Genomic DNA, 72,089 nt, shown 5'->3' with positions numbered 1-72,089 from the left:
AGAAGTCAGCCCATCCGGTCCTGGAGATTTGCCCAGTTGCATATTTTGAATGGCACCTTCTACTTCCTGTTCAGATATTTTATAGTTCAGCATTAATTTACTTTCTTGGGAGATTTTTTGTAATCCATTTGTCTTCAAAAATCGGTCTATGTCCATTTCTTTCTGTGGCCCTTGTGAGTATAATTGTTTAAAGTACCTCTGGAAGCAATTTCTAATTTCATTTGGATTATGTATGTTCTTTCCTTCCACTTCTAAATTTGTAATAGTATTTAATTTTTGCCTTTTTTTCATTTGCCAGGCCAACAATTTCCCACATTTATTAGCGGATTCAAATTTTTTTGTCTCATTTGTTTAATTTTCCATTCTATTTCCTGATTCATCATTTCCATATATTGTACTTGATATAGTTTTATTTCTCTCAAGTTCTCCTGTGATTTTGGTTTTGCCCTCAATTTCTTCTCACTTTCTTTTATTTTCTCCAAAATTTTATCTTTCTTCTCATTTTGACTTCTCTTCTTTATTGCATTCTGTTGTATCAAAAACCCTCTCATAACAGCTTTGCTTGCGTCCCAGATCACTCTTTTTTCTACATTGGTGTTCATATTTATTTCAAAATAGTCTCTCAAAGTTTTTTTGGCCTTTTTATACACTTCTTCATCTCCAAATAAGGTGTCATTCATCCTCCATCTGAAGGAGGATATTTGCTTCATCTCCATCCTTACAGCATTATGGTCGGAGCAAGTTTTTGGGCAGATTTCCACTTTCTTTATCTTTGGTGCCATTCCTCTAGTTACCCATATTTGGTCAATTCTAGTCCATGTCATACTGGCTTCAGAAAAGAAGGTTCCCTCTCTTCCCAAGGGGTTCTTTGTTCTCCAAATATCCACTAAGTCCATATTGTCTGTCATTTCAAAAAAAGTTTTTGGTAGTCTACCATCCTTGGTAACTACCTGTCTTTGTGCCTTGTCCATGTTTGTAGATACAACTCCATTCATATCCCCCATCAAAATCAAATTGTAATCCAGATAGTCCAATAATGTCTCATGCAACTTTTTAAAAAATTCAGATTTCCCCTCATTCGGTGCATAAATTCCTACGATCAAAAATTTCTCTCCTTGAACTTGAATTTCAATTGCCAGGAATCTTCCTTGTTCGTCTTTAAAGATAAATTTCGGTAATAGTCTCTCTTTTGCATATATCACAACTCCTCTTTTTTTTACTTTATCAGATGAGATAAACTCCTGTCCCAATCTCTTATTAATAAGTAATTTTCTGTGTAACCTTGTTACATGAGTTTCTTGTAGACAAATCAAGTCCAATTGCTCCTTTTTTAATAAATGAAAAACACTTTTTCTCTTCCGAGGAGAGTTAAGGCCGTTACAATTCCAACTTAAAAGTTGCAGAGCCATGATGGGGTTACTTCACTTTACCTCCGACTGCACCAAGTGTCTGTTCTTGTTCTGTCAACTGTGTCTCTTTCTCTGAGCCGTGCAATCCAAAAGATAAATTTGCTATATCCAGTATTCCTTTTTCCAGTGCTCTTGGCTCTTCTCCAGATTCCACTTCTTTCTGCAGATCTTCTTCGTGGTCTTTCAGAAACCTATCTTTTTCATTGACTGATCTTATTTTTATCTTTCTCCCTTTATATTTAAAAGATAGGCCTTGAGGAAATTCCCACCTAAAAAGAATTCTATTTTTTCTCAACAGGGCAACCAGATCTCCGTAGTTAAGCCTTAAATCCAGAAGATGTTTTGGGATATCCTTAAATATCTCCACTCTTGAATTGTCAATTTCCAAAGTCCTTTGGTAGTGCAAATTCAAAATTTTATCTCTCTCCTCTTTTGTTCGAAAAGTAATCAAACAGTCTCTCACCTTGTTCCTCCTTTGTCCTCTTCCGAGTCTAAATGCACTCACTATCTTAAATTCTTCCTTCCCCAAGTCCTGTTGCCAAAAATCTGTAAATTCCTGTGTAAGAAAATCAGCCAGATTATCTTTCTCACGTTCTGGTACAGCCCTGATTCTTAAATTTTTTTGTTTCTCTTTCAATTCAATCATAGACAATGTCAAACCGTGGTCCTCCAATTGCTTGTATATTGGTGGTATCTTCTCTTGAGTAGCAGTTGCAATCTCTTTTGCTTCTTCAGCTATCTTTCTGGTCGAAACAGATTCCTGTAGTAATTTTTCAATAGACTGTGTATTGGTGTTCACCTTCTGTCCCAAATTATTAATACTTGTAGTATTCAGATCAATTTTAACTGATGCTTCAGCTACTTGCTATATTTGTCTCTGCCACCTGTTTAGCTAAATTTTCCAAAGATTCATTAATTTTCCCAAGTGCTTGTGCCAAAACATCTTCAGAAGACATAACTTTTGGTTTGACCTGTGGCAGTGCAGCCCCTGATGTTCCAGATGCACCAGATATTGAAGGCCTACGCTGCTGCACAGTATCTGTCCTGTATTGTCTTCCAGACCTAGTAATCTTTTCTTGCGCCAGCTCTAACTTTCCTCTCCCGTCTGCCATAACACTCTCATGAAAATCCAAGGCCAATCCCACGGCTAGAGATTGTTTTGAAAAGGAATTTTCCTGTAGGCCAGTTGTTTTTGTAGCAATGTCAAACCTCCTCTAGGGGGACACAGTAACAACCAGAACTTGCCACTTTTAAAAACAAATATATTCCTTATATGTCCCCCAATTCACTTAAAAGCAACAGTTTCAGTCCACTTAAAAAGTTACTTTAAAACCAGGAGAAGTCCAGAAACACTGTGTCTCTTTTTGCAGAGCTAAATCAAAAGTCCTCAACTTTCCACTAAGCGGCTTTCCTTATCTAGAGGCAGTCTGTTCCCAGGTTTCAGGCTGCGGATTTTAACTTCCTTTTCTTCTTATTTTTGCAGGTAAATACACCTCAAATTTCCCCCCCTCCTCTCCTGCAAACAGGAGGGGAGACCGCTTTCCTGATGTTAAGATTTAAGTCTTTTTCCAAAACGTCTTTCCTAGTTTCCGCTTTACAGTCTCTTTGCTTTGATCTGTTTACAGTAAGGGAAGGCAGACTTCCTATTTATACCTTCCCGTTTCGGTACCAAATTTGCTTATTGTTTAAAGTCCAATTCACATCCAGTTTATTCCTACTCACGGGTAGTTAATTTCGAGTCCAATTGTCCCAGGAAAAAGTCAGCGCTCTCCGATAACAGCTGTGCGGCTTCACTCCGTGGAAGAAGCAGTCGACTCTCAGCACCGCGCTGCTCACCCCATCCCGCTCCGGAACCCTCTTTAAAAAAAAAAAGGTCCTTTGCAGGTTGGGGGGCGCAAATGGTGCCCGCCGAGTCCCCACGTTCACAGGCTTCCCCCGCCTGTGATTTTTAAAGGGTCCCCGCTTTGCCGCAGCGGTAAGACCCGATCCCACGGAGCTAGTCCCTCCGGAGCTCAGAGGGAATCCGCCATTAATCGATGGCGCTGACCCGGAAGTCTGTGAGGCGCCTATACTCTCTTACGGAGCCGGAAAGCGAAGCTTTGCAGGACTTCCTTCGCAAGAACCTGGAGCGTGGGTTCATTCGGCCTTCCACCTCACCCACCGCTGCTCCAGTGCTCTTTGTTAAGAAGAAGTGTGGGGAGCTTCGTCTTTGCCATGACTACCGTGCCCTGAACAAGATTACTATCCCAGACGGGTACCCCTTGCCCCTTATCTCGGAGTTGCTGGAGTGGGTGCAAGGGACGCAGGTGTTCACCAACCTAGACCTCCGGGGGGCCTACAATTTAATTTGAATCCGAGCCGGGGATGAGTGGAAGACGGCATTCGGGACCCGGTATGGGCAGTTCGAATACCTGGTAATGCCCTTCGGATTGTGCAACGCGCCTGCTGTGTTCCAACGGTACATCAACCACGTGTTCCAGGACTTGCTAGACAAGTACGTGGTGATGTACTTAGATGACATTCTGATTTTCTCCTGTGACCCGGCTCGCCACGAGGGTCATGTCCGAACCGTGCTGCAGCGCTTGCGGGAGCACCGCCTGTATGCGAAGCTCAGCAAGTGCGAGTTCCATCAGTGGTCAGTGGACTTCCTTGGTCGCCGACTCTCTCCAGATGGGGTGCAGATGGATCCTGGGAAGGTGGCAGCGGTTCGGGAATGGGCAGCACCTCAGAACCGCAAGGACCTACAGCGATTCCTGAGGTCCAACTATTACCGGACCTTCATTGCAGATTATGCTCATCGCACCACCCCGTTGACCCGGCTGCTGCGCCCCAAGACACCATTTTCCTGGGACAAGGAGGCAGAGGAGGCGTTTCAGGGATTGAAAGCCTGTTTCCAGAGGGCGCCGATCTTGCAACATCCTGATCCCTCTCGACCCTTTGTGGTAGAGACCGACGCCTCCAGCATGGCTCTCGGTGCCGTCTTGTCCCAGCAGCATGGACCCGATGCGCCACTGTTACCCTGCGCCTTCTATTCCCGCCAGCTCCTTCCGGCGGAGCGTAACTATACCGTGTGGGAGCGGGAACTACTGGCCATCAAGGTGGCCTTTGAGGTCTGGCGCCACCATCTTTTTAAAAAAAAAAAAAAAAATTATTAGAGTTTCAAACAAATCACAAAAATGAAAAAAAATAACAAAACAAAAAAGAATAAAAAAATAAAAAATACAAAATACAAAGAAGTAAAACCAATTAAAAACAAGTCAATCCTTCCATGTCTTATCTTTCATTTGCTTGTTTCCCTGACCTCCTCACACCTCCCTTTTTTGTATTCTAGTTCAATAGTTGTTTCAGCAAATCCTTACCATTTTTTCCTTTATCTTAATAGTTTATCTTAATATATTGTAACTTTACATTCTCACCTGTTAACAATCCATTTTTACATACCCCTTTGTAACATTACTGCTAAAACCACATAACTTCATTCCAACATCCTTCTAACATTCCTTAATTTTACAATATTTCTGTAGATAATCTTTAAATTTCTTCCAATCTTCTTCTACCGACTCTTCTCCCTGGTCTCGGATTCTGCCAGTCATTTCCGCCAGTTCCATATAGTCCATCAGCTTCATCTGCCATTCTTTCCGGGTGGGTAAATCTTGTGTCTTCCAATACTTTGCGATGAGTATTCTTGCTGCTGTTGTGGCGTACATAAAGAGAGTTCTATCCTTCTTTGGCACCAATTGACCGACCATGCCCAGGAGAAAGGCCTCTGGTTTCTTCAGGAAGGTATATTTAAATACCTTTTTCATTTCATCATAGATCATCTCCCAGAAAGCCTTAATCCTTGGGCACGTCCACCAAAGGTGAAAGAATGTACCTTCATTTTCTTTACATTTCCAACATTTATTATCAGGCAAATGATAGATATTTGCAAGCTTGACTGGTGTCATGTACCACCTGTATATCATTTTCATAATATTATCTCTTAAGGCATTACATGCCGTAAATTTCATACCTGTGGTCCATAACTATTCCCAGTCAGCCATCATAATGTTATGTCCGACATCTTGTGCCCATTTTATCATAGCAGATTTCACCGTTTCATCCTGAGTATTCCATTTCAACAGCAAGTTATACATCCTTGATAATATCTTAGTTTTCGGGTCTAACAGTTCTGTTTCCAATTTTGATTTTTCCACCTGGAAACCAATTTTCTTGTCCAAATTGTAAGCCTCCCTTATTTGAAAATAATGAAGCCAGTCTCGCACTTTATTTTTTAGTTTCTCAAAGCTCTGCAATTTCAATCTGTCTCCTTCTTGTTCCAAAATTTCCCAATATTTCGGCCATTTGGCCTCCATATTAAGCTTTTTCTGAGCTTTCGCTTCCATTGGTGACAACCACCTTGGGGTCTTATTTTCCAATAAATCCTTGTATCTGATCCAAACATTAAACAAAGATCTCCTAACAATATGGTTTTTAAATGCTTTATGTGCTTTAACCTTATCATACTACAAATATGCATGCCATCCAAAAACATTATTAAATCCTTCTAAGTCCAAAATGTCTGTGTTTTCAAGAAGCAGCCAGTCTTTCAACCAGCAGAATGCTGCTCATTCATAGTAAAGTTTGAAGTCTGGCAGGGCAAAACCACCCCTTTCTTTTGCATCAGTTAAAATCTTATATTTTATCCTGGGCTTCTTGCCCTGCCAGACAAATTTAGAAATGTCTTTCTGCCACTTCTTAAAACAATCCATCTTGTCCACAATTTGTAATGTTTTAGGTTCTAGCACTTCTGTTTCTAGTTTAGATTTTTCCACCTGGAAGCCAATGTTCTTGTCCAAATTGTAAGCCTCCATTATCTGAAAATAATGAAGCCAGTCTCGCACTTTATTTTTTAGTTTCTCAAAGCTCTGCAATTTCAATCTGTCTCCTTCTTGTTCCAAAATTTCCCAATATTTCGGCCATTTGGCCTCCATATTGAGCTTTTTCTGGGCCTTCGCTTCCATCAGTGATAACCACCTTGGGGTTTTATTTTCAAGTAAGTCTTTGTATCTTGTCCAGACATTGAACAATGCTTTCCTGACAATATGGTTTTTAAATGCTTTATGTGCTTTGACCTTATCATACCCTGGCGCCACCATCTTGAGGGGGCACGACACCCGGTGGAGGTGAGAACCGACCACCGGAACCTGGAGTATCTCCAGACCACCCGCAAGTTGAACCAAAGGCAGATCCGGTGGGCGTTGTTCTTCTCCCGGTTCCAGTTCCGGATCCGCTATATCCCTAGCTCCCAAAACCAGAAGGCGGATGCCCTGTCCCGGAAACCCGAAGACATCGCAGACACGGTACAGCAAGCAGTACCAACCACGATCCTACCACCGTCTGCGTTCCTGGCCACTCAGGAGGCTGAGCCACTGCAGGCTCGGGTGCGGGAACAGCAGCGGGTCGACGCTTGGGCTCAAGAACGACTCTGGGAACTGGCCGAAGGGTCATGCCCTCAGTATCCAGGGCTGGTCTTGCACCAGGGCCTACTGCTGCACCACGGTCGCCTGTACATCCCACCAGGGCCACTGTGGGCTGAGGTCTTCCGGATGACCCATGATGCCCCAGCGGCAGGACACTTCGAGCGGTATCGGACGACCCATCTGGTAAGCTGCGAGTTTTGGTGGCCCCGCCTGAAGGCTGGCGTGGCTCACTACGTCGCTGGTTGTGATGTCTGCCGGCGGGCTAAGGGCCCTACCGGGCGACCCCCCGGCCTACTTCAGCCGTTGCCAGTCCCACCACGTCCTTGGCACACGGTTTCACTGGACTTTGTGGTGGACATACCCCCATCTCGTGGCTGTACCTGCCTCCTGGTTTTCTCCGACCATTTCACGAAGATGGTGCACTGTGCCCCCTGCCCTTCCGTACCCACAGCTAAGGAAACCGCTCAGCTATACCTTCAGCATATCTTCCGCCTGCATGGCCTACCTGAGCGTGTGGTGTCCGACCGGGGCATTAAGTTCACATCCCGTTTCTGGCGAGCGATGCACCAGACCCTCGGGACAGAGGTCTGTCTATCGTCAGCCTACCACCCACAGACTGATGGCCAGACGGAACGGGCCAACGCGGTGCTGGAGCAGTACCTCCGGTGTTACTGCAGCTACCAGCAGGATGACTGGGTTGACCACCTAGCGTTGGCGGAGTTCGCTTACAACAATGCGGTGAATGCATCCACCCAGCAGACCCCGTTCCAGGCCAGTTATGGTTACCATCCGCGGTTGTTCCCGGATGTGCTGCCGGCATCCACAGTCCCTGCGGTGACAGAGTGGCTGCAGGAGCTCCAGTCTCAGCAACAACTATTGATGGAGCAACTGCGCCAGGCCAAGGAGGCATACAAGGCCCAGGCCGACCGACACCGCCAGGTGGGGCCAAAACTCCATGTCGGTGACCTGGTATGGCTCTCCACTCGCCACCTGCACCCCACCCGGCCTTCGCGGAAGCTGGACGCACGCTTCACTGGCCCGTTTCCTATCGTGGACCAGGTCTTGCCTGTGGCATTCCGTCTCCGGTTACCCCCAACCCTGAAGGTTCATCCGGTATTCCACGGGTCCCTTCTGAATCTGGTGGCCCCGCCCGACAAGCTCCACCCGAACCGTCCCCGACCGCAGACAGCTTTGGTTCAGGGGGAGCCCGAGTATGAGGTGGAACGCATTCTGGACTCCCGATACCGCAAGGGAAAGCTGCAGTATCTCATAAACTGGAAGGGGTATGGACCTGAGGACCGTTCCTGGGAACCAGCAGCCAACGTCCACGCGCCTGCCGGCCTCCATGATTTCCATGCGGCGTACCCCAGCAAGCCAGGTCCGGACCCTCGGTTGAGGGGGGGGCTGGGAGGGGGGATGGTGTGATAGCCTGGGAATCTGATTCAGAAGCTGAATCTGAGGAGTCCCAGCCTGCACAGGAGCCCCTGCCTCCAGGGCCGGCTGAGCTGGGTAGGGGCTTGAATCTGAAGGGCCTGCACCTGTGCCAGATCCTCAGGAGCAGACACCAGATGCATCCACTCCAGACCCTTGACCCAGGACCAGACTCTGACCACTCTTCTCGGTAACCTCTGTGAGGAGAACCTGAGCTTACAGGGTTAAACAGCTCAGAGTGTACACCCTGCCTACAATTTGGGAGGAGGGGGGAGACTATGCGTCATTTCCGAGAGTCTCCAGCCTTTGTTCTTTCTCTCTACTTTCGCTTTTGAGGAGAGAGGACGTGTTTTCACGATGCTGTTCGCTGTGATAGATAATGGATAGTCTGCTGTAAATAAAAACTGCTTCTAGCTGCTAAGATCCTGAGTGAACTTTATTTAAGCACACTGAAGAACGCGCTTGAGTTTACAGCTTTCTCTTGCCGCTGCTTAATCTCTGCGTTTGCTCAGAGCCTTTGGAATGTGGCCTTTGAAGTCCGGAGGCCTAGCAGAACTGCGCAGCCGAAGCGGGCTGGATGCCAAGGCTTATCTGAGCAATAAACATTCTTCAGGTTATGGACGATAGTATTTGCAATTAGAGGAAGCTGCTTTGAAGCCTGCTCTGAAGTGCTGTGTGTTTAAAAAGGCTGTGAAAGTTGAGAAGCTGCTGTTTTTGCTGCCGGAAGAAAAAAGTCCTGCTTTGAGGCTTTGCCTGGGAGAAAGCAGGGAGGCTGGCTGCAAGCTGTGTGCTGCAAAGGGACGCCGGAGGCCTATCCTCGGAGCCGGTTTGGTACGCGTGAGTACTCCAAAGCCCCAAGGGGGGACCGGGGGAGGAGATGGCAGAACTCCAGGAGAGTTTCAACGTCCCCTTCGAAAGATTAAATCAGCAAAATTGGGAGGACTGGTCAAGAAGAGCACGGGCATGGCTCACAGGGAAAGGCCTGTGGGGCTGTGTTGAACGTGAACCTACCCCAGCAGCTGCAGGGGTACAACACAGAGAAGGGACCAGAGGACTTATGGGCTTTTAATCCTTGCCCTGGATTCATCCCAGCTCCTTCATGTTGATGGTTTGACCACTGCGAAAGCCGTCTGGGATGCTTTGGAGCGTGTCCACCAGAGAACGACGGCTGGGGCCAAAATCCATACTACTAGGAGCCTTTTTGAGTTGAAGCTTCAGCCGGGGGGGTCAATGCAGGAGCATATAACCCAGATGAATAGAAAGAATAGACTTTATTTGCATAGCCAACAGGCCATTGCATCGTATAACCCAGATGCTGGCAGCGTTCAACAGGCTCTGGCAGCTACAGGTCCCTCTCTCTGAGGAGCTCAAAGTGTACGTTCTTTTGAGCTCATTGGACAGGAGCTATGGGACGTTGTGTCTGACCTTGGAAGTGATGCCGGCCGACCAATTAAATCTTGATTACGTGGCGGGCCGCCTCTGTGACGAAGAATCCCGCAGACAGAGAGCTGGGGGGAAAGCTCCAGGCCCAGGCTGTGCTCCCAGGAGTGGGGGTGCAGGGAATGCAGGAAGAGCCGGAGGGGAGACTGTGAGAGCTTTTGCTTCCCGTCGCTGTTATCGCTGTGGCTCCCCCTCCCATCTGGTGAGAGAATGTCCAGTGGAGGCACAGGAACAGCCAAAGGCCGTCTCCCGTAGCAACCAGATAAAGGGCTCTTCTTCAAAGCGTGGGAAAGGCAAGCCGAAGGCAGCTGGCAGAGACACTGAACATAAACATTTGGCAGCCTCTATGGCTGTAGTCAAGAGTTGTCAACAGGATGCTGTGCTGACTTTTGTAATAGACAGTGGAGCTTCCCATCATTTAGTGCCATCTAGAGGATTCCTGGAGAACTGCACCTCTGTAACTTCTGGGAAGACTGTCTGTTTAGCAGATGGTACTCGACACCCACTCACGCAGACTGGCTCACTGCTTAGTTCTTTCTTACAGGATTCAATCCAGGCTTTTGTCGTTCCAGGACTGTCCTGTGCGTTGCTGTCTGTCAGCGCCCTTCTTGCTGAGAACTACAGAGTGTGTTTTGAGAACAATACACGTTCTATTTCTAAGAATGGACAGCAGCTAGTCAGTGTTGAATGTATAGACAGGTTGTTTGTGATAGATGCATCTTTTGCAGGTACAGGTGACACGGAGGTGGCTCGAGCACAGTGTGCCAACGTTCCAGTTCATGATGCGTGTGCTCACTTATGGCACCGACGCATGGGTCACGTATCTTGGGGGTCAGTGAAGAAGATCCCAGAGTGTACACAAGGGTGCAAAATGAAATCATGTGCTAAGTTTCTAGATTGCAGAGCGTGCAAGTCCGCAAAGGTGAAAACGTGCACATACCCAAGGTCTGAGAGGGTGACGACTAGGGCTTTTCAATTAATTCATGCAGATTTGTCAGGTCCGATGTCTGTGACCAGTATGGGCGGAGCCAAATATGCGCTGGTTCTGATTGATGACCATACACGCAACTCCTGGATCTTCACAAAAATGAAGCTGCGCCGCTAATCAAAGACTGGATTGCGGCTGTGGAACTGCAGTTTTCCACACGGGTGCAAAACTTTCAGAGTGATCGCGGTGGGGAGTTCACCGGGTCTGCACTGCAAAGTTTCTTCTGCAAAAAGGGGATTCAACACAGATTGTCCTCTCCACACAGTCCCCAACAGAATGGGATTGCGGAAAGAGGGAACAGGACTCTAGGGGAGATGTCCGCAGCTCTTTTGTTTGATGCCGGGCTCCCACAGCGTTTTTGGGGGGAGGCTTGGCGAACAGCCAACTTTATTCTGAACAGGTCGTTCAATTCAGTGGTAGGTGACACACCGTACTTCTTGTTGCATGGAAAGAAGCCGAAAGTGCACTACTTCCGCGTTTTTGGCTGTGAGGCTTGGGTCCTCATACCAAAGGCCAAACGCAAGAAAGGTGAACCCAAGTCCCAAAAGATGATTTTCTGTGGGTATGAGCCAGGGACCAAGGGGTGGAGGTTTGCTTATCCGTCAGGGAATCAGTCCAGGATTCTGTTCAGCAACAGTGCTGAATTCTGTGAGCAGAGTGGCTGGGCAAGGATACATGGGAACCCTGACAACCTGTCAGAGAGTCTGCTTGACTCTGCCGATGAAGGAGAGGAAGAGGTTGAACCTGCTACTGACGCTCAGAGTTCATTTTTTTAATATATAAATATTTATTGAATTTTCCAATTTTATACAAATACAAAAAGAAAAAGAAAAAAAAAATATTAAAAACCAATCAATTTCAATAACAGTTTTTCAATAACATGTTTCTTTGACTTCCTCATACCTCCCCTTCTTATTTTCTAGTTCAAATTGTTAATCCAGCAAATCCTAATCTCTTAACATTCCTTTTAACTAACACCTTATTTTCCAATCAACTTTTTAAATTTTATGACTTAAACAATATTAATCCCAGTTATTTTTATCATAACAGCTAGAGACCACATAAGTTCAATCCAGCATCTTTCAGAGTTCATTAATTTTGTAGTATTTCTGTAAATAGTCCTTAAATTTCTTCCAATCTTCTTCTGCCGACTCTTCTCCCTGGTCACGGATTCTGCCGGTCATTTCTGCCAATCCCATACAGTCAATCAACTTCATCTGCCATTCTTCCAGAGTGGGTAGATCTTGCGTCTTCCAGTGCTTTGCTATAAGTATTCTTGCTGCCGTTGTAGCATACATAAAGAAAGTTCTGTCCTTCTTTGGCACCAAATGGCCGACTATGCCCAAGAGAAAGGCCTCTGGTTTCTTCAAGAAAGTATACTTAAATACCTTTTTCATTTCATTATAAATCATTTCCCAGAAAGCCTTAATCTTTGGGCACGTCCACCAAAGGTGAAAGAATGTGCCTTCAACCTCTTTACATTTCCAACATTTATTATCGGGCAAATGATATATTTTTGCAAGCTTGACTGGTGTCATGTACCACCTATATATCATTTTCATAATATTCTCTCTTAAGGCATTACATGCCGTAAATTTCATACCGGTGGTCCACAACTGTTCCCAGTCAGCAAACATAATGTTATGACCAACATCTTGTGCCCATTTAATCATAGCTGACTTAACCGTTTCATCCTGTGTATTCCATTTCAGCAGCAAGTTATACATTTTTGACATGATCTTAGTTTTAGGTTCTAGCACTTCTGTTTCTAGTTTAGATTTTTCCACCTGGAAGCCAATGTTCTTGTCCAAATTGTAAGCCTCCATTATTTGAAAATAATGAAGCCAGTCTCGCACTTTATTTTTTAGTTTCTCAAAGCTCTGCAATTTCAATCTGTCTCCTTCTTGTTCCAAAATTTCCCAATATTTCGGCCATTTGGCCTCCATATTAAGCTTTTTCTGAGCTTTCGCTTCCATTGGAGACAACCACCTTGGGGTCTTATTTTCCAATAAATCCTTGTATCTGATCCAAACATTAAACAAAGATCTCCTAACAATATGGTTTTTAAATGCTTTATGTGCTTTAACCTTATCATACCACAAATATGCATGCCATCCAAAAACATTATTAAAACCTTCTAAGTCCAAAATGTCTGTGTTTTCAAGAAGCAGCCAGTCTTTCAACCAGCAGAATGCTGCTGATTCATAGTAAAGTTTGAAGTCTGGCAGGGCAAAACCACCCCTTTCTTTTGCATCAGTTAAAATCTTATATTTTATCCTGGGCTTCTTGCCCTGCCAGACAAATTTAGAAATGTCTTTCTGCCACTTCTTAAAACAATCCATCTTGTCCACAATTTGTAATGTTTGAAACAAAAATAACATTTTAGGCAATACATTCATCTTTATAGCTGCTATTTGACCCATCAAGGAAAGCTTCAAATTTGACCATATTTCAAGATCAGAGTTCAGACCCAGTGCAGGCAGAGGGGAGAACTTCTCCCTAGGCTGTGAAGATTGAGCAACGCAGTGCTCCATCTTCCCCCACAGGTTTGGCTGAGAAGTCCAGAAGGCGCAGTAAGTCAGAGGGGGAGCTCTCTGATGCCAAGGACGTTCTGGCTGGCCCCAGTGGGTCAGAGGGGGTTCCTGAAGTAGTGCTGCGCCGTTCAGCTCGGACGACCAAGGGGAAACCTCCTGAAAGGTTTGCCGTCACTAGCGTGTGGGTCGGAATGGCACAGTGTGAACCCGAGAGTTTTGAGGATGTTCAGAAACTGCCTCAGGAAGAAGCCAGGAAATGGCACGAGGCGATGCAGAAGGAAATGAACTCAATGGAGTCTCTAGGTGTGTTCTCCCTCACGAAGTTGCCGGTGGGAAACCAGGCCGTGGGTAGCCGCTGGGTTTACTGTCTTAAGCCCACAGCGACAGGAGAACCGCAGTATAAGGCCAGATTAGTGGCGAGAGGATTCACACAGCGCAGGGGGTTGCATTATACGGAAGTTTATGCTCCCACCTGTAGGAGTGAATCTCTACGTTTGGTCTTGACCATTGCTGCACAAAGAGGGTTGCTGGTGCATCATTTTGATGTGGACGTTGCTTACTTGAACTCAGACCTCCAGGAGGATTTGTACATGCTTCCTCCTCCAGGGTTTGAGGGCAATGAGCAAGGTACTGTGTGGAAACTTCACAAGTCAATTTACGGTCTGAAGCAATCGGCCAGGAATTGGAACTTGTGCCTGAATGAAGCTTTGGAGAAGCTAGGTTTCAGGAAGAGTCTTGCTGACAGTTGCCTGTTCCTTAGAGGATCAGGAGACTCACAGGAACTGGTGTTATTTTTCGTTGATGACATCATCCACATTGGAAAGGCAGACAAACAGGTGCAGAAGTTTGCCAAAGAGCTTGGGAAGCGGTTTCAGCTCAAGAACCTGGGTGCAGTAAAGATCTACCTAGGCGTCCAGATAGCGAGAACTGAGGATGGTAGCTTCTTGCTCAGTCAGAAAGGCAAGATTGAGCAGTTGCTTGAGAAGTTCAGAATGTCCGATTGTGCAGGAGTTCGGACACCCATGGAGACGAACTTCGTGAAAGAGAGCCAGCAAGCAGAAAGTGCCGAGTTTGAGAATGCTGAGCTCTTTCAGTCAGCTCTAGGTAGTCTGTTGTATCCGTCCCAATGGAGCAGACCAGACATTGCCTTTGCTACCAACCTGCTAAGTAGGGAAGCGTCAAAGCCCAGTATGAGTGCTTGGCACGGTATCAAGCGGGTACTGCGCTACCTGCAGCATACCAAAGACTTCTGTCTTAAGCTGCCAGCTGAAGGTGAGGCGAAGCTCACATGCTATGCGGACAGTGACTGGGCGAATTCGCAGGACCGCAAGTCTGTGTCTGGGTTGGTGGTAAAGTTTGGGAAGTCACTAATTGGGTGGAAGTCCTGGAAGCAAAGTCTCATTGCGCTGTCTTCTACTGAGGCTGAATTCAGTGCACTGTCTGATGTGTACCGGGAACTAGAGTTCTATAGATGCTTGGTGCAAGAAATCTATGGGGATTGTAGCTTGCCCATCACGGTTTGGGAAGACAATCAACCTTGTTTGAAATTGGCTGAATCTGCGCAATTTAAGGCCAGAACCAAGCATCTGGACATACGCTTCCAAAATGTGTGCCAGAGTGTTCAGTCAGGTTTGATTCGGCTGAAGTATTGTGCCAGTCACATTAACTTGGCCGATGGATTTACCAAACCTTTAAGCTTCCAGCGTCATGGGGAGTTTTGTGGTGGTTTGGAGTTGGGGGTAAGTTCTGTACATTCTTCAACCTCCCCCCGGGACCAGCACACAATCTCTTTAAAAAAGGTGACAGAACTGATTGCAGAAACTATTGAGGCATCTCTCTATTAGCTGTGGCTGGTAAAATTCTTGCAAGGATCTTAGCAAACCGTCTCTTAACAATATCCGAGGTGACCCTTCCTGAATCCCAAAATGGTTTTCGGCCTCCTAGGGGGTCAGTGGACATGATTTTCACCGCTCGACAACTTCAGGAAAAATGCAGAGAGCAAAACCAACCCCTGTATATGGCATTTCTTGACCTGTCTAAGGCTTTCGACACTGCAAATCGTAATGCCCTGTGGACTGTCCTTCTGAAAATAGGCTGCCCAGATGAATTTGTAAACATCTTTTGGCTCCTCCATGATAATATGACAGCAACAATCGCAGATAACAATGGCTCTCAAAGTGAACCATTCACAGTGGGATCAGGTGCTAGACAGGGTTCTGTTATTGCCCCAACTCTATTCATTATTTTCATTGCCATGATCCTACACTTTGTCGTAGGGAAATTCTGTCAGGATCTCCGCTCGGCCAAGCTGATAAAGCTCATTTTCCTCCGGCCGAGCCTTCGGAATTGCCTCCGACGAATAATTAACACCTGAGCCTTTGATGAGGCCTCAGGCACATTCCTGTTCAACAGAGTTTCCAAAGCAGCAGAAGTGATGAGATTTATGGCTACATGCTATGCTTTATTACTAAGCTATGCAGAGAGCCAAGAAAAATACATCCTCTCTCTGTGAGAGCAGAGAGCAACTGAAACAAAGGAACAAAGGAACAAAAGAAACAGGAAAACCAGTACGTCACATCCCGTCTCCCGTTTCCCGTGAGACTTCCAACAGTATGGAATGTGTGGAATGTAAACAGAGTCTTGTGACTTCAAAGCACTGCTCAGTGGCAAACAGAAAGTAACAAATTCCCCACTGGGGTAGAAATCATATATCAAACAGATGGAAAGAAAGCTCTTCAATCTGAGCAGGCTGAAAGCAAAGAGTAAGGTTACCGTAACTTCCGTCATAGAGCTTCAGTATGCTGATGACAACGTAGTGTGTGCACACTCAGAGGATGACCTCCAAACCATCCTAAATATCTTCACAGGAGCTTACGAAAAGCTTGGCCTGTCATTCAACATCCAAAAAACCAAAGTGCTACACCAATAAATACAAAATAACCCCTCAATGGTGTAACAATGGAAAATGTCAGTCACATCTCCTACCTTGGCAGTTATCTTTCCACAAGGGTCAACACTGATGCCAAAATCCAGCATCGCCTGAGCTCTGCAAGTGCGGCTTTCTCCAAATTGAAGTGCAGTGTTTGACATTTGCAGGGAAACCAAAATGCTTGTTTACAAAGCTATTGTACTACCAACCTTACTGTATGCTTGTGAAACATGGACCACTTAAAAATGCCATCTCCAATTTCTTAAAAGATTCCATCAACGGTGTCTCTGAAAAATCTTACACATCACTTGGGGAGACAGGCAAACTAATATCAGTGTACTGGATGAAGCAAAGATCACCAGTTTTGAAGCAATGATTCTTTAACATCAACTTCGTTGGACTGGTCATGTTGTGCAGATGCCTGATGATCATCTTCCAAAGCAACTACTCTATTCCGAACTTAAAAATGGAAAGCGTAATGCTGGTGGTCAACAAAAGAGGTTTAAAGACTGTCTCAAGGCAAATCTTAAAAAATGTATTGTATAAACACCGACAACTGGGAAACACTGGCCTGCGAGCGCTCCAGTTGGAGAACAGCCTTTACCAAAGGTGTCATGGGCTTTGAAGACACTCAAACTCAGGACACAAGGGAGAAACGTGCTAAGAGGAAGGCACACTTGGCAAATCCACACCGTGATCAACTCCTTCCCGGGAACCAATGTCCCCACTGTGGAAGGACATGTGGGTCCAGAATTGGCCTCCACAGTCACTTATGGACTCATTGTTAAAACCGTGTTTATGGAAGGCAATCTTACTTGGCTACGAGTGATCGCAGAAGATCTGTTCTGTAGAGCTTGTAAGACCCAGTTGTTTCACCAGTCCTAAGGTTGAGGGCAGCAGTGGTTTTAGATAGATAGATAGATTTATTGCGGCCATTGGCCCATATCAGAAACAATACATCAAAATTTATCCATAAACAATACAATTTAAACAGTTCCAAAATTAAAACACCCATATAAAACCAATTTTACTTCAGTTAAGTAAACACTATACACAATAAGCTCCCTCTATGTAAACTGCAATTCAAATCCATCAGATTTTGGGGGGTATGCGTCTTGGTTCTGGCACTTATTGATGGTACTTAAGTTTAGCTAAGCTGTCAGAGTCATACAGAGATCCATTTCTCCTCTTTTGAAATAAGACATTAATCAGGTATCTAGCGACTGCAAGGGATCTACTTGAATCTTCGTCGTTTAATAAGTATATTATTTGGGCTTCCTGAGGTCTATCAGCTATTCTCGATAAATATGGGGCCAAAAACTTGGACCGTGAAGCCGAATGTAATGGACAACAGAAGATTATATGGTATAACGATTCTATAGATCCACTTTTACAGTCACAGAGGAGTGAGATCTGTCCTTTGGAGAGTCTGTTACCCAACACGTTTGATGGGAAAACATTGAATCTAGCCTTTATAAAGGCATACCTGTGCGTCACCACAGATAAGGTAGTTAAATAAGATGGAAGTTTCGTAGGAGGTGTTAAGCCAAGGTTTATCGGCGAACAGGTGCCACCACCTGTCGCAATATTAAATTGTAAATCCATCTCCTCTAATTTGTGAGTTATAATTCTCTTGGCAGAAATTAAATCCAATTTTAATAGTTCAGATGGACAGCAGTGGTTTTATTTTTACCTTTCCTTTCCCTTCTCCTCCCCTTTTTATTTTCTTCTCACTCTTTCCCTCTTCCTGTTGGTCCTCTCCCTCTTCCCCTTTTATCCTTACCCTTGCTGGTAATGAGGGTGCCTCAGTTATTGGAGTCGAATTGTCTTTTAATCTATTTGTTTTATTGAATTTCTGATGTTGTACACTGCTCTGAGCCCACTTTGGTGAGGAGAGCAGCTTAAAAATCTTAATAATAATAATAATAATAATAATAATAATAATAATAATAATAATAATTTTAAAAGGGCTAGGGTGAAGGCTGAAGCACATTCTCCCCTTTCACTGTGGTATCAATCCAGATTTGGCCCCCGTGGTGCTTTTCCCACAAGGTCACAACTGCTGCCCTGCTGCAAGTCCCTGTGGCAATCTTGTGTTTCGGAGTCTCGTTTTGCCCTTAGAACTGATGGCATACTTGCATTCTTTTGCAATGCTAGAATATTGCTTTACTTCAATTGCCTTATAACAGGATTAAGTAGTGGCTGCACCTGATTTTTAATGTGATGTTATATGCCTCAGAAACTTCTGATAATTCCCATTCCCACAGGCCATGAGATATACTTAATCAGAAGTGATCCCCTTCCATCAACAATCCTTGCACTTGCTCTTGTTCCTTTTTGATTGTCTGCACTGGGAGGGTGCAGAGGACGCACGCTCACCCACCACAAGGGTGAGTGCGTAATGAGCCACTGTTTGAAATATCATGTGCATTCCATAGCTTCCCTCCAAAAGGAAGTCCTGCTCGCCAACATTTTGGAGTTCCTTGAGAAGGGTTACAAGCCCCTGCATGAGGGTGAGCTGTTACACATGATATGCTTGGACTTCCAAAGGGGTTTTTGATTAGAAACCTCACCAGACTACTGAGAGTAATCTTACCAGCCATGGGACCAAAGATTGGGCCCACTGGGGGATTACAAATTGGTCAAGCGACAGGAAGTTGGAACAAATGTACAGTTCTCCCAGTGAAAGAGAGACAGCAGTTGGGTCCCACAAGGATCAGAACCGCTATTATTTCATTTATTGTTGTATGATCTGGAATTGGTGCTGAGCAGTATAGTGGCTATGTTGGCAAACCAAATTCTGTGCTGGAGACTATTGAAAAAGGAACTGAAAATGAAATGGTCAGTATTGTAATGTCCCTGTACAGTTCTATAGTGTGGTCCCATTTGGAATACCGTGTACAGTTTTGGCATAGCTGGGAAAAGTGCAGAAGAGGGTGTTCTCGCTCTGTGTGGGATGGTTGTTCTCTTCCATGGAGTGTGTGCCATAGGGAGGGATGCAAGGTGATGGAGATGGCAGACACATTCCTTGCCAGTCTGATCAGCAAAATCAACCCTGGTGATCAAAAGGGTGATAGATGTGGCAACCAGATCGCTCTTAACAGCTAGAATTGGGCAACCAAACGTTTAAGGGGTAACAGTGCTTTTCATTTGAGAAAAGGCTGAAGTGTTTGGAAATGTTCAGTCTATAAAAGGTGACTAAATGGGCAGCAGACATGATAGAGGTTTAAAAATTTAAGAAGATAAAGTGGATAGAGAGAACTTTTCATCCCTCTCCCATAATACTGACCTCAGGGGCACCCAGCGAAAGGAAGTACAGTGGTACCTCGCAAGACGAATGCCTCGGAAGACAAAAAACTCGCAAGACGAAAGAGTTTTTCGGTTTTTGAGTTGCTTCGCAAGACGATTTTCCCTATGGGCTTGCTTCGCAAGACGAGAACGTCTTGCGAGTTTGTTTCCCTTTTCTTAAAACCGCTTGAAGAGGTGCAGTTGCGACTGACTGTGCTTCGCAAGACGAAAAACCGTGCAAGACGAAAAGACTTGCGGAACGAATTAATTTCGTCTTGCGAGGCACCACTGTACCACTTTACTCCATGAGAGATTAAACTGTGGAGTTAACTGCATGAAGATTTAGTGATGGCCACAGGAAAAAAATAAAAATATTATTGGGACAAAAATTCTGGCCCACTGATCTTATGCACCCCTTTAGAATTAACTTTGGGAATTTTTTCCAATAAAAGAGACCATTCCAATATATAGAGCTTTCTTAGTGACATTATTGAGCAATTGCACAGAAAGGTAGAGACAGAGTCACTGCATTAAAACCAATCATTTAACATTTTCCTGTATAATTTTATATACATTTGTGTCAAGAGAAAGGCGAAATGGATAGAACTAGCAGGATACACACAGGTGAAGGGAGAACTGAGAAAATCAGAGCTTGGTTTGGATATTAAAAAACTATAATTTAAACATTTATTTAACAGTCACAAAGATAAAATATGCACAACTTTCTTTTGCAGAGGTTGCTCTGCAATTAACTATCAGCCTCATGCAGCCTTCTCCTCTGTCTGTCCACATGCTCATCATATGGAGACCTGAAAGCATAATGCAGAGAATTATATGCTGAACTTACGTTCTTCATTTCTCCTTTCATAACAACTTTTCCTAAACATTTTCCTAAACAGTTTCCTAAACATTTCCTAAACTTTTCCTATCTTTTAGGAAGATATTTCAGGCTTTAGGTGCCATCATAACACTAATGTTTCAAAAATGATAACAACAGGGCATTATTGACAACTGGAAAAGGCACTTCAGGTGTGGTGTGGTGGTTATAAGCAGTGGACTCATAATCTGGTGAGTTGGGTTCACTTCCCCACTCCTCCACATGCAGCTGCTGAGTGACCTTGGGCTAGTCACAGTTCTCTCTGAAGTCTCTCAGCCCCACCCACCACACAGGGTGTCTGTTGTGGGGGAGGAAGGGAAAGGAGATTGTGAGATGCTTTGAGACTGCATGTGGAGGAGCAGGGAAGCGAACCCGGCTCACCAGATTATGAGTCCATCAATCTTAACCACTACATCACGCTGGCTCAAAGACTAATAGATGCCAACTATACATAACCTTTAGCTTAAAAAATAGCAACAATATCTATCTAATGGAACAGTGCAGTGTACTAGCTAGTGTCATAGAATCATAAAATCATAGAGCTGGAAGAGACCGCAAGGGCTATCTAGTCCAACCCCCTGCCATGCTGCAACACACAAGCAAAGCACTCCTGACAGATGGCCAGCCAGCCTCCACTTAAAAACCTCCAAAGAAGGAGACTCCACCACTCTCCGAGGTGGCATATTCCACTGTCCAACAGCCCTTACTGTCAGAAAGTTCTTCTTAATGTTTAGGTGGAATCTCTTTTCCCATAGTTTGAATCCATTATTCTGCATCCTAGTCTCTAGAACAGCAGAAAACAAGCTTGCTCCCTCTTCAACATGACATGTATCCCTTCAAATATTTAAACATGGTTATCATGTCACTCCTTAATCTTCTTTTCTCTAGACTAAACAAATCCAGCTCCCTAAGTCTCTCCTCATAGGGCTTGGATTCCAGACCTTTTACATTTTGGTCACCCTCCTCTGGACATGCTCCAGCTTGACAATATCCTTCTTCAACTGTGGTGCCCAGAACTAGACACAGTATTACAGGTGTGGTCTGACCAACCAGAATAGAGTGGTAGCATTCCTTCGTTTGATCTAGACACTATACTCCTATTGATGCAGCCCAGAATCGCATTGGCTTTCTTAGCTGCCACATCACACTGTGGACTCATGTTCAGCTTGTGGTCATAGAATCATAGAATCATAGAATCATAGAATCATAGAATCATAGAATCATAGAATCATAGAGTTGGAAGAGACCACAAGGGCCATCGAGTCCAACCCCCTGCCAAGCAGGAAACACCATCAGAGCACTCCTGACATATGGTTGTCAAGCCTCTGCTTAAAGACCTCCAAAGAAGGAGACTCCACCACACTCCTTGGCAGCAAATTCCACTGTCGAACAGCTCTTACTGTCAGGAAGTTCTTCCTAATGTTTAGGTGGAATCTTCTTTCTTGTAGTTTGGATCCATTGCTCCGTGTCCGCTTCTCTGGAGCAGCAGAAAACAACCTTTCTCCCTCCTCTATGTGACATCCTTTTATATATTTGAACATGGCTATCATAGCACCCCTTAACCTCCTCTTCTCCAGGCTAAACATGCCCAGCTCCCTTAGCCGTTCCTCATAAGGCATCGTTTCCAGGCCTTTGACCATTTTGGGTGCCCTCCTCTGGACACGTTCCAGTTTGTCAGTGTCCTTCTTGAACTGTGGTGCCCAGAACTGGACACAGTACTCCAGGTGAGGTCTGACCAGAGCAGAATACAGTGGCACTATTACTTCCCTTGATCTAGATGCTATACTCCTATTGATGCAGCCCAGAATTGCATTGGCTTTTTTAGCTGCCGCGTCACACTGTTGGCCAACTAAGACTCCCAGATCCCTTTCACAGGTACTGTTGTCAAGCCAAGTGTCCCCCGCCTGTGCATTTCATTTTTTCTACCCAGGTGTAGTACCTTACATTTCTCCCCATTGAACTCCATTTTGTTGGTTTTGGCCCAGCTCTCTAGGCTATTCAGGTCATTTTGAATTCTGACCCTGTCCTCTGGGGTATTAGCAACCCCTCCCAGTTTGGTGTCATCTGCAAATTTGATTAGCATGCCCTCTATTCCATCATCCAAATCATTTATAAAAATATTGAATACCAGGCCCAGGACAGAACCTTGTGGAACCCCACTAGTCATTTCTTTCCAGGATGAAGATGAGCCACTGATGAGCACGCTTTGGGTTCAGTCCGTCAACCAATTACAAATCCAGCTAACAGTAGCTTTGTCTAGCCCACATTTTACTAGCTTTTTTTGCAATAATATCACGGGGGACCTTTTCAAAGGCCTTATTGAAGTCAAGGTAAGCTGGTAAAAGGGAAAGCAGGATTGTAATTACCGTAAAAATTACTGATCACTTTGGATCAGCAGTCTCAACCTAACCCACTACATGGGAAGAGCCACGTGTTCCTTTGGAAAGCAAGTGGAATACAGTGTGATATACTGACAGCTGCTTTAAAAGAAGTTACTGTAACTTAAAATCCAGTATAAGAATAAAAGAAAAAAGATGGTCCCTGTGTGGATAGTCAATTCTGCATGATGGGGCCACCTCCAGTGACCATGTGGCCTGATGTAAGAGGGTTCTAAAATCAGTCCTGAAAGCAGACTGATTGCGAATGACACACGCATAGCTTTTACTCCCCCATTAACAGGGTGAACTGAAGCAAATGCTTGCCTCCCTTTGGGCTTGGCAATATTTCCTACAGCATTCTTGTTGAAGGGCATTGGAGAGTTAGGTGAGGGTCACTTTTCTGTTTTTCCACCAAGCCCCCAGAGAAGAATGCTACAACATCAGCCCCAAACGCTCAGTCTCATAACAAAAAAATACTCAACGGAGTTAGGGCTGAGGGTAGGGGAAGTACAACCATCATCTTTCCAGTCCTCTAGAAGCTGACCCTTTTGGTCATTTTGGTCACGGAGCCAAATATCTGTTCCCAAGTTTAAAGAGTCTAAACAAGTAAAGAACAAGCTTGCCCTTTACATACAAATGCCCTGAAATTCAGCCCATTGGGCAACTGATAATGGGGCTGGGAGGAGGAAGTAAGGACTAGCACCTTCTCTGCCCTCCATCTCCAACAGCTACACCTGAAAGTTTCGTGATGGAGTTCTATTTGAGAAGCTGAATGTTTATAAAGGCACTTGGCCAATTTCTGCTACAGAAACTCTTAACAGAAACACCCTGCAGGTTCAGCCCCCAAAAGAAACTGCTCTATGGTCTCTGTGTTGGGAAATGGGAACAGATCTTGCTCATCACCAACCCTCCCTCCGCAAATCAGTATCACTATGAGGCTGAACTGAACAGCTTGCTCCAGAGTTTTAAGAGGTACGTTTCTGTGGTGTAGTGGTTAAGAGCGGTGGACTCTAATCTGGTGAGCTGGGTTCGCTTCCCCGCTCCTCCACATGCAGTCTGCTGGGTGACCTTGGGCCAGTCACACTTCTCTCTGAACTCTCTCAGCTCGATCTACTTTACAAGGTGTCTGTTGTGGGGGTGGAAGGGAAAGGCGATTTTTAGCCGCTTTGAGATTCCTTAAAGTAGCGAAAAGCAGGATATAAAAACCAACTCCATGAATAAGAATTCTATGGAAAAGGACCATCCCTGCCATGATGATGAAAACTATGTGTTTGGATTTTGCTGTATTATACCAACCTGTGGAATATGACAGTTCGCAGATTATCAAATCCTACAAAGTACTGAGCACAAATACAGGTGAAACTCGGAAAATTAGAACATCATGGAAAAGTTCATTTATTTCAGTAATTCAACTTAAAAGGTGAAACTAATATATGAGACAGACTCATGACATGCAAAGCGAGATATGTCAAGCCTTTATTTGTTCTAATTGTGATATTATGGCGTACAGCTGAAGAAATCCCCAAATTAACAATCTCAGAAAATTAGAATATTAAATGAAATCAGCAAAACAAGGACTGCAAATAGAGCAATATTGGACCTTTCAGAAGTAGAAGCATGCATATGTACTCAGTACTTGGTCTGGGCCCCTTTTGCATCAATTTGGATTGCTACCGTGGAGGGGCAAGGGAGGTATGGCGGTGGGGGCAGATGTTATAGGCGAAGGGGATCGAGATACGGATATGCTCGTACCCCTTCCAATCTGCGCCCCATCCCGAGGGACAAGGGTAGGGTGAGCAAGGATTACTCACCTCCTTCACTGGTGTTGTGCAATGCCAGGTCTATAGGCAACAAAACCGCCACCCTGCGAGATTTCTCTATCTCGCAGGGGGTCGATCTGGCTTGTGTGACGGAGACCTGGGTGCGCGAAGGGGAAACTGTTACCTTACGAGAGATGGCGCCCCCGGGTTTCTCCGTCCTCCACCAGTCACGGACTGTGGGCCGGGGGGGAGGGGTGGCATTATTAATCCGGGAAGATTGTTCTTTCAGGGCTCTACCATCACCATTGATCCCCGGCATTGAATGTGTTGGCCTAGTGTGGGGCTCTGAGGTGAGCTTGGCTGTCTGGCTGGTGTACCGGCCACCTAGCGCACCAGCAGCCACCCTGTCAGGCCTGCTGGAGGCGGTGGCTGGCTGGGCTTTGGAGTTCCCTAACCTATTGGTATTGGGGGACTTCAACATCCATGCTGATGCCACTCCCTCCTCACAGGCTCTGGACCTGGTGTCTTCCATGGCAACACTAGGGCTCTCCCAGTTTGTTTCGGGCCCCACACATCAAGCAGGCCACACGCTGGATTTGATCTTTGGCGCCGGTATAGATGTGATCATGTCTCCTTTGATGAAAGTGCCATGGTCTGATCACTACGCTCTGAAAGCCAGGATTGACTTTCCACCCCCACCCTGCTTAGGTGACGAGCCGATTTGGGCTCGCCCGCAGAGGCTGATGGACCCTGATAGATTCCATCAAGCCTTGCGGGACCTTGCTCCCCCTGGCGACTCATTGACTGAGCTTGTTGAGGGCTGGAATATCCAGCTCCTGGCAGCCATCGATGAGATCGCACCTAAGCGCCCTCTGCGACCCCGCAGAAACCGGGCTCCCTGGTTTACCGAGGAGCTTCGGAAAATGAAGCGGGATCTCAGACGGCTAGAGCGAGTATGGCGGGGTGCCTGTGACGGAGCCTCAAGAACATCTTATAGGGTTTTTATGAAAACCTATGAGATGGCAGTGAAGGCCGCTAAGAAGTCTTACTTCTCGGCCTCCATTGCATCCGCTAGCTCTCGCCCGGCGCAATTATTTCGTATAATTAGGTCTTTAACGTCCCTTGAAGGACAGCCAAATTTAAATAACAATCTGACACACAGCTGTGAGGCATTTGCGAGCTTTTTTGCGGAGAAGGTCCTGTTGCTCCGCCATGACCTTCCTGCCAATTTGGATACAATAAATGAACTGGAGGCCCCTCGACTGTCCTCGGGTCCAGTATTGGACCACTTTGACCAGATATCTCCAGCCGATGTGGACAGACTCCTCCAAGCTGGAAAGCCCACCACCTGTCCTCTTGACCCGTGCCCGTCATGGCTGATTAGAGCGTGTCCAGATGAGGTGTGGGCCCCCCTGGGGGATATCATCAATTTGTCCCTTGGCACCGGGATATTCCCAGGGGAACTGAAGGAGGCAGTGGTGCGTCCGCTCTTAAAGAAAACATCATTAGATCCCTTAGATCTATCCAATTACCGCCCTGTTTCGAATCTTCCATTCCTGGGTAAGGTGATTGAGAGAGCGGTTGCTGAACAGCTTGGTAGGTTTCTGGATGAAACATCGGCTCTCGATCCATTCCAGTCTGTCTTCCGCGCTGGTCATGGGACCGAGACGGCTCTGGTCGCCCTAACAGATGATCTCCGCAGGCAGCTGGATCGAGGCGGGTCAGGGCTGCTGATTCTTCTAGACCTGTCAGCAGCCTTCGACATGGTCGATCACGAACTCCTAGACCACCGCCTTGCCGACGTGGGGATCCAGGGCACAGTCCTCCAATGGCTGCGCTCGTTTCTCTCTGGTCGGGGACAGAGGGTGGCGCTTGGGGGGGAATTGTCATCGCGCCACTCCTTGGTGTGTGGAGTGCCTCAGGGTGCGATTCTCTCCCCGATGCTTTTTAACATCTTTATGCGCCCCCTCGCCCAGCTTGTTCGGAGTTTTGGGCTGGGTTGCCATCAGTATGCCGATGACACCCAACTCTATCTGTTGATGGATGGCCATCCTGACTCGGCCCCAGACACGCTGACCAGATGTCTGGAAGCTGTGGATGGATGGTTACGTGGGAGCCGGTTGAAGTTAAATCCTTCGAAGACAGAGGTCCTCTGGCTGGGATGGGACGATATGGAATTGAGGGGGCAACTCCCTTCTCTTGCGGGGGTGCAATTAGTGCCAGCACCGTCCGTTAAGAGTTTGGGTGTAATCTTCGATACCTCCCTCTCTATGGAGGCGCAGATTACAGCTATAACAAAGGCGGCATTTTTTCATCTCCGCCAAGCTAAGCAGTTGGCCCCTTAACTCTCTCGCCCTGACCTAGCCACTGTGATCCATGCGACGGTCACCTCCAGACTGGATTATTGTAACTCGCTCTACGTGGGGCTGCCCTTGAGACTGACCCAGAAACTCCAGCGGGTGCAGAATGCCGCGGCGAGACTCCTTATGGGGTCTTCGCTGCAAGACCACATTCATCCGGTACTATACCAGCTGCACTGGCTCCCGGTGGAGTACAGGATCAGGTTTAAGGTGCTGGTTTTAACCTTTAAAGCCCTATACGGCTTAGGACCCTCGTACCTACGGGACCGCCTCTCCTGGTATGCCCCACAAAGAAACCTACGGTCTGCAAATAAAAACATCCTGAAGGTCCCAGGCCTCAGAGAGGTTAGGCTGGCCTCAACTAGAGCCAGGGCCTTCTCGGCAGCGGCTCCAATCTGGTGGAACGCTCTGTCACAAGAGACTAGGGCCCTGCGGGACCTGACATCTTTCCGCAGGGCCTGCAAGACAGAGTTGTTCCACCAGGCCTTTGGTCAGGGCGCAGCCTGACTCCCTCCTCTGGCAACCTGCACAGAGTTTTGCTTAATGGTTGCCTTCAACTTGATTTTAATTAATTTTTATAATGAAATATTTTTAGAATGTTGGTTTATTTGATTGTTTGATTATTTGATTGTTGTTAGCCGCCCTGAGCCCGGCTTCGGCTGGGGAGGGCGGGATATAAATAAAATTTATTATTATTATTATTATTATTATTATTAATTACTGCCTCAATGCGGCATGGAATGGATGCTATCAGCCTGTGGCACTGCTGAGGTGTTATGGAAGACCAGGATGCTTCAATAGCAGCCTTCAGCTCTTCTGCATTGCTCGGTCTCATGTCTCTCATCTTTCTCTTGGCAATGCCCCATAGATTCTCTATGGAGTTCAGGTCAGGCGAGTTTGCTGGCCAATCAAGCGGAGTAATCCCATGGGCATTGAACCAGGTTTTGGTACTTGGGCAGTGTGGGCAGGTGCCAAAGTCCTGCTGGAAAATGAAGTCAGCATCCCCATAAAGTTCGTCTGCGGAAGGAAGCATGAAGTGCTCCAAAATCTCCTGGTAGACGGCTGCGTTGACCCTGGACTTAATGAAGCACAGTGGAACAACACCAGCTGATGACATGGCTCCCCAAATCTCTTTTCTGATGAGAGCAGCTTTTGGATCTCATTTGGAAACCAAGGACCCAGAGTCTGGAGGAAGAATGGGGAGGAACACAATGCCCAATGCGAAAAGCATGATGATCCATGAGGACCTGTGCTTCAAAACCATGTTTTTGGGCCACGGTGTCACCAGGAAGCCGTGGATCCGTGATTTTTGTGCTGCAGGCTGAGACCATGGCCATGATATTTGATCTGATGGTGACTTCGGGCTGATCTACTGCTAAAATCACGAGGATCCGTGTTTTTTAACCATGTTTTTGCGCCAATGCGGCACCATGAAACAGTGGATGCATGATTTTGTTGGTTCTGCCTACAGACTAAATGTGGTCTAGAGTATCATGGTGTTCTTATTTTCTTTCAATATAAAAATCATATGAATTCATGAGGATCCATGGCTCGGATCCATGTTTTTGTGGTGCTGCAGCGCGGCAAAGTGTTGGATCCACGTTTTTTATAGTCCAGTCTGTAGGCGTGCCTTCCAGGTGTGATTTGACACTGGATTTGTTGGAGTTATTTTTTAAAAAGTGTAGATGTAGATGTAAAAAGTGTAGATGTAGATCCGCCTTTAACCCAGACCCCTTTGCAACCATGTTTTTGGGCCATGGAGTGGCCAAGAAGTCATGGATCCGAGTTTTTTGTGGTGCAGGCTCTGGCCATGGGCATGATGTGTAATTTGACGGTGAGTTAGGGGTGGCCCAAAGCAAAAAGCGTGAGGATCCATGAGGATCCATGCTTTGAAACCATGTTTTTGGGCCATGGAGTTGCCAAGAAGCTGTGGATCCATGATTTTTGTGATGCAGGCTGTGCCCATGGCCATGATGATCTGATGGTGACTTCGGGCTGATCTAGTGCAAAAATCATGAGGATCCATGAGGGTCTGTGCTTCGAAACCACTTTTTTGGGCCATGGAGTGGCCAGGAAGCCGTGGATCCAACTGGTTTGTGGTGCAGGTTGTGCCCATGTGCGTGATGTGTAATTTGACAGTGACTTAGGGGTGGCCCAATGCAAAAAGGGTGAGGATCCATGAGGACCCATGCTTCGAAACCACGTTTTTGCGCCATTGTGAGACCACGAAACAGTGGATGCATGATTTTTTTGGTTCTGCCTACAGACTAAGATGTGGTTCAGAGTATCATGGTGTTTTTATTTTGTTTCAATATAAAAATCATATGAATTCATGAGGATCCATGGCTCTGATCCATGTTTTTCTGGGGCTACAGAGCGACAGTGTTGGATCCACGTTTTTTACAGTCCAGTCTGTAGGCGTGCCTTCCATTTGTGATTTGACACTGGATTAGTTGGAGTTAGTTTTTTAAAAGTGGAAGATCCATGAGGATCCGTGTAGATCCGCCTTTAACCCAGACCCTTCCGCCTACAAAGGAGGTGGAGTTGCGGGCGACTGAGGGAATCCCCGGCCCCGTCAGCCCCTGGACAGCCAATCGGCTGCCTCAGGGGGCGTGACCAGCCCTATTTATCTCCCTCTTTTGCCGGTTTCCCACCCTCCCGCCCTTTGAGGTTTTCGTCCTCGACCTTGCTATGGATCTCCGTTGGTCGCTGTTGAGGGGCCTGGTAGGAATTTTTCCACTTGGCAAATTGGCACCAGCCACTTGGTTTTTTGCCTTCCTCATAGCAAATCGTTACAACTTTCTGGGTATTGGCGGTTAGGCATTGGTATTGGTATTGTTCTGTAGATGGAAGAGGGGAGGAAGCACCATCACCTGCCCCGGATATTGAAGGGTAGTCCAATAAAGGATTCTGGGGGGCGTGGCCCTGTCCGAAGCCTATGGAGGTGAGGGCCTAAGGCACGCCCCTGAGCGGTGACCCCCGGGGGGGGGGTTCCGAGTTGATGTGTGTCAGCAGGACTCTCCCTACTGGTGGTTAATCCTTCCTGGACTTCAAGCGGACGGGCTGAAGCCGGATAGTCGGTTAGGACCAATGCCTAAGCCAATACCACTCATCACCTGTAACCAATAAAGTTGTGGCCGTATTTAGCCCATTAACCTGAAATAATTGTGTCATGTGTCTTTATTTCCACTTGGGGGGGGCGGGAACTCGCCACGCAATAGGGCTCTTTTTGTTTTTTTATGCACCCACAGACCCCAAACGGCTCTCCACAGGAACACAGTGGTGCATCTCATGTATGGGGGGGGGATTCCAACACTCCCCCCACCCCCACCCCCAGCAAAGCAAAGATAAGGGAAGCATTTCCAGCATTTAAAAGAGCCCTCAGCATAATGCTTTTAGGACAGCAGCCCTGCCTGGAGAGCAAAGGGGGCTGCTAGGAAGGTCGTCAAAGCATCAAGGCATAGATGAGCCGAAGAATGCAATGAAAACTCTCTTAGAGCCAGAGTGACTGACAGGAAGACTGACAGAACCCCTGTCTGTTGCAGTTGATGGCTGAAGAGTTGAGAAACGGAGAAGGGGTAGAGAGAGAGGCTGTGTGTGTGTATAGTGGTTAGAATTCTGGACTAGGAGGACCTGGGAGATCCGAGTGCAAATCCCCACTCAGTCATGAAGTGCACTGTTTGATGTTGGGTCCAGTCACTCTCATCCTAGCCTGCCTAACAGGTTTGTTGTGAGGGGAAAAACAGGGGGAAAGGCAAGCCATAAATGCCACCTTGAACTGCTTGGATGAAAAGTGGGCTATGAATGTAATAAAAAGCATCCCAAAATAATGATCATGGAAGGTACCCTGGGGATCATCTAGTCCAACCCCCTGCAATGCAGGAATATGCAGCTGTACCTTATGGGAATCGAACCTGCAACCTTGGTGCTATCTGCAGCTCCCTCTAACCAGCTGAGCTGCAATGAGATTTGAGGGAGAATGGGAAGGCGGGGAAAGGGAGGGGGTGGGAAGATAAATTAAGCTGTTCAGGAAGGGGTTAAATTCCATGGGGATGCTGGCCGTGTGGGGGACCCCAAGCCCTCGCCCCAGAAGATTAAAAAAAACGAAGCAGACGAAATCCTACTTACAGATTCACGATGCTGGCCATCTCTTCAGGTAAAATCCCCTCCTGTTTAAACTAAACTGCTTTAAAATGCTCACACAACACTAACTCTGAACCTTGCCTCTAACCCTATTGCTACTCCTCTCTGTCTAAAATATACAGGAAAGTATGTGCACAAAATATACAAATGAAGACAGTAAAATTGGCTTCCAGGTGGAAAAATCAAAATTGGAAACAGAATTGTTAGAACCCAGTACTAAGAATTTGTCAAAAATGTACAATTTGCTGCTGAAATGGAATACACAAGATGAAACGGTTAAATCAGCTATGATTAAATGGGCTCAGGACATTGGTCATAATATTTTGTTTGCTGATTGGGAAAAGTTGTGGACCACCGGGATGAGATTTACGGCATGTAATGCTTTAAGAGAAAACATTATGAAAATGATATATAGGTGGTACATAACCCCAGTCAAGCTTGCAAAGATTTACCATTTGCCTGATAATAAATGTTGGAAATGTAAAGAAAAGGAGGGTACATTCTTTCACCTTTGGTGGACGTGCCCGAAGATTAAGGCATTCTGGGAAATGATCTATAATGAACTTAAAAAGGTATTTAAATATACTTTCCCTAAGAAACCAGAGGCCTTTCTCTTGGGTATTGTCGGACAGGGGGTGTTAAAGATGGATATAACTTTCTTTTTGTACGCTACAACAGCAGCTAGAATACTTATTGCGAAGTACTGGAAGACACAAGAACTACCCACACTGGAAGAATGGCAGATGAAGGTGATAGACTACATGGGCCTGGCAGAAATGACGAGCAGAATCCGAAACCAGGGAAGAGAAGCAGCGCAAGAAGAATGGAAAAAGTTCAAGGACTATTTAAAGAAATATTACAAAATTAACGAAAGTTAGAATGATGTTGGATTGGAAAGTAAATGGTTACTATTAGCAATGGTTAAGACAAGGAAAATAAGGAAGATTAGTTTAAATTTAATTTAAAATAAGGGAAGATTTGCTGAGTAATCGATAAGAATTTGGAATACAGAAAAGGGAGGCATGAGGAAGTCGGGGAAGAAAGGTATAAGAAATTAAGATATGAAATGGTACATGTTTTATGTTTTGTTTTTGTTCTTTGTTTGTTTATGTATGTGTTATATGTTTGTGTTGTTATAAAAATCTTGAATAAAAAAATTATTATAAAAAAAAAACAAAATATACAAATGAAAATGAAATGATAAAGTTAAAGCAAAGCAAAGCAAAGTCTACACCTATCTCCCCTTGTTGGCCCCTCGCTCGCTTGCTTGCTTCTCCGTCCCAGTTCTGTCTCAGCCAACTCCTCCCAACTAACCCACGGCGGGGATGTGTAGCTGCTGTCTTTTCTACAAGCAGCAAGAGATGTCACAAAGATGGGCAGGGCACTGTTTCCTTGACAACCCACTCAGCTTGACCCTGAACTAATCTCCCCCCTCTTTCGTTGCGATGTTTTCTCCCCAACTTTGGGACACTTGCTGTTTGCAGCTTTACGAATCACTTTTTATCGCAAACCAGTTCATACATTTTCTTGCAGCGTTTCTCAAGAGAGGCCACCCAAGCATTTGTTGAAATACAGTAGAGAACTCACGCCTCCCGAGTTGAGGGAGGCCTTGCTTTGCATGCAGGAGATCCCAGGTTCAGTCCAGGATCTCCACAGACAGGGCTGGGACTGTCCCCTGTTTGAAAACCCTGCAGCGCTGCTGCCAGTCAGTGTAGGCAGTGCTAGGCTAGATTGACTCTGTCAAGTGCAACTTCCTATGAATGCTCCTCTTATATGATTTCTCGAAACACAAGCAAGCTACCTTATCAACGAGTTGCGAGAGTTCATTCATGACTTTTAACAAACAGCAGAAACCATTTTATTATTTTTATGTGAGTACAGAAATCCTGAATATGAAAGGAAGGAAACTTCCTGCCTCTGCAATAAAGGCAGCTGCACTGCTAGGTGAGCTGTCCCGATGCCAATTGAAACAGACTCTCCAAAGATTCAAAGGTGAAAAGGGAATTTTGAGCATCTGAGCACAACTGGGCCGTCTTCTGCGTTAACGTGAAGTGCAGGAAGTTGCAGGACCAGGCATTGGACTTCCCGTTTCAAAGGTGAAAAGGGAATTTTGAGCATCTGAGCACAACTGGGCTGTCTTCTGAGTTAATGTGAAGTGCAGAAAGTAATTGCCTTGAGCAGGGGTAGGCAACCAAAGGCCCGGGGGCCGGATGCGGCCCAATCGACTTCTCAATCCGGCCCACAGACAGTCCGGGAATCAATGTGTTTTTACATGAGTAGAATGTGTCCTTTCATTTAAAATGCATCTCTGGGTTCTTTGTGGGGCATAGGAATTCGTTCATTTCCCCCCACCCCCACCCCCCAAAAAAATATAGTCCGCCCCCCCCCCACATGCTGTGAGGGACGGTGGACCAGCCCACGGCTGAAAAAGGTTGCTGACCCCTGGCCTTGAGCCTCCTCAGTCTTCAGGACTGGCACAGGGGCTGTGCGTTTCAGGGTGCCAGCCAAAGCCCGTGCCCCAGTATTGATTGCTGATTCTACTGAGTCCATCAGTATATTGTTGTGAAGTGACCTGGCATTTTTAATGAAGTGCAATATAGGCTTGTCTTTTTTTTTTTTTTGAATTATTTTTTATTCATTTTACAATACAAAAATATAAAAACACATAACACAATTTTTCACAAATACCTCTTTTGGAGTTCCCTCAGCTCTTCTGCAAATCCTCTGTTTTAGTCCTTCTTCCGCATTTCTTAATCTAATATTGCCTTTTATTAAATACCTCCTCCCTCTTATTCCCTTTTTTACAATATTTCTGATATTATTTTCACAGAGCCTCTTGCAAACCTACAAACGTTAATTGTTCATCGCAAATACTTTTCAAATAGTCTACAAATTTACTCCAGTCTTCAGTGAATCTGTGGTCTCGTAGGCTTCGGATCCTTCCTGTTAGTTTATCAAGTTCTGCGTATTCCATTAACTTCATTCTCCATTCTTCCATCGACGGTAATTCTTCTTGTTTCCATTTTTGGGCTAGCAGTATTCTTGCCGCTGTTACTGCGTATAAAAAAGCTTGTAATCTTTTCTGTTTAATTCATTTCCTACCATTCCTAACAAAAATGCCTCTGGTTTCTTAACAAATGTATATTTCAACATTTTTTTCAATTCGTTATATATCATTTCCCAGAAGCCTTTCATCTTCTTACATTCCCACCACATATGATAAAAAGTCCCTCCCTTTTCTTTACATTTCCAACATTTATTACACACTTTATACATTCTTGCTAACTTCACTGGTGTTATATACCATCTATATACCATTTTCATACCATTTTCTTTTAACACAGTACAGGCCGTAAATTTTAACCTTTCGTTCCATAGTTTTATCCATTCACATAACTGTATATTATATCCAAAATCTCTAGCCCAATGAATCATAACTGATTTAATTTCTTCATCTTTAGTATACCATTCTAGCAGCAATTTATACATCTTCGATAAAATTTTAAAATCATTATTCAATATCTCTATTTGAAATTTCGATTCTTTTTCAACATAACCTTTTTCTTTTAGTTCTTTTTTAAACATTTCATTAACCTGATAATAATGTAACTGTGATGGGATGGTGAGCTGCTTGTGCGTAAAATCCTGATCCCTCAGAGTTTGGCTAAGTTCCCAAACCTCTGTCTGTGATGGAGCTCCTTAAGCATGGCTCCATCAATCGCTCGTTGAATCGGACAGTGGGCGTTTACGGAACTTCTTCCAGCATAAAAGCTCCTTAACGGAAACGCGTCTTCTGGACTCTCGGCGTGACAGTTTCCGCCGAGGAGTGGGTGTCCCTACGGGAGGTCCTGAAACCTCTCCACTGTTCTCGCTTGAAGTGTCTCTGAGCCCTCCCTCCGACTCACTTTCCCTTGTAACTCCACTTCTCCCCCTGCTGGTCCCCTCCTCCGCTGAGTGGTCTCTCTCACCCTCCATGAGCCCTTTCACCTCCTTCGTCTCAGATGACAGTTCCCTGACATCCACCTCCCCTCTAGGGCCCCCTTCACCCCCTTCCCTCCCCTCCTCTGCGGGAGGCGAGGGAGCAAAACCCCTGAAGGAACCTCCCTCATCTTCCGAAGTTTCGAACACTTCCCTCCACCTTTTGCTGTTCCCGGTTTCCAAGTACTCCTCCTCCTCGGAGTCTGTACCCCCTTCCAACTCCGATTCCCTGAATCCCTCCAGTTCCTCCTCATCGTCGGTGGTGCCAAAGTACTCCCTCCGGAACCTCGCTACTGTCTGAGGTTTCCTGGGGAACCTTTGGTGGAACGTTTCGATCAAGACCTCGTCATGGACCTCCTCTGCCTTCACCCAGGTGTTTTCCGACTCCGGTTCCCCTTCCCACGCGACCAAATACTCCACCTGATTACCCTTCCACCTGGAGTCGATGATTTCCGCCACATAGTTGCGGCTTTCCCTTTCTTCTATGGCTGGCCCCCGTGTGGACACCCCTTCACCTTCCCCCCTGTATGGTGACAGTAATGACCTGTGGAATACTGGGTGCAGTTTCATGTGGTTCGGTAACCGGAGTCTGAAAGCCACTGGGTTGACCTGTTGGATGACCTCAAATGGTCCCAATCTTTTGGGTCTCAATTTCTTGCAACTCCCCTTGAACGGCAACCCTTGGGTTGATAGCCAGACCCGACTCCCCACCCTAATTGTTTCACCTTCCCTTCTGCTCTTGTCTGCCTGCCTCTTATATTCTTCTTTGGCCCTTTCTAAGTTGTGTTGGAGTTGACGATGGATCGCTTCCATTTCTTCTACAAAAAGTTCAGCGGCCGGAACACTCCATCTCTCTCCTCCTTCCCCTGGAAACGCCCTGGGGTGGCACCCATAATTAGCCAAAAAGGGGCTCATCCCTGTGGACACATTCTCTGCATTATTGTAAGCAAATTCCGCTAGTGCCAACTTTTCGACGCAATCGTTTTCTCTGTCATTGACATAACACCTCAGGTATTGTTGAAGGATACCGTTTGCCCTCTCCGCCTGCCCATTGGTCTCAGGGTGCCTGGCAGTCGAAAAGTTGACCTCTACGTGCAACAAGCTCATAAGCTTCCTCCAGAATCTGGACGTGAACTGTTTCCCTCTGTCGGAAACCACCCTCAAGGGGGCGCCATGCAGCCTAAAAATATGTTCTACAAACAATTTTGCTGTCTCTTCCGCCGTGACTGCATGTGAGCAAGCTACAAAGTGACCCATCTTAGTTAACTGGTCTACTACGACTAGTATGGCGGTTTTCCCCTGGGATTTGGGCAGATCAGTCATAAAATCTATCGACACCGCCTCCCACGGTCGTTCTGGTGTGGGTAACGGTTCTAATAACCCCGCTGGTGCCCGCCTTTCTCCTTTGGCTCTCTGGCATTGGTCACACCTTCTCACATACTCCCGTACATCCTCCCTCACCTTGGGCCACCAAAACTCCCTGGTCACCAACCACATGGTCTTGTGTTGCCCAAAATGCCCCGCTGTGGGATTGTCATGCAGCTGTTTGAGTACTCTCCCCCTCAATTCCCCTTCGGGTATATATATAGTGCCCCTTTGTAATACAATGCCCCGTTTCTTTCTTCAAAACCTCCGGGGTCTTCTCCCTCTCTCCTTAAACCTCTGAGCTTCTCCTGGGCGTACTCATCATTTACCGTTCCCTCTACCAGTTCTCTTTGCCCCACCCAGGCCGCACCACACACCCAGTGGTCCTCTGGGATAATATGTCTCTCTTCTGGCGCTCCCTCCCCCTCCAAATATTCAGGTTTGCGAGAGAGAGCGTCCGCTCTGATGTTTTCTGGACCTGGCACATAGCAGATTTCAAAATGGAATTTGGAGAACTCCTGGGCCCATCTCACTTGTCGTTGGTTGAGCACTCGTGCCGTTCTCCAATACTCCAAATTCTTGTGGTCCGTACACACTTGCACCTTATGCTGTGCGCCAATTAGTAAGTGTCTCCATCTCCGGAACGCTTCGTGAATGGCGAGTAGTTCTCGGTCATATACCGTGTAATTCCTCTCGGATTTGTTCAGCTTACGCGAAAAGAAGGCACACGGTCTCCATTCCGACTTATTGCTCCCTGGCTGAAGCAGCACCGCCCCCACCGCCCGGTCTGAGGCATCAGTTTCCACTCTCATGGGTTTTTGTAAATCCACATGCAGGAGCTGTTCTTCCGAAGCGAATGCCTTTTTCAATTCCTCAAAAGCGTGCTCCGCCTCCGCCGTCCAAACGAATTTCTTCTTGCTGCTTAGACAGTCCGTGATGGGAGCCGTTAAGTGGGCAAAGTTCTTGATGAATTTACGGTAAAAGTTCCCAAACCCTAAGAACCTTTGCACATCTTTTTTCGTTTTCGGTGTCTTCCATTCCAGCACCGCCTGTACCTTGCCTGGATCCATGGCTAATCCCTTGTCTGATAAGCGGTACCCCAGGAATTCCACCTCCTTGGCGTGGAACTGACACTTCTCCAATTTCACCCACAACTGGTTTGCTTGCAGCTGGCTCAGCACTTCCCTGACATCCTTTACATGCTGCTCCTCATTCTCTGAATATATCAGCACGTCATCGAGGAAGGCCACGCAATTCTTGTAGAGCAAAGGTCCCAGTACATGGTTCATGAGCGATTGAAAACAGGCGGAGCCTGCTTGTAATCCAAAGGGCATAACGAGATATTCGAAAGCCCCTAGGGGGGTGAACATCGTTGTCTTCCATTCATCCCCCTTCTTTATTCGTATCAGGTTGTACGCTCCTCTCAGGTCCAGTTTCGTGAATATCTTTCCCTTCCTCACCCTGGTCAAAATGTCATCAATCCTGGGCATGGGGAAAGTCACTGGTTCTGACACGGCATTTAGCCGCCGGTAGTCCACGATCAATCTCGGTTTATCCGTGTTTTTTTTGTCCACAAAAAACACTGGGCTGCCCCCCACCGCTTTGGACTCTCTGATGAAACCTCTCTTCAGGTTTTTGTCAATAAACTCCCTCAACTCCTGCATTTCCCTGTCTGACATGACGTACAGCTTGCCCACGGGGAGCTGGGCCCCAGGGACCAGGTTAATTTGGCAGTCAAAGTCTCTATGCGGTGGTAGTTTATCTGCTTCCCTTTCGCTGAAGACCTTGCTCAGGTCAGCGTATTGTTTGGGCACCTTCCCTTTGTCCGCCACTTCCATCCCTGCTAGGGAGGCTTTTGCCCCTTCTGGCACCTTTCCCTCTTTGCAGTGTTCCAGGCAATGTGCTGACCCAAAGGAGACCACTCTCTGATGCCAGCCCACTAGCGGGTCATGCAACGCTAGCCAGCTCATTCCCAAAATGACTGGCGCCTCTCCCAGGGTGGCTACATTGAACGCTATCCTTTCAGTGTGCCTTGCCACCCTCATAACCATTGGGACGGTCTGTAGGCTAACTTCTCCCCCCAACAGCTCCCTCCCATCGATCGTGGTGACCTGCAGGGGGTTGCTTAAAGGGAGTGTCTGTATCTGGTGTTCAGCTGCAAACTCCTTGCTCATAAAATTACAGGAGCTGCCTGAGTCCAACAGCGCCTTGGTCTTTAGTGGGTATCCGTTTGCCAGCTCTAGCAGCACCTCTATTACTAGAGCTGGTCTTGGAGGTTCCGGAGTGGGCACTTTTACTGCTCCTTGGCCTGTCTGCAGTGCCCTGACAGTGGCAGACAGGCGTTGGCTTTTACTGGCTCCTGGACTTCCTCCTCCTTCCCCCCAACAGCTCCCGCCATCCCTTGCCATTCCTTTCTTTGCGGGCAGACTCTGGCAAAGTGACCTGGCTGCTGGCAGAGGTAACATTTCTTGGCGCTCTTTCCCTCCTTCTTCCTCCCTTCACTGGGATTTGAAACTGCGCGCGCGCTGTTCCAACTTCCATCGGCTCTCCGGGCGGGAAACTGGGTTCTGGAATCTCTGGAATGCGGAAATCCCGCCAACGCTCTCCTTTCCCCTCCCGCTTCTCCAAGGCTCTTGCCTCCTGGCGCGCTCCAATGGTCAGCGCTGATTTGGTCAGCTGGTCCATAGACTCCGCCCTGGGCGCCCGGGAAAGTTCGTCTTTCACCGCCGAAGAAAGCCCCTCTTCAAAGAGCATTTGAATGGGTTCCGCCGATAGGTCCCACCCCAATTTATGTATCAACATTGTAAACTCAGTCCAGTACTCACGAACCGCTCGGCTCCCCTGTTTGCAAGCCATCAATTGTCTGCGCACCAGTCCCTGTTCAATCTCGCTGGAAAACATCAAATCCATGGCGCGAAAAAACTTCCTCGCGTCCTTCAGCATGTCACTATTCCCTGCCATCAGGGGCCGGACCCAGTCTCTCGCCCCCCCTTCGAGATGGCCAATCACAAACGCCACTCGCGACGCCTCATCGGGAAAGTCGTTAAACTGCAGTTCGAGAGCATACTGCATCTCTGTCCTAAAGGCTTGGTAGTTCCTGGGGTCCCCCCCAAACTTCTGCACCATTCCTGGCATCTTTCTTGCTAGTGTAGCGCCTTTTGCCTTTTCTGCATCCTGCGCCCTCCTTTCTTCTAGCCTCGCCGTTTGCATTGCTAGCTGGAGTTCCAAAACTCTGTACCTTTCTTCCAGAGTTGGACCTTCTCCAGCTCCTGCTGCTCCTCCGGCTCCGGCTGGGTTGCTCATGATGCCTCTCTGCACAAGCTGCTTTCAGGGACTGTCCGATTGCTGTGATGGGATGGTGAGCTGCTTGTGCGTAAAATCCTGATCCCTCAGAGTTTGGCTAAGTTCCCAAACCTCTGTCTGTGATGGAGCTCCTTAAGCATGGCTCCATCAATCGCTCGTTGAATCGGACAGTGGGCGTTTACGGAACTTCTTCCAGCATAAAAGCTCCTTAACGGAAACGCGTCTTCTGGACTCTCGGCGTGACAGTTTCCGCCGAGGAGTGGGTGTCCCTACGGGAGGTCCTGAAACCTCTCCACTGTTCTCGCTTGAAGTGTCTCTGAGCCCTCCCTCCGACTCACTTTCCCTTGTAACTCCACTTCTCCCCCTGCTGGTCCCCTCCTCCGCTGAGTGGTCTCTCTCACCCTCCATGAGCCCTTTCACCTCCTTCGTCTCAGATGACAGTTCCCTGACAGTAACCAATCATTAACATATTCTTTAACTTTCTCGTAGGGTTTCAATTTCCATTTACCTCCTTCTTTAACAATCAAGTTCCCATATGTTACCCAATTCCCCCTCATATTGATCTTCTTTACACTCATCACCTCTAATGGAGACAACCAGTGTGGTATCCTTGGTTCTAATAGGTTTTTATACCTATCCCAAAGTTCTATAAGAGATCTTCTGAAGATGTGGTTTTCAAAGCCTTTGTGAATTTTTTTCTTATCACACCATAAATATGCGTGCCAACCAAATCTGTTATCAAATCCTTCCAAGTCTAACAATTCTCCATTTTCTAATCTCATCCACTCCTTCAACCAACAGAGGCATGATGTTTCATAATACAATTTCAGGTCTGGTAGGGCGAAGCCTCCTCTTTCTTTCACATCTGTTAACAACTTAAACTGTATTCTTGGCTTCTTACCCTGCCAGATATACCTTGAAATTGTTCTTTGCCATTCTTTAAATATTACTGCCCCTTTGATTATCGGGATTGTCTGAAATAAAAATAACATCTTTGGTAACACGCTCATCTTTATCGTTGAAATTCTTCCCCAAAATGATAACTTCATCCTCCCCCACACCTCCAGGTCCCTTTTAATTCCATTCCACATTGGTATATAGTTGTTTTGAAACAGATCAATATTTTTGGGGGTTAACCAAATTCCCAAATATTTAACCTTCTTAACCACTTCTATTCCTGCTTGTTGTTGCATTGTTTCTATCAGACCTTGTTCCATGTTTTTAGCAATTATTTTAGTTTTTTTCTTATTTAGTATGAATCCTGCTACTTGACCAAGCTGTTCTATCTCCTCTAATACCTCTTTAACACTTCTTAACAGTTCTTCCACAGTCAATACCTGTCAGGGAACTGTCATCTGAGACGAAGGAGGTGAAAGGGCTCATGGAGGGTGAGAGAGACCACTCAGCGGAGGAGGGGACCAGCAGGGGGAGAAGTGGAGTTCCAAGGGAAAGTGAGTCGGAGGGAGAGCTCAGAGATACTTCTAGCGAGAACAGTGGGGGGGTTTCAGGACCTCCCCTAGGAACACCCACTCCTCGGCGGAAACTGTCACGCCGAGAGTCCAGAAGACGTGTTTCCGTTAAGGAGCTTTTATGCTGGAAGAAGTTCCGTAAACGCCCACTGTCCGATTCAACGAGCGATTGATGGAGCCATGCTTAAGGAGCTCCATCACAGACAGAGGTTTGGGAACTTAGCCAAACTCTGAGGGATCAGGATTTTACGCACAAGCAGCTCATCATCCCATCACAGCAATCGGACAGTCCCTGAAAGCAGCTTGTGCAGAGAGGCATCATGAGTGACCCAGCCGGAGCCGGAGGAGCAGGAGGAGCTGGAGGAGGTCCAACTCTGGAAGAAAGGTACAGAATGTTGGAACTCCAGCTAGCAATGCAAACGGCGAGGCTAGAAGAAAGGAGGGCGCAGGATGCAGAAAAGGCAAAAGGCGCTACACTAGCAAGAAAGATGCCAGGAATGGTGCAGAAGTTTGGGGGGGACCCCAGGAACTACCAAGCCTTTAGGACAGAGATGCAGTATGCTCTTGAACTGCAGTTTAATGACTTTCCCGATGAGGCGTCGCGAGTGGCGTTTGTGATTGGCCATCTCGAAGGAGGGGCGAGAGACTGGGTCAGGCCCCTGATGGCAGGGAATAGTGACATGCTGAAGGACGCGAGGAAGTTTTTTCGCGCCATGGATTTGATGTTTTCCAGCGAGATTGAACAGGGACTGGTACGCAGACAATTGATGGCTTGCAAACAGGGGAGCCGATCGGTTCGTGAGTACTGGACTGAGTTTACAATGTTGATACATAGATTGGGGTGGGACCTATCGGCGGAACCCATTCAAATGCTATTTGAAGAGGGGCTTTCTTCGGCGGTGAAAGACGAACTTTCCCGGGCGCCCAGGGCGGAGTCTATGGACCAGCTGACCAAATCAGCGCTGACCATTGGAGCGCGCCAGGAGGCAAGAGCCTTGGAGAAGCGGGAGGGGAAAGGAGAGCGTTGGAGGGATTTCCGCATTCCAGAGATTCCAGAGCCAAGTTTCCCGCCCGGAGAGCCGATGGAAGTTGGAACAGCGCGCGCGCGCGCAGTTTCAAATCCCAGTGAAGGGAGGAAGAAGGAGGGAAAGAGCGCCAAGAAATGTTACCTCTGCCAGCAGCCAGGTCACTTTGCCAGAGTCTGCCCGCAAAGAAAGGAATGGCAAGGGATGGCAGGGGCTGTTGGGGGAAAGGAGGAGGAAGTCCAGGAGCCAGTAAAAGCCAACGCCTGTCTGCCTCTGTCAGGGCACTGCAGACAGGCCAAGGAGCAGTAAAAGTGCCCACTCCGGAACCTCCAAGACCAGCCCTAGTAATAGAGGTGTTGCTAGAGCTGGCAAACGGATACCCACTAAAGACCAAGGCGCTGTTAGACTCAGGCAGCTCCTGTAATTTTATGAGCAAGGAGTTTGCAGCGGAACACCAGATACAGACACTCCCTTTAAGCAACCCCCTGCAAGTCACCACGATCAATGGGAGGGAGCTGTTGGGGGGAGAAGTTAGCCTACAGACCGTCCCAATGGTTATGAGGGTGGCAAGGCACACCGAAAGGATAGCGTTCAATGTAGCCACCCTGGGAGGGGCGCCAGTCATTTTGGGAATGAGCTGGCTAGCGTTGCATGACCCGCTAGTGGGCTGGCATCAGAGAGTGGTGTCCTTTGGGTCAGGACATTGCCTGGAACACTGCAAAGAGGGAAAGGTGCCAGAAGGGGCAAAAGCCTCCATAGCAGGGACGGAAGTGGCGAACAAAGGGGAGGTGCCCAAACAATACGCTGACCTGAGCAAGGTCTTCAGCGAAAGGGAAGCAGATAAACTACCACCGCATAGAGACTTTGACTGCCAGATTAACCTGGTCCCTGGGGCCCAGCTACCCGTGGGCAAGCTGTACGCCATGTCAGACAGGGAAATGCAGGAGTTGAGGGAGTTTATTGACAAAAACCTGAAGAGAGGTTTCATTAGAGAGTCCAGAGCGGTGGGGGGCAGTCCAGTGTTTTTTGTGGACAAAAAAAACACGGATAAACCGAGATTGGTCGTGGACTACCGGGCCCTGAATGCCGTGTCAGAACCAGTGACTTTCCCCATGCCCAGGATTGATGACATTTTGACCAGGGTGAGGAAGGGAAAGATATTCACGAAACTGGACTTGAGAGGAGCGTACAACCTGATACGAATAAAGAAGGGGGATGAATGGAAGACAACGATGTTCACCCCCCTAGGGGCTTTCGAATATCGCGTTATGCCATTCGGATTGCAATCAGGCTCCGCCTGTTTTCAATCGCTCATGAACCATGTACTGGGACCTTTTCTCTACAAGAATTGCGTGGCATTCCTCGATGACGTGCTGATATATTCGGAGAATGAGGAGCAGCATGTGAAGGATGTCAGGGAAGTGCTGAGCCAGCTGCAAGCAAACCAGTTGTGGGTGAAATTGGAGAAGTGTCAGTTCCACACCAAGGAGGTGGAATTCCTGGGGTACCGCTTATCAGACAAGGGATTAGCCATGGATCCAGGCAAGGTCCAGGCGGTGCTGGAATGGAAGACACCAAAAACCAAAAAAGATGTGCAAAGGTTCTTAGGGTTTGGGAACTTTTACCGTAAATTCATCAAGAACTTTGCCCACTTAACGGCTCCCATCACGGACTGTCTAAGCAGCAAGAAGAAATTCGTTTGGACGGCAGAGGCGGAGCACGCTTTTGAGGAATTGAAAAAGGCATTCGCTTCGGAAGAACAGCTCCTGCATGTGGATTTACAAAAACCCATGAGAGTGGAAACTGATGCCTCAGACCGGGCGGTGGGGGCAGTGCTGCTTCAGCCAGGGAGCAATAAGTCGGAATGGAGACCGTGTGCCTTCTTTTCGCGTAAGCTGAACAAATCCGAGAGGAACTACACGGTATATGACCGAGAACTACTCGCCATTCACGAAGCGTTCCGGAGATGGAGACACTTACTAATTGGCGCACAGCATAAGGTGCAAGTGTGTACGGACCACAAGAATTTGGAGTATTGGAGAACAGCACGAGTGCTCAACCAACGACAAGTGAGATGGGCCCAGGAGTTCTCCAAATTCCATTTTGAAATCTGCTACGTGCCAGGTCCAGAAAACATCAGAGCGGACGCTCTCTCTCGCAAACCTGAATATTTGGAGGGGGAGGGAGCGCCAGAAGAGAGACATATTATCCCAGAGGACCACTGGGTGTGTGGTGCGGCCTGGGTGGGGCAAAGAGAACTGGTAGAGGGGACGGTCAATGATGAGTACGCCCAGGATAAGCTCAGAGGTTTAAGGAGAGAGGGAGAAGACCCCGGAGGTTTTGAAGAAAGAAACGGGGCATTGTATTACAAAGGGGCACTATATATACCCGAAGGGGAATTGAGGGGGAGAGTACTCAAACAGTTGCACGACAATCCCACAGCGGGGCATTTTGGGCAACACAAGACCATGTGGTTGGTGACCAGGGAGTTTTGGTGGCCCAAGGTGAGGGAGGATGTACGGGAGTATGTGAGAAGGTGTGACCAATGCCAGAGAGCCAAAGGAGAAAGGCGGGCACCAGCGGGTTTATTAGAACCGTTACCCACACCAGAAAGACCGTGGGAGGCGGTGTCGATAGATTTTATGACTGATCTGCCCAAATCCCAGGGGAAAACCGCCATACTAGTCGTAGTAGACCAGTTAACTAAGATGGGTCACTTTGTAGCTTGCTCACATGCAGTCACGGCGGAAGAGACAGCGAAATTGTTTGTAGAACATATTTTTAGGCTGCATGGCGCCCCCTTGAGGCTGGTGTCCGACAGAGGGAAACAGTTCACGTCCAGATTCTGGAGGAAGCTTATGAGCTTGTTGCACGTAGAGGTCAACTTTTCGACTGCCAGGCACCCTGAGACCAATGGGCAGGCGGAGAGGGCAAATGGTATCCTTCAACAATACCTGAGGTGCTATGTCAATGACAGAGAAAACGATTGGGTCGAAAAGTTGGCACTAGCGGAATTTGCTTACAATAATGCAAAGAATGTGTCCACCGGGATGAGCCCATTTTTGGCTAATTATGGGTGCCACCCCAGGGCGTTTCCAGGGGAAGGAGGAGAGAGATGGAGTGTTCCGGCCGCTGAACTTTTTGTAGAAGAAATGGAAGCGATCCATTGTCAACTCCAACACCACTTAGAAAGGGCCAAAGAAGAATATAAGAGGCAGGCAGACAAGAGCAGAAGGGAAGGTGAAACAATTAGGGTGGGGAGTCGGGTCTGGCTATCAACCCAAGGGTTGCCGTACAAGGGGGGTTGCAAGAAATTGAGACCCAAAAGATTGGGACCATTTGAGGTCATCCAACAGATCAACCCAGTGGCTTTCAGACTCCGGTTACCGAACCACATGAAACTGCACCCAGTATTCCACAGGTCATTACTGTCACCATACCGGGGGGAAGGTGAAGGGGTATCCACACGGGGGCCAGCCATAGAAGAAAGGGAAAGCCGCAACTATGTGGCGGAAATCATCGACTCCAGGTGGAAGGGGAATCAGGTGGAGTATTTGGTCGCGTGGGAAGGGGAACCAGAGTCAGAAAACACCTGGGTGAAGGCAGAGGAGGTCCATGACGAGGTCTTGATCGAAACGTTCCACCAAAGGTTCCCCAGGAAACCTCAGCCAGTAGCGAGGTTCCGAAGGGAGTACTTTGGCACCACCGACGATGAGGAGGAACTGGAGGGATTCAGGGAATCGGAGTTGGAAGGAGGTACCGACTCCGAGGAGGAGGAGTACTTGGAAACCGGGAACAGCAAAAGGTGGAGGGAAGTGTTCGAAACTTCGGAAGATGAGGGAGGTTCCTTCAGGGGTTTTGCTCCCTCGCCTCCCGCAGAGGAGGGGAGGGAAGGGGGTGAAGGGGGCCCTGGAGGGGAGGTGGATGTCAGGGAACTGTCATCTGAGACGAAGGAGGTGAAAGGGCTCATGGAGGGTGAGAGAGACCACTCAGCGGAGGAGGGGACCAGCAGGGGGAGAAGTGGAGTTCCAAGGGAAAGTGAGTCGGAGGGAGAGCTCAGAGATACTTCTAGCGAGAACAGTGGGGGGGTTTCAGGACCTCCCCTAGGAACACCCACTCCTCGGCGGAAACTGTCACGCCGAGAGTCCAGAAGACGTGTTTCCGTTAAGGAGCTTTTATGCTGGAAGAAGTTCCGTAAACGCCCACTGTCCGATTCAACGAGCGATTGATGGAGCCATGCTTAAGGAGCTCCATCACAGACAGAGGTTTGGGAACTTAGCCAAACTCTGAGGGATCAGGATTTTACGCACAAGCAGCTCATCATCCCATCACAATACCAGATCATCGGCAAAGGCTTTAACCTTATACTCATTATGACCGACTGTTACCCCTCTTATTGATTTATTTTTCCTTATAGATCTCAGAAAGATTTCCAACACCAAGATGAATAATAGTGGCGAAAGAGGACATCCCTGTCTTGTACCTTTAGTTATTTTTATATCTTCTGTCGTCACATTATTTACAATCAATTTTGCTCTTTGTTCCGTATATATAGCTTTTATACCATTAAAAAACTCTTGACCTACATCCATAGCTTCTAAATTGTTTAACATAAAATCCCAAGATATATTATCAAAGGCCTTTTCTGCATCCACAAATATCAACATAGCTTGTTTTTCATTTCTGGCTGTCAGATATTCCAAAATATTAATTATATTTCTTATATTATCTTTCATCTGTCTGCCAGGTAGAAAACCAGCTTGATCTTTATGAATCACTTCTTGTAATAACCTTTTCATCCTCTTAGCTAAAATACTTGCAAATAATTTGTAATCATTGTTTAGCAACGAAATAGGCCTATAGTTTTTTACTTGTGTTAGATCAGAGTCTTGTTTTGGAATAAACATGATAAAAGCTTCTTTCCAAGTTTCAGGAATTTCTTTTTTCTTTAAGATATTATTCATAACTTCTTTCAATGGTACTAGTAGGATGTGTTTCATCTCTTTATAATACCTTGCCGTAAATCCATCTGGTCCTGGTATCTTTCCTTTTTTTAATTCCTTTATAGCCTCTTTTATCTCTTCAGTTTCTATTGGGTCATTCAGTCTGTCTCTTTTATCAGTCGGGATTTTCTGCACCTCTTTTTCCTTTAAAATCTTTTCTATTTTTTTCATATTGCTCTTCTCTCTTCTTTTATATAAATGTCTATAAAAATCCAAGAATCCTTTTCTAATTCCTTTCGGATTATCTATTTCAGTTCCCTCAACGATGATTTTGTTAATTGTATTCTGTTCCTTTCTTTTCTTAATCTGCCAAGCCAACCATTTTCCTGATTTATTAGCAAATTCGAAATTTCTTTGTTTCATTCTTTTAATATTCCATTCCACTTCTTTATTTATTATCATTGTGAATTGTGTTTGTAGAATCTTTATATTTTGTTTTATTTTTGTAATGGTTCTAGGGGTTGCTCGTGCGTAAGCAGGTGTCTATCTCCCCGGCTGGGTGCAAACACCTGGGTGGGTTGCCAAAGTGAACCTTTTCTATCCGGACAGCCACTCACCCGTGGCTGACTCAATCGCTGGCAGAATCCGTCAGTGGGCGTTTCTTAAACTTCTTCCAGCAAAGAAGCTCTTTAACGCCTAGTCTCCTCCTACTCTCTCTGTGCGAAAGCCTTCTGCGCAAGGAGGGTGTGGGCAACGGAGGACCCCTACTCTCCCCGCTGGTCCCAGGCAAGGAGTCATGAGACCGCCTCGCCGCTTCCCCCATCTGCCCCCCTTCTCCACTGGTGCTACGCTGATTCTCTTCCCCAGAAGATGGGCTGCTTCTCCCAATCCCTGGACGCTCTCTGGAATCCCTCTGGCTTTTGCTCTCTCCCTCCGGCACTGATGGCAGTTCCCTGACATCCACCTCCTCCTCAGGACCCCCCCACTCCACCCCTGGCGTGATCTTCCGATACATCCTCCTCTTTCTCCTCGACTGACGATGCGGGGAATCCCCTGAAAGAACTGTCATCATCTTCTGAGGATTCAAAACCAGCCTCCCATCCGCTCGGACCTCTTCCAGCTGGTTGAACCTCCCAGTCTGATTCTTCTCCCTCGGACACCTCCCCTCCCTCCTCTTCGGAGGCAGGAAAACCCACAAAGTCCCCTTCGTCGTCTGTGGGTCCAAATTCTTCCTCCCAGAATCTAGCTAATGGTTTGGGCTCACCCGGGAACAAACCATGAAACTCTTCCACTAGATACCCGTCAGGGATTGATTCAGCAGGGACCCAAGTGTTTTCAGACTTGGGTTCTCCCTCCCAGGCCACTAAGTACTCTACCTGGTGACCTCGCCACCTCGAATCGAGTATTTCCGTAGCTTCGTTACAGTGTTCCCGCCCCTCCCTGTAAGGTGAAAGTAGGGACCTATGGAACACCGGATGTATCTTCATGCTGTCAGGCAACTTGAGTTTGAATGCCACTGGGTTAACCTGCTGTATTACCTCAAAAGGCCCCAGCCGCCTAGGCTGCAACTTCTTGCACCCTCCCTTTAGGGGCAACCCTTGGGATGACAACCACACCCGGTCTCCCACCCGTATGGCCTCCCCCTCCCGACAGTGCCTGTCTGCCTGCCTCTTGTAAACTTCCTTGGCCCGCTCCAAGTTCAGCCTGAGTTGCTGGTGTAAGGCCTCCATTTCCTCCGCAAATTGCTCAGCCGCAGGTACACTCCATCCTTCCTCCCCCCGCCCCGGTAAGGCCCTGGGGTGACACCCGTAATTGGCCATGAAAGGGCTCATTCCCGTGGACACGTGTTCAGCGTTATTGTACGCAAATTCAGCCAAAGCTAATTTCTCTACCCAATCATTCTGCCTCTCGCTGACATAGCACCGTAGGTACTGCTGGAGTATACCGTTCGCTCTTTTGGCCTGTCCGTTGGTTTCTGGGTGCCTCGCTGTTGAGAAGCTCACCTCGACCTGCAGCAAGCTCATGAGTCTCCACCAGAACCAGGAGGTAAATTGTTTCCCGCGATCCGAGATTACCCTCAATGGGGTGCCATGCAGTCTAAAAATGTGGTCCACAAACAGCCTGGCTGTCTCCTCTGCCGACACTGCATGCGAGCAAGCTACGAAATGGCACATTTTAGTCAGTAGATCGACCACTACCATGACCGCTGTCTTTCCCCTTGACTTGGGCAGATCAGTCATAAAATCAATGGACACCACCTCCCAGGGCCTTTCCGGTGTAGGTAAGGGTTCCAGTAGCCCTGCTGGGGCAGTTCTTTCCCCCTTCGCCCTCTGGCATTGGTCACACCCTTGTACATATTCTCGTACGTGTTCCCTCATCTTTGGCCACCAGAAAGATACTTGCCTGGTGACAAGTAGCATGGTCTTGTGCTGTCCAAAGTGCCCAGCTGTTGGGTTGTCATGGAGCTGTCTAAGTACCTTCCCTCTCAAAGTCTCTCCTGGTACATACAGCGCCCCCTTGTAGTACAGTAGCCCTTCCTTTTCCTCAAACCCCCCATTGCCTTCCTTTCCGTCCCTGAGCTCCCTGATTTTTGTCTGAGCAAACTCATCGTCTCTGGTGAGCCCTGCTAGTTCTCGTTTCCCTACCAACGCTCCCTCACACACCCACCGGTCCTCGGGGAACACGTGCCTGGTCTCCAGTGGCCCCTCCCCTTCCATGTACTCCGGTTTCCTGGAGAGTGCATCTGCCCTCACGTTTTCCCCTCCCGGCACGTATTGTATCTCGAAGAAAAACTTGGCGAACTCCTGGGACCATCTGACCTGTCTCTGGTTGAGCACTCGCACGGTCCAGCAGTATTCCAAGTTTTTGTGGTCAGTTCGGACCTGGATCTTGTGCCGCGCCCCTATCAAAAGATGTCTCCATTGCCGAAATGCCGCATAGATAGCAAGCAGTTCTCGGTCATACACTGTGTAGTTTTGCTCCGACTTGCACAGCTTCCTAGAGAAAAAGGCACACGGTCTCCAGTTCTCTTTGGACCCCGGTTGCAAAAGTACCGCTCCAATCGCGCGGTCGGACGCATCCGTCTCCAGTCTCATGGGCTTCTCTGGATCCACGTGCAGGAGCTGCTCTTCCGAGGCGAACGCCTTCTTCAGGTTTTCAAAGGATTGCTGGGCATCCTCTGTCCACGCGAACTTATTTTTGCTACTAAGACAATCCGTTATGGGCGCTGTCAAGTGAGCGAAGTTCTTTATGAACTTCCTGTAGAAGTTGCTGAAGCCTAGGAACCTCTGCACATCCTTTCTGTTTTTGGGGGCCTTCCATTCCAGCACTGCCTTCACCTTGCCTGGATCCATGGCCAGTCCTTTGTCTGACAACCTGTACCCCAGGAACTCGACCTCCCTCGTGTGGAATTGGCATTTTTCCAGCTTAACCCACAACTGATGCTTCTTCAATCTCTGTAGCACCTCCCTGACGTCTCTGACGTGTTGCGTTTCATTCTCCGAATAGATTAAGACGTCATCCAAAAAGGCTACGCAATTCTTGTACAGCAGGGACCCCAACACATGGTGCATGAAGGCTTGAAAGCAGGCGGACCCCGATTGTAATCCAAATGGCATAACTAAATACTCAAAAGCCCCCAGGTGGGTGAACATGGTCATTTTCCATTCGTCCCCCTCCCTTATCCTAATCAGATTGTATGCCCCCCTGAGGTCCAGCTTGGTAAAAATCTTCCCCTGCCTCACACGTGTCAAAATATCGTCAATCCTGGGCATTGGGAAAGTCATGGGTTCTGACACCAGGTTTAAGGCCCTGTAATCCACGACTAATCTGGGCTGATTAGTCTCTTTTTTGTCCACAAAGAACACTGGACTGCCCCCCACCGCCTTCGATTCTCTTATGAAACCTCTCTTCAGGTTCTTGTCAATAAACTGCCTCAACTCCTGCATCTCCCGGTCAGACATGGCATACAGCTTACCCACCGGTAACTGAGCCCCTGGAAGCAGGTTGATTTGGCAGTCAAATGGCCTGTGGGGGGGCAGTCTGTCTGCCTCCCTCTCGCTGAAGACCTCCTTCAGATCTGCATATTGTGGTGGCACCCACCCTTTTTCCTCCAGGGCCACCCCAGCCACCCTGGCCACAGTCATTCTTGGTTCCTTCCCTCCCAGACAGTGTTCTAAGCAGTAAGCTGACCTAAAGGTGAGCGACCGCTGATGCCATGACACCACTGGGTCGTGTATTGCCAGCCAGCTCATTCCCAGTATTATTGGGGGTCCTGCCAGCGTGGCTACGTGAAAGGCAATGGTTTCCGTGTGCCTGGAAACACTCATCCGCATTGGTGGTGTCTGGTGTGTCACTTCCCCTCCCAGTAGTTCCCTGCCATCAATGGTGGTCACCTGTAAGGGAAAATCTAGTGGCAACAGGTGGAGCTGGTGCTCCAGAGCGAAGTCTCTGCTGAAGAAATTGCACGAGCTGCCAGAATCCAGCAGCCCCTCCACCTTGACTGGGTGCCCATTTGGGAGTTCTAGCACCACTTCAATGGCTATAGCTGCCTTGGGAGGGTCAGGCTGGGGCACTTCTATTGGTCGCTGGCCTGGCTGCTGCCCCTGCTGGTTGGCAGCCAGGCTTTCTCGTTTCCCTGCACCGGCCCTTCCTCCCCCTTCTCGTCGTGGCCTGCAGCCCCCATCATGCCTTGCCAGGCCTTTCGTTGAGGACAGACCTTTGCAAAATGTCCTGGCCGCTGGCAGAGGAAACACTTCTTGGTAGTTTTCCACTCCTTCCCCTCCCTTTTCTGGCCTTCACTAGCGTTTGAAGTTTTTATAATACTTTTTCTTCCAAGTTTTTGTAAAAATCAGTCGTGTTTCCATTTGGTGCATAAATCCCGACTATTATTAATTTCTCTCCTTGCCAGTTGATCTGGACTGCTATGATTCTCCCTTCTTCATCTTTAAATATTTGCTGAGCTTCAATCTTATTCTTTATATACAGTACTACCCCTCTCTTCTTGTTTCTATCTGATGAGATAAATTCGTTTCCTAATCTTTTATTAATTAGAACTTTTCTGTGTCTTCTTGCCACATGTGTCTCTTGTAAACATATAATGTCCAAATTTTTCTTCTTTTAAAATTGTTCAACTTTATTGCGTTTTTTCCTCTCATTCATCCCATTAATATTCCATGTCCATAATTTCAGCGCCATTTTGTCCTCCTTTTTTAATTTTAATATATTAAAATTCTATAAACTTTCTTCCTCTTCCTCCTCCTCCTCCTCTTCTTCTTCTTCTTCTTCTTCTTCTTCTTCTTCTTCTTCTTCTTCTTCTTCTTCTTCTTCTTCTTCTTCTTCTTCTTCCTTTTCACTCTTTCCCTGATCATCTCCTTCCTCCTCTTCAGGTTCCCCTTGATCTCCAACTCCTGCTGCTGCTCCTGCTCCTGCCTCCGCACTTCTTGCTTCTTCTTCTCCAGTTCCTAACTCCTTGTACCTTCTCAAAAATTTGCTTGTTTCCTCTGGACTTGTATGTCTATGCTTCTTGCCTTTATAAAAAAAGGGAATCCCTTGCGGGAATTCCCACTTAAATTCAATCTGATTTTTCTTCAGTATTTGCACCAGTGGTTTAAACGGGTCTCTCCTTTTCAACAAACGAAGTGGGATGTCTTTAAAAATAATTATATAATTTCCATCTATACTCAGTCTCTTTTCTCTATTCTTCTGTAATATCAGATTTCTCATATCTCTATCTTTGAATATCATCAAACAATCTCCTGGAAATTTCCTTGCTTTAGACGTTCTAGCCTTTATTCAGAATGTATTTTGCACTGTTTTTGCCACCTCCTCCTTTTCCATCTCTAACCATTGTGCTATCTCTATGATCAATTTCTCTTTAATATTTTCACCTTGCGATTCCGGCACAGCCCTCAGTCTTAAATTAGCTTCTCTCTGCCTCAGTTCGTTCATAGCAATCGCGTCCCACACCTCCTCCTGCGATTTATTAATTTCTGATATCCCCACTTTAATCTTTTCCTCCCCTCTTTTAATCTCTTTCACTTCTAACTTTGTTCTTTTCAACCCTTCTTCCAAGCTTTGTGTCCTTTTAGTAACCTCCTTTATTTGTCCCTTCAATTCATTCACCGTCACTTCTATTTTTTTATCCATTTGTCCTATTTTTTTATCCACCTGTTCTAATTTAGATTCTATATTTTTTTCACTTTGTTTTATATCCTTTTTAATTTCAGCAAACATTTTCAATATATCTCCTTTAAGTTCTGACTCCTGTCTTGAGCCCTTCCTGTCCCCTGGTGTCGCTCCCTCACTTGTTTTTTTCTGTGAGACATTTTTTTAAAAAAATTAAATCCCAAGTCAATCAGTTCAAATAAATCTTCTTGCCACTTGCTTGCCACTTAAAACGAGAACCTGAATTAAAACCAAAAATAAAAAATAAGAAGTAAAAACAAAGTAGAGTATTATAAATTCAAAACCACCCCCTTTAGATTACATATAAAAAAGGAAGAAAGAAAAATACCTTCTTGCCTCTTGAATGGCTAGTCAATCCAAATCAGGCCAGATTTTCATCAAAGAGTTTGAAGCTTAAAAGATCTATAATTAATCTTCTTGCCACTTATTTAATTAATCCATCAAGTAGTTACAGGGAGTGGAGAGAGTATGTCTCGCATAAAAACAAATCCAAAATCCAAGTGCAATCTTTTAAACCTTTTAGATTATCGTGTCCAAGGCATAAATCAAATGAGCATAAAAAGCACAGAAGCCACACCAGAAAAGCAGCAACTCAAACAAAAATAAACAATCCTTTCATATCCTGTGGAACCTTAGAGGTAGGAAGGAGGGGGGGTAGCCTTTAAAAGTTCTAATATCTTCAGCAAATACCCTTTAAATTATCTGTAGTAGAGAAAATAGTCCAGTCTGTCTTTTTTTTAACCCTCCTTACCCTCAGTTGCTGCCAGAAAAGAAAAAAATTTCACAGTAAAAATAGAGACAAAAGTCTTTTATATTTGTTGCGCAGTTACTTTTTTAAACCGAAACTGAAAAGCTCTAGATGATCCTTTTTCCCACGGTCCCATCAGTTCCACCGAAAAACCTCAAAACTTATTAATTAGTATCTTTTTACACTCTCAATCCTTATTTTCTAAGTAGATGTCCAGTCTCATTAAACATCAGAGAAAAACCACTTGCAGTAAATTACACTCCACTCCCTTGCATTCCATGAATACCTCCTGCGTATATCTCAGATTTCAGATGAAGCTGAGCTCCTTTTTACGACTTCATCCATCTGGCTCCTTTCCCAATTATAAATTTCAGTAAATACCTTAGTTTAGGTCCGAATTTCTTATTGATTGAGAGTCGATCACTTCTCCGTGCAAGCCTGGGGCTGCACTTTTGGAGGATAGAAAATGGCTTCCTGTAGCCTGCTTCTTCACTCCGCCGTACTCTTCACCCCTTTGAGGGGCTACCTGACGGCCGGGTGGTCCGCAAAAAGGCTTTGCCAGGAACCTGACCCCTTGGAATCCCTCCAGGGGGGATATGGGGGCTGCGGCGCCCTTGCAGTGACCCTTTTTTCCTCCTAAAGCTCGGAATCTCTCCCAAGAGAAAATTCCTGCTTGCGTCTTCGATCCGTGATCAACCGGAACTCCAATATAGGCTTCTCTTACATCTTTAACAACAACAACACAGTAAATTGCACAGAAGAATTCCATGTTGCCTGTGGGAGCAGCTGGGTAGACCTCTTTGCAGCTGCATGATCCATGCATTTGATCTATAAGCAACTGGTAAATCTTCATAATTGGCTCTGGCTTCGTGTAGGAGATTGAACGCATTCTTCTATTTCTCAGCCCTGTATTCCACCCCCACCCCCCTCCTCCTATACTCGGACGGTGCCGACTACTCATCTCTACAGAGTGAAATGTTTATGAGTACTGCAGATCTAGTCTCAGACGTCAAACCTCTACCCCAAAGACGGGGGAGCCTGTGACCTTCTAGATCATACATTTCTTTTGACTGCTATATGCTGAAGTGAACAAATGTTTTGTCTGAAACCCTTGAGAGCTTCTGTGGGCCACCCTAGAGAACACTGGGCTAGAGGAATCATGGGGATGACTTGTTCCATAACAGCAGATGGCATGCAGAAATTTAAACTGTAGCAAAGTGATGTAAACTGTCTAGCTAGCTAGCTATGTCTTGCTGAAAGCACATGCACTCCTCTTAGCCAAAGCCCTAATAATTGCAAGCGTGGAGCCACACAAACACGCCTGATCTCGACACTGTCTTGGGGGAAACTCCCAATGCTGAAAAATTCATGTGCTCAATTTCTGCACATTGAGACAGGAGCCAAAGAAAGCAGTTAGCTTAAAGCACACACAGAGTAGGGGGGCTCATAAAAAAGGTTTATTTGGGAGGGGGTGGATTGAGGTTTGCTCCAATGTGAAAGCTAAAGAGCAGGCTTTCACAGAGAAAGGAGCAGAGTAAGGCGGAAACTATTCGGACCCGTGCTTTCCAGGCACGTTGACAGGAGGGATGAGTCCAGCATTGCATTGTTTGGTCGTATTTTCAGTGACAACTATTTATTACAGATGTTTACAGAAAATTAATCTAAAACATCTGCTTGTAAGAGGCTATGTGCATTTGAAGAAGCCCGTCATAATCTTTACATGAAATGTATCTTTAGAACACCGGTGGCGTCATGTCCCCATTTGTTGCCTTAGTTTCTCCATCAATGCACCACCCACAATTTGCGGACACCGCTGTGCCATCATATTGGCATCAGGTGTTTTCCAGGCCAGTGAATGTCAGCAACCCCTTCTTCTAAAGCTGCTTCCCCAGTTTCATCCAAAATAGAAAGAAATGCCATCTGGTAGCCCATTGATAAGGTTTGGGAAGTAATGAAATACATTTCTGAAAGTTATTTATGGATGCACAAGGTCACCACATCTTTGCTTAAGATGAATGGAAAGGAACATTTCCCCAGGCGGCACACCACTGTCCCCGAATATCGTCTGCTGCTTTGTCATTTCAACAGATTGTGTGTCTTAGTAAGATTTTGTACATTTCAGAAAGCTTTCCCTTGCCTACAAATGAAGTGCATGATTTTTCAAAAACTTATTAATGCCCCGTGCTTTTACTTCTGGTGTGGTAAAAAATTGCAGAATCTGGCTATCATTTAAAGCAGTGTAAGATTCTTGTTTACGTTTCCCCTCACATTTGGTGACTAGGTAGGGATATGCAGTTTTGTGTTTTGTTTTTTTAAGAGTTCCTAAGGAGTCCTGCTGCTTCTGAGTTTTATTTTGGGGGTTGTTGTTGTTTTTGTTTACAAAAAGGTAATCCAGTTGTAACCTTTTTCTAGGTACAATTCTGTACATTCTGGTACTACCTGTTCACTCCAAATCCCTTTGTTTCGTTTAGCAATGTGTCCTTGTGTATCTGCTACCTTTGCTTACAGAATTTCCCCTTGGGGCGCTTTGAACATGTCCCATAATACATGTGGATAATAGGAATCGCCTTCGTTAATTTCAAAAGCCATTTTATTTCTTCCATGATTTTCCTCTGTTGTTAATTTATTTTGTAAAAGCAAGTGGGGTTTAGTCACCAGAGAGGTTGATTCTGTGGTTTTGCTCAATAGGTCATGGTCATTTCAAGAGCCATAGGGCCTGAGATGGTTCCAGCTCTAATTTACGTGTAAGATTAGGAGACCAAGAATGTGGAATCAGTACTGCAGAAGGTCAGTTCTGACATACTTCCCCCCTAAATAGTGGGTGAAGTCCTTTTGGAAAGGACTCAAAGGTCTCTAAGTGTCAAGTTTTGCTGTACTGAAGGACTGTCCATATCTAATCTATTATAACATTGAACCCTCCTCCCCACTCAAGCAATTTTGCTATCCATTTGCTCATCTAATTTCCATGGAGGTAACTACCATAGAGTTACCAAATTTTTCAAAAGTAGGGGGTCTGTGGCTTGGCTTTTGAAAAATAAGGGGTCCTCAGTAATTAGCTAATTAGAAACCACTGATCTAGTTCAATCCCCTACAATGCAGGAATAATGCAGTTGGCCTATACAGGGATCAAACTTATGACCTTGGCATTATCAGCACCCCGCTCTGAACATCTGCGTCACCTTCAGAGTTGTTGTTGAGACTTCCAGGTTGGCGCCTCTCGTAATGGCGGAATTCCTCTGATCGGGAGGAATTTGCCTTGTGGAAATCCGGGTCTGGCCGCCACGGTGAAGGCGGAGACCCACTAAAAATCACAGGCGGGTGAAGCCTGTGAACGTGGGATTTGGCGGGCACCTTTTGCGCCTCCCCTACTCGTGGGGAAACCCGGTTTCAGGGATCCGGAGCGACGTGGGGTGAGTGGCGCGGTGCTTCGAATCGACTGCTTCTTCCACGGAGCGAAGCCGCATAGCTGTTGCTGGAGAGAGCTGACTTTTTCCTGTGGACAATTTGATCTTAAAGCAATTACCCGTGAGTAGAGTGAAGAATTGGATTTTTAAACGTCTTAATTTGGCACCGAAACAGGGAGGTTCAAAACAGGAAGTCTGCCTTCCCCTTTTGTAAATAGACTAAAGCAAAGAGGTTGCAAGCTATATCTTGGAAAGCCTACTGTAAAGGACTAAATTTCCATCAGCAAAAAATATTAAACCCCCCTTGGAAGCAGGAGAAGAGGGGGGAAGCTTCGGATTGTGTATCCCTGCAGGAGTGAGTGAAGGAAGTTAAAATACCACCGCTCCGAACCTGGAAACGGGCTGCTAGTAAGACTGATGTGTTTTGGAAGGTTCATTGACAGCGAATAGAACGTTCGGTGACAGCTAGCTAAATAAGAGAAATACATTGTTTCCATTGTCTCCGTCTGCTATTAAAAAGGAGTAAAAGTAACTGAAAATTGAAACTAATTCTATTGAACTTTATTGAACTGCTTGAACTGTGTATTAAAAGGAGACATTACGGATTAATACAAATAGAAACTGTTTCCCTCTAGAGGAAGCTTTTGAAACTGTTACAAGAGCTGGATTAGGGGAATTCCCAGCTGCAAGATAAAAACTGTGTGACTGTGGGACTGACCTTGAATCTTTTAAGTGTTATGGCAGATGGAGGGGAAAAAATAGACCAGTCAATCCCTGAAAAAACAACAAGGGACTTCTGGTCAGCGCCAGCGACTAATGGCGGGTTCCCTCTGAGCTCCGGAGGGAACCAGCTCTGTGAGGACTGGGTCTGGCCGCTGCGGCGAAGCGGGGACCCAAAGAAATCACAGGCGGTGAAGCCTGTGAACTTGAAGACTCGGCGGGCTCCATTTGCGGCCCCCCCTGCTGCGAAGGAGCCTTTTTAAAGGCTTCGGAACGGAACGGGGGTGAGCGGCGCGGAGCTGAGAGTCGTCTATCCTCTTCGCGGAGTGAAGCTGCAAGCCATGGTCGGAGAGCGCTGATTTCTTTCTGGACAATTGGAATTTAAAGCAACTACCCATGAGTAGGAGTAAGCAAAATAATTGGAAAAAATTGAGTAAATTTGGCACCGAAATGGGAAAGGCATAAACAGGAAGTCTGCCTTCCCAGCTTGTAAATAGATCAAAGCAAAGAGATTGTAAAGCGGTAACTTTGAAAGACGTTTTAAAGACTCAAAATCCAACACCAAAAAAAAAGCGATTCCCCTCCCGTTTGCAGGAGTGGAGGGGAGAAATTTGAGCACTATATATCTGCAAGGAAAGAGGGAATTAAAGTGATATCTGCTGCCTCTAAAATCTGGGAACGGACTGCCTATGACAGGGGAAGCTGATTAGTGGGAAGAACTGTCAAACACGTTAAAGGTGAAGAATACTGATACTCTGTGTGAAAAGATACATTGCTTTTTGAACTGATTTGGACTAAAAAGTAACTTTGTGGCTTTTAAGGGATACTGGGGACCTATAAGGACTATATTTGTTTTAAAAGTTGCAAGTGAAGTTGGAAGTGTGTCCCCCTAGAGGAGACCATGTTGCAACAACTATCAAGCCACTAAGCAACTTAGCCTGGAAAATTCCTTTTCAAAACAAAGTTACTAGGCGTGAGACTGATCTTGGGTTCTGTATGAGAGTGCTATGGCAAATGAGAAAGGGAAGATAGAGCTGACACAGGAAAAAATTACCAGGTCTGGTAGACAATACAAGACTGATATTACACATCAGAGAAGGGCTTCAACATCTGGAGCAGCAGGCACAGCAGGAGCTGCTGCTTCGCAAGCTAAGCCAAAAGCTATGTCATCTGAAGACTTATTGGCTCAGGCACTTGGTAAAATTAATGCATCTTTGGAAAATTTAGCTAAACAGGTTGCAGAGACAAATAAACAAGTAGCTGAGGCCTCAGCAAAAATCGATTTGAACACTACAAGTATTAATGAGCTGGGAAAGAAGGTGAATTCTAACACACAGTCCATTGAAAAATTATTGGAGGAATCGGCCTCGACTAGGAAGCTAGCCGAGGAAGCTAAGGAAATTGCAACTGCCGTCCAAGAGAAGATACCACCGGTATATAAGAAACTTGAGGATCATGATCTGACACTGTCTATGATCGAATTACAAGGAAAAGAGAGGAATTTAAGACTCAGAGCAATACCTGAAAGTGAGAAAGATAATTTGGCAGACTTCCTTACAAAGGAATTTGTAGATTTTTGGCAACAGGACCTGGGGAAGGAAGAATTTAAGATAGTGAGTGCATTTAGGCTTGGTAGAAGACAAAGAAAGAACAAAGCAAGAGACTGTCTGATTACCTTAAGAACAAAAGAAGAAAGAGACAAAATTTTAAATTTGCACTATCAAAGAACTTTGGAAATTGGAGATTCATTTGTGGAGATCTTTAAGGACATACCTAAATATATTCTGGACGTAAGGGCCTACTACAGAGATCTTGTTGTTTTACTGAGAAGAAACAGAATACTTTTCAGGTGGGAATTTCCCCAAGGTCTATCTTTTAAATATAAAGGAAGAAAAATAAGAATAAGGACAGTAAATGATAAAGACAATTTTTTGAAAGATCATGAGGAGGACTTACAGAAGGAAGTGGAATCTGGAGAGGAACCAACCGCATCAGGAAAAAGAATTTTAGACATAGCAAATCTATCATTTGGACTTCTTGGCCCAGGGAAAGACATACCACCGACAGAAGAAGAACAACAACTCGGTGCAGTCGGAGGGAAAACTAAATAACTCATCATGGCCTTGCAACTTCTAAGTTGGAATTGTAATGGACTTAATTCCCCTCGAAAGAGAAAAGGTGTTTTTCATATATTAAGAAAGGAACAATTGGACTTGATTTGTCTTCAGGAAACACATGTAATGAGGCTACACAGGAAAATACTTATCAACAAGAGATTGGGACAAGAATTTATTTCGTCTGACAAGGTCAAAAAGAGAGGAGTGGTGATATACGCAAAAGAGAAATTTTCACCGAAACTAATTTTTAAAGATGAACAAGGAAGATATCTGGCTATTGAAATTCAATTTCAAGGAGAGAAATTTTTGATTGTAGGGGTGTATGCACCGAACGAGGGGAAATCTGAATTTTTTAAGAAGTTGCATGAGGTTCTCTTGGACTATATGGACTATAATATAATCTTGATGGGGGACATGAATGGAGTTGTATCTACAAATATGGATAAGGCACAAAAACAGGTAGTCACCAAAGATGGTAGACTACCAAAAACTTTCTTTGAATTGACTGACAATATGGACTTGATTGATATCTGGAGAACTAAGAACCCCCTGGAGAGAGAGGGAACTTTCTTCTCTGAAGCTAAGATGACATGGACTAGAATTGACCAAATTTGGATTACTAGAGGAATGGCACCAAAGATAAAGAAAGTGGAAATCTGTCCTAAAACCTGCTCAGACCATAATGCCGTAAAGATGGAGATGAAGCAAATAACACCCGGCTCCTTTAGATGGAGGATGAATGATACCTTATTTAGAGATGAAGAAGTATATAAAAAGGCCCAAAAAACCTTGAGAGACTATTTTGAAATAAATATGACTACAAATGTTGAAAAAAGAGTAATTTGGGATGCAAGTAAAGCTGTGATGAGAGGGTTCTTGATCCAACAGAATGCAATAAAAAAGAGAAGGCGAAATGAGAAAAAAGATAAAATTTTGGAGAAAATAAAAGAAGGAGAGAAAAAATTGAGGGTAAAGCCAAAGTCGCAGGAGATTTTAAAAGAAATAAAATTATATCAAGTACAATATATGGAATTGATGAACCAGGAAATAGAATGGAAAATTAAACAAATGAGACAAAAGACATTTGAATCAGCGAATAAATGTGGGAAACTATTGGCTTGGCAATTGAAAAAAAGACAAAAACTAAATACCATTACAAATTTAGTAGTAGAAGGAAAAGACATACATAATCCAACTGAGATTAGAAATTGCTTCCAGAAGTATTTTAAACAATTATATGCACAAGAGCCACAGAATGAAATGGACATTGATCGATTTTTGAAGATAAATGGATTACAAAAAATCTCACAAGAAAGCAAATTAATGTTGAATTGTAAAATATCTGACCAGGAGATTGAGGGTGCCATTCAAAATATGCAACTAGCCAAGTCTCCAGGACCGGATGGGCTGACTTCCAGATACTACAGATCTTTGAAAGAGTGGTTATTACAACCTTTGAAGGAAGTCTGCAATGAAATTTTGGAAGGGAAAAGGGTGCCAGAATCGTGGAAAGAGGCTTATATTACACTAATACCAAAAACAGGGACTGAAAAGACTCAACTTAGGAACTACTGTCCCATATCCTTATTAAATGTGGATTACAAAATTTTTGCGGATATTTTGGCTAAGAGATTGAAAAAGGTATTGATTGAAGAGATTCATAAGGACCAAGCGGGCTTTCTACCGGGAAGACATTTATCTGATAATCTGAGGAATATAATTGATATTTTGGAAAAGTTAGAAGTGAATATAAATACTAAAGCAGTTTTGATATTTGTGGATGCGGAGAAGGCCTTTGACAATATTTCTTGGAGTTTTATGAAAAGAAACTTACAGGGTATGGGGGTAGGCCATGGCTTTGAGAATGGTATAGGTGCAATATATTCTGAACAAAAGGCCAAATTAATTGTAAATAACGTGGTTACGGAACAATTTAAGATAGAAAAAGGGACACGACAGGGATGCCCAATTTCCCCTTTGCTTTTTATATCGGTCCTGGAGGTCTTGCTGAATATGATTAGAAGGGACCGGATGGTTAAAGGTATACAGGTCGGAGCTAAACAGTATAAATTGAGAGCATTTGCAGATGACCTAGTTTTGACGTTACAGGAGCCAGAATCTAGTACTAAAAGAGTTTTAGAATTAATTCAAGAATTTGGTCAGGTGGCAGGATTTAAATTGAATAAGTTAAAAACTAAGGTTCTTGAGAAAAACTTAACACCGATTGAAAAAGAGAAGTTTCAGTATGAAACAGGTCTGACTGTGGTTAAGAAAGTGAATTACTTGGGGATTAATATGACAGCTAAAAATGGGAATTTGTTTAAAGATAACTATGAAAAATGTTGGACGGAGGTGAAAAAAGACTTAGAAATTTGGTCAAATTTGAAGCTTTCCTTGTTGGGTCGAATTGCAGTTATAAAGATGAATGTATTGCCTAGAATGTTGTTTTTATTTCAAACATTGCAAATTTTGGACAAAATGGACTGTTGCAAGAAGTGGCAGAAAGACATTTCAAAATTTGTCTGGCAGGGCAAGAAGCCCAGAATAAAATTTAAGATATTAACTGATGTGAAAGAAAGGGGTGGATTTGCCCTGCCAGACCTTAAACTTTACTATGAATCAGCAGCGTTCTGCTGGTTGAAAGAGTGGCTGCTTCTTGAGAATACAGACATTTTGGATTTAGAAGGCTTTAATAATGTGTTTGGGTGGCATGCATATTTGTGGTACGACAAGGTTAAAGCACATAAGGCATTTAAAAACCACATTGTCAGGAAAGCATTGTTTAATGTTTGGATAAGATACAAAGATTTATTTGAAAATAAAACCCCAAGGTGGTTGTCACCTATGGAGGCTAAGGCTCAGAAAAAACTTAACATGGAGGCTAAATGGCCAAAATATTGGGAAATTTTGGAGCAAGAAGGGGACAAATTGAAATTGCAGAGTTTTGAGAAATTAAAAGATAAAGTGCGAGACTGGCTTCATTATTATTAGATAATGGAGGCTTACAATTTGGATAAGAAAATTGGCTTCCAGGTGGAAAAATCTAAATTGGAAACAGAATTGTTAGAACCTAAAACTAAGACTTTGTCAAAAATGTATAATTTGCTGTTGAAATGGAATACTCAGGATGAGGCGGTTAAATCTGCTATGATTAAATGGGCACAAGATGTTGGACATAACATTATGTTTGCTGACTGGGAACAGTTGTGGACCACCGGTATGAAATTTACGGCATGTAATGCCTTAAGAGAGAATATTATGAAAATGATATATAGGTGGTACATGACCCCGGTCAAGCTTGCAAAAATCTATCATTTGCCCGATAATAAATGTTGGAAATGTAAGGAAACTGAAGGTACATTCTTTCACCTTTGGTGGACGTGCCCTAGGATTAAGGCTTTCTGGGAAATGATATATAACGAATTGAAAAAGGTATTTAAATATACCTTCTTGAAGAAACCAGAGGCCTTTCTCTTGGGCATGGTCGTCCAATTGGTGTTAAAAAAGGATAGAACTTTCTTTATGTACACTACAACAGCAGCAAGAATACTTATTGCAAAGTATTGGAAGACGCAAGATTTACCCACTCTGGAAGAATGGCAGATGAAGATGATAGACTGTATGGGATTGGCAGAAATGACTGGCAGAATCCGGGACCAGGGAGAAGAGTCGGCGGAAGAAGATTGGAAGAAATTTAAGGACTATTTACAGAAATATTGTAAAATTAAAGAATGTTGAATGATGTTGGATTGAAATTAAGGGGTTTTCAGCTGCAATGTTTTGAGATAAGGATTTGCTGAGTAAATAATTTGAATTGGAATACAAGAAGGGGAGGTACGAGGAGGTCGGGGAAATATGTCATTGAAAATTAAGTAATGTGAACTGTATGTGTTTTTAATTTATTTTTTTTTGTTTTTTTCTTTTTGTATAAAATTTGGAAATTTAATAAATATCTTTATAAAAAAAAAGAAAGAAAAAACAACAAGGTCTGGGAAGACCTGGCAGCAATCTAGGAGAGCCTCAGCATCAGGCCCCCCTTCTTCTTCTGCGGCTGCATCAACACATTCCAAACCAAGAGGAATGTTAACAGAAGAGGCCTTAGCAGTTGCATTAAGTAAGATAAATGATTCACTGGAACAGCTTAACAAGAAAGCAGACGCGACAAATGCGAAAGTGGATGCTGCAACTACTAAAATTGATTTAAATACAGAAAGTATAAATAATCTGGGACAAAAGGTGAATACTAACACAGAAACCATCCAGAAATTGATACAGGAATCTACTTCGATACGGCAGGCCGCAGAGGAAGCTAGGGAAAAAGTTGCGGCTGTGGAAGGTAAAGTAACACAACTGGAGAGAGAGAGAGTCCCAGACCTACAGAGGCAACTTGATGACCACAAGTTGACGCTTTCTATGATTGAGCTCAAAGAAAAACAGACGAATTTGAGGATCAGAGCATTACCTGAATTGGAGAAGGAAAGTTTGATAGACTTTCTCACGCAGGAATTTGCTGATTTTTGGGACTTGGATCAAGAAGAGTTCAGAATTGTGAGGGCCTTCAGACTTGGAAGAGGAGGGAAAAAAGAAAAGAATAGAATAAGAGACTGTTTGAACTAAAGAAGAGAGAGACAGAATTTTGGGTTGGCACTACCAGAAGACCTTAGAAGTACAACAGTCAAGAGTGGAAATTTTCAAAGACGTCCCGAAATATCTTTTGGATCTTAGGTCTAACTACGGAGATTTGGTTGCCCTGCTGAGAAGGAATAAAATCATCTTTAGGTGGGAGTTTCCCCAAGGTCTATCCTTCAGTTTCAAAGGATGGAAAATAAAAATAAGATCACTAGAAGATAAAGCAAAGTTTTTGCATAATTACGAAGAAGAGCTGCAGAAGGAACTTGGAAAAGATCCAAGAGCATTGGATAGAAGATCACCAGATAGAGGACTAGAGCAAAGAGCATCGGACAGAAGATCACCAAATAGAGGAATAGTGGATATAGCAACATTATCCTTTGGATTGGATCCCCCAGTGAAAGTGACACCAACACGATCAACAGAAGAAGAGCAAGCATTGGGTGCAGTTGGAGGAAAATCAGAGTACAGTGGTGCCTCACAAGACGAATGCCTCGCAAGACGAAAAATGCGCAAGACGAAAGGGTTTTTCGGTTTTTGCGTTGCTTCGCAAGACGATTTTCCCTATGGGCTTGCTTTGCAAGACGAAAACGTCTTGCGAGTTTGGTTCGTTTTCTCTTAAAGCCGCTTGAAGAGGTGCAGTTGCGACGGACCGTGCTTCGCAAGACAAAAAACATCGCAAGACGAAAAGACTCGCGGAATGAATTAATTTCGTCTTGCGAGGCACCACTGTAATTACACCATGGCGTTGCAAGTATTGAGCTGGAATGTAAATGGACTGAACTCCCCGGAAAAAAGGTGGAGAGTCTTTCACTTATTGAAAAAAGAACAATTAGACTTGATTTGTTTACAAGAAACACATGTGATAAGGCTACACAGGAAGATATTGAGTAATAAAAGATTGGGCCATGAATTTATCTCATCGGATAAAGTAAAAAAAAGAGGAGTAGTTCTTTATGCAAAGGAGAGCCTATCACCGAAATTTATATTCAAAGATGACCAAGGAAGATTTGTTGCAATTGAAATCCAATTACAAGGAGAGAAATTCTTGATAGTAGGTATCTATGCACCAAATGAAGGAAAATCGGAATTTTTTAAGAAGTTACATGAGACTCTGATTGACTATATAGATTATAATATGATTTTGATGGGAGATATGAATGGAGTGGTGTCCACAAACATGGACAAGGCACAGAGACAGGTAGTCACCAAAGATGGTAGACTACCAAAAACCTTCTTTGACATGACTGAAAATATGGATTTAGTTGACATTTGGAGAATGAAGAATCCTCTGGGAAGAGAGGGAACTTTCTTCTCTGAGGCTAAAATGACATGGACAAGAATTGACCAAATTTGGGTAACTAGAGGATTGGTTCCGAAGACCAGCAAAGTGGAGATCTGCCCCAAAACTTGTTCTGATCATAATGCTGTGAAGATGGAAGTGAAATTGACGCCAATTGGTTCCTTTAGATGGAGGATGAATGATACTTTGTTTAGGAATGAAGAAGTGACCAAGAAGGCCCAAAATAATAATAATAATAATAATAATAATAATAATAATAATAATAATAATAATAATAATAATATTGTAATGGGAATTGGGGTTGCTTGTGGGTAAATTCCAAACTGCTCCCAGCTGTTGGGGTAGCTAAACCTTTCCCTGATTTGACAGCCCTTACAAGGCGACTGTCTCAGTCACTGGCAGAATCCGTCAGTGGGCGTTCCCTAAACTTCTTCCAACATAAAAGCTGTTTGACGCCAAGTCTCCTCCTCGCCTCTCTGCGCGGAAGTCTCCTGCGCAGAGTGGGCGTGGCCAGCGGAGGTCCTGGGCTCTCCCCGCTGGACCCTGTGGAAGGGTCTTGGAGCCCTCTCTCCGAAGATCTTTCCTCCTCCCCTTCTTTCCTGGTGTCACGCTTATTTCCTTCCCCAATGGAAGTATTCTCCCTCTCCCTGCTGGTCCCTTCTCCTGCATCATCGGAGAGCCCTACCTCCGCTCTGCGCTCCGATGTCAGTTCCCTGACATCCACCTCCCTCCCAGGACCCCCCTCACCTCCTTCCCTTTTCCTTGGCGGTGATGCAGGGAATCCCCTGAAGGAGCTATCCCCATCCCCAGAAGATTCAAACATTGCTCTCCACCGGCTACTATCTCTTCGCACCGGGTAATCTTCCCAGTCCGATTCCTCTCCCTCTGATACCTCTCCTCCCTCCTCTTTGGAAGCAGGAAACCCCATGAAATCTTCTTCCTCATCTGTGGTGCCAAATTGCTCCTCCCAGAACCTCGCTGTTGGTTTGGGCTTCCTTGGGAACCTGCTGTGAAACTCCCCCCGGAGATACTCATCCCTGATGGTTTCCGCAGGAACCCACGTGTTTTCAGACTCGGGCTCCCCCTCCCAAGCCACCAAATACTCCACCTGTCCCCTTTGCCATCTTGAATCGAGTATTTCCGCAGCTTGACTACTAAGTTCCCTTTCCTCTACGTGTGGGTGTGTGGGGACCTCTCTCTCTCGCCTTGGAAATTCCAGTCCCTCCCTATATGGGGAGAGTAACGACCTATGGAACACCGGGTATAGTTTCATACTGGTCGGCAACTTGAGCCTAAAGGCCACGGGATTAACCTGCTGTGTCACCTCGAAAGGTCCCAGCCGCCTTGGCCGCAACTTCTTGCAACCTCCCTTGAACGGTAACCCTTGTGTTGACAACCACACCCGGTCTCCAACCCGTATGGTTTCCCCTTCCCTACGGTGCTTGTCTGCCTGCCTCTTGTACACTTCCTTGGCCCGTTCCAAGTTCATCTTAAGCTGTTGGTGTAAGGCCTTCATTTCTTCCACAAACTGCTCCGCTGCCGGTACACTCCACCTCCCCTCCCCTTCCCCTGGGAAGGCCCTGGGGTGACAACCATAATTGGCCATGAACGGGCTCATTCCCGTGGACACATGTTCCGCGTTATTGTACGCAAATTCAGCCAGCGCTAGTTTGTCCACCCAATCGTTCTCCCTTTCGTTGACATAACAGCGTAGGTACTGTTGAAGTATGCTATTAGCTCTTTCTGCTTGTCCGTTGGTCTCTGGGTGTCTGGAAACCCTCATTTTCATGGGAAGGGTTTGGTGTGTCACTTCCCCCCCCAGAAGTTCTCTCCCATCAATGGTCGTTACTTGCAAGGGGTGTGCTAGAGGCACCACGTGGAGCTGGTGTTCCAGCGCAAAATCCCTGCTAAAGAAGTTGCAAGAGCTGCCTGAATCCAGCAGCGCCTTCACCTTAATTGGGTGTCCGTTGGGGAGTTCTAGTTCCACCTCTAGGGCTATGGCTGCCCGGGGAGGGTCTGGTTTGGGCACCTTTACTGGTTGCTCGCCTGGCTGCTGTGCCCACTTTTCTGCAGCCAAGCATTCCCGTTTCCCTCCTTTTTATCACTTTCCTCCTCACCTCCCACTGCCCCCACCATTCCTTGCCACGCCTTTTTCTGAGGGCAGACTCTGGCAAAATGTCCCGGCTGCTGGCAAAGAAAACACTTCCTTTTCATCTTTCCCTCCTTCTTGCGAACTTCGCTGGAGTTTGAAACCCCGCGCGCGCTCACTCCTCCAATCTCCATTGGTTCCGCAGGTGGCGCAGATTGCTCCGGCACGTCCGGAATGCGGTTGTCATACCAACGCTCTGCTCTCCCTTCCCGCCTTTCTAGAGCTCGCGCCTCTTGCCGTACTCCCACAGCCAGCACCATTTTGGTCAGCTGGTCCATCGATTCCGGGCGGGGTGAGCGGGAAAGTTCATCTTTTACCCAAGGGGATAAGCCTTCCTCAAATAACATTTGCAATGGCGGGGATCCTAGTTCCCAACCAAGTTGGTGGATCAGCATCGCAAAATGCGACCAGTACTCTCTCACTGATTGGCTCCCTTGTTTGCACCCCATCAGTTCCTTGCGCGTCACGCTCTGCTCCACATCACTCGAGAACATATGGTCCATTGTGCTAAAAAATCCTTCAGGGCAGCATTCTCCGACGCCATTAAGGGTCTGATCCAATCTCTGGCAGCCCCTTGCAGATGCCCTACCACATAAGCCACTCTCTCTCCATCGTCCACAAAGTCACCATACTGCAGGTCCAGTGCATACTGCATTTCTGTCTTAAATGCATTATAATCTCTGGGATTCCCCCCAAACTTCTGCACTAGTCCCGGTACCTTCCTTGCGATGGGGGTGGGCTTCCCCTGGGCATCCTGAGTCTGCCTTTCATCCAGCTGCGCCGCTAGTAGGGCCAGTTGCTGCTCCAAATCTCTGTTTCTCTCCTCCAGAGTTGGTTCTCCCCTGGCCCCCTCTCCAGCGCCTGCTTCTCTGGTTTGACTCATGATGCTGCTCCTTGCTGCTCTGCCCACCAGCAACTTAGATGACTGACGGATTGCTGTAATGGGAATTGGGGTTGCTTGTGGGTAAATTCCAAACTGCTCCCAGCTGTTGGGGTAGCTAAACCTTTCCCTGATTTGAGAGCCCTTACAAGGCAACTGTCTCAGTCACTGGCAGAATCCGTCAGTGGGCGTTCCCTAAACTTCTTCCAACATAAAAGCTGTTTGACGCCAAGTCTCCTCCTCGCCTCTCTGCGCGGAAGTCTCCTGCGCAGAGTGGGCGTGGCCAGCGGAGATCCTGGGCTCCCCCGCTGGACCCTGTGGAAGGGTCTTGGAGCCCTCTCTCCGAAGACCTTTCCTCCTCCCCTTCTTTCTGTTACGATAATGAAGCAATGCTGCTGCAAAGTCCTAGCTTGGAATGTAAACATGATGGGAATGTTGGGACTGTTCGTGGGAACAGAGGGGCAGTCTTTTCACAGTGCGAAGCACCGGAATTACCTCAGAGTGTAATATGAGCTGTACAGGAAGTACAGGAAGTGTTAGTCACAACACTGCTGGAGTTTGAAGAGAGCAGTCATGTTTTTTGTAACGATGCAGAGACAGAAATAAAAGCATGTAAATACGTTTCTGTCTATCTCTTTCCCCTGCCTGGGGGGGCAGGAAAGAGGGGTGTGTTCTTCTCACGTTTGAGAAGAATCGCCGATAGAGACCTTGCCTGCGCTCGCTGGGGAATGCAGCCAGGGAGGTCAACCGGGATTCAAGCCAGGTGCCTGGGACTGCAGCCAGCTTCTACTGAGAAGGGCTTGAATTTCCCAACATATGGTAGCACCGAGCCGATGGCATCGATCCATGAAAGCAGCTAAAGAGATTGATGGATCGTACTTCATCCTCTGCAAGGAGATAAGGTGTTTGTGGTAGCGTGCGGATGGAGGCTACAACGGACGGCTGAACACCGAAGCAGACGTTTTTGCTGATAAGCAAGGAGCAACGGAACCCCCAAGGTATGCTGATTTATGGGCTAAAAAGAGTGAACGCAGATTGATTCTTCTCTGGTTCACAGAAGCTGCTTTTGGATAAAAAACAGCACTGAGAGAGGGCCACATATTTCACATTCCTTAGGACTGATAAGCTCTGCTACCGCGGTCTACCAAGCCCAGTTGCTAAGCAACGAGACGTGAGAATTTTTCAGCTACTTCTGAGCTAGTTAGCTTGAAAAGTAAAGTGGAAAATCACCAAGCCTACACGGAAGTGAGGCTGGGATTGTAAGAGGCAAGAAAAACAACGTTTGTTTTGACTGCTATCTCACTGTTCTTGGAGGGACTTTCCAAAGCAGCCAGCGTTTAGCTGCCAGGTGCAAAGAGTAAACAGCCAGCTATTGGATTTTAGAAGGCTTGGGAGTTAGAGCTCAGACTTGGATTCAAAATGGATACCAAGAAGGGGGGAGGCTTACCTTACCCACCTCCACTGACAAATGACAATTATGCCTCATGGTCTGTAAAGATGAAAGCCCTGCTTCAGAATCAGAGGATTTTTGGGGTGATTGAGAACCCCATCCCTCCAGCACCAACACCAGGTTGGAATTCACAGAATGTGAAAGCCAGGACGGCCATAATTCTGTGTGTCTCGGATGATCAACTTGTGCATATTGGGGATTTGGAATACGCGCAAGAGATTTGGCAAACGCTGCATAGAATACATCAAAGAGATGCTGGTTCTTCAGCGTTGCTGCATTTTGAAAAGCTGACCAATCTTAGGTTAGCGCCGGATGGAGATGTACAAGCGCATCTGACAGAGATGAAATTCTTACGCCAGCAGATGGCGCAACGCAATTTTCCTCTACAGGAAGAAATATTCTGTTTCATGATTATTAACAGCCTTAATCGGACTTATAAAACGGTTGCAAGTCAGCTGGGTTCTCTACCAGCCAGAGATCTAACGGCGGAGAGAATTTGTATTGGCAATTGATTGGCAACTTCGCTTGCCCCCGGAGCCCACACGCTTCCTCTGCGTGCCTCTGTTCCCTCTGGGCAGCTTCCAGCTGCAGCGTAGCAGAGCGTTGCACAGCGATAGAAGCAGAACCGATAAGCCGTGTGTGCGTAGTAAATCAGGCCGACGCTTGGTGTCCTTCCTTATCTTACAAATAGCTTTATTCTCATACAGATCAACAGATCGTAAATCCCGGTGACACGGAACTCATTTTCCGCTGCGTTCCAAACCAGAGCTAAGCTCACTCTCTCTCTCTCTCTCAGAGACACACAGTAGAACACTCCCCTTCCGTGTGCTAAACCCGCCTCAAAGAATGTGAGACGTCACTCAGAACTTCTTAACCCTGTAAGTTCTGACTCTCTCCATAATTTGTGCCGTGATTCTGAACGAGAGGGACAGACTTGCTGCAATAGATGTCAAAGACAGGGGGAGAGAAGCTCGGAATTCTGACACCCCCACTGCTAGTGCAAGTGAAAAACAGGCTGTTGCTTTGAACGTTGTCCGTTGTTTTAATTGTGGACAGACTGGGCATCTTCAGCGGAACTGTATGAAGCCGCGTCAACAGAAAGGAGCTAAAGGGAGCTCTGCAAAGCCTGAGGCGTCAGGCAAAAGTCGTAGCAAATCCCAGGTGAAACCTGCAAAGGCATTGCTGTCAACAAAAGCCGCATTTTCAATGTAGAACACTTTTGTTCTTGACACTGGAGCAACGCAACACATGACATCTCACCGAGAACTGTTTTCAACGTTTAAGAAGCAAAGCTTCGCTGTGAAACAGGCCAATGGCCAGGAGCTGGAAGCGACCGGGTTTGGAACTGTGTATCTTGAAAGTCTGAACTTGACTATTAACAATGCGTATTTGTTTCCTGATTTAAAGTTCAATCTGCTGAG

This window comes from Podarcis filfolensis (genome assembly GCF_964270895.1).
Source record: "Podarcis filfolensis genome assembly, chromosome: W".
In the NCBI taxonomy this organism is placed as follows: Eukaryota; Metazoa; Chordata; class Lepidosauria; order Squamata; family Lacertidae; genus Podarcis; species Podarcis filfolensis.
The sequence above is the reverse complement of the archived record's forward strand: the minus strand, read 5'-3'. Positions refer to the sequence as shown.